Source organism: Camelus ferus, chromosome 25 (genome assembly GCF_009834535.1).
Source record: "Camelus ferus isolate YT-003-E chromosome 25, BCGSAC_Cfer_1.0, whole genome shotgun sequence".
NCBI lineage: Eukaryota > Metazoa > Chordata > Mammalia > Artiodactyla > Camelidae > Camelus > Camelus ferus.
The window spans coordinates 19,038,981-19,111,069 of record NC_045720.1 but is presented as its reverse complement, the minus strand read 5'-3'; the positions used below and the strand labels follow the sequence as shown (position 1 = coordinate 19,111,069).

General features: G+C 37.7%; 1 long non-coding RNA gene across 1 annotated transcript; it reads left to right on the top strand.

Moving 5' to 3' along the window:
* The first annotated feature begins 13,865 nt into the window (after positions 1-13,865).
* On the top strand, positions 13,866-39,144 carry LOC116659774. The gene is made up of 3 exons (XR_004315115.1): positions 13,866-13,953; positions 14,796-15,181; positions 38,112-39,144. It is a non-coding gene; the product is annotated as an uncharacterized LOC116659774 (long non-coding RNA).
* The last annotated feature ends 32,945 nt before the right edge of the window (positions 39,145-72,089 follow it).

Sequence of the window (72,089 nt, the reverse complement as noted above, 5' to 3'; positions counted from 1 at the left end):
TAAGAAACATTTGAAAAAGTATAATTAAAAAAAAGAATTACAAAAACAAAAGTAGGCCCTCCCAACTAACCAATCACGCAACCAAATAAAAAAACAACATCAGGTCTTGAGGAGTTACCAGCAAGGTGATTCTTTATTTTGTTTCACACAAACATCATGCAAATAAGGGAGAATGCAGAAAAATGAGTATTATCCTCACATAAGAGCAAAAAAGGCAACTGAGATGGGATTGTGAGGTCCAGTGGTCAAGGAGGAAGATGATAGGGGCCTCGGGCCATGTCGAAGAGGGAAATGGAGAGGAAGAAAACTGGGGAGCTCCAAGGGGTAGCTGTTTTCTCTGAACATCAACCTATTATATTTGCATGTACTTGAGCCAAGTGTTTTTAATGATGGCGGCCATACGACAAAATAACGTTGGGGATGGCTCGAGTCTGTTTTATTTTTTGTCCATAATCTCCAAGGCCATCCTTGAATGAAAGGAGTGATGGCTCAACACTTCCCTCTGCATGATCAGAGCTATGATATCTGGGGTTGGAGTTTGGAAAGCAAGTGTGAACAGAAGGGGAAAGTATTATTACGGGGTTGCGGGGGGTGAAGGGGCTGTCCTCTGTGGATTTGTAGTCAGAGACTTCAGGAAGTATTATTGCCCCCTTGTCTTTTCTCACAACTGATGTGGCCCATTGGGAAACTGTAATTTTCCCCCAGCCAAGCTTATGTCAAAGGAAAATAAAAAATGAGGAGGTATGTCCAAAGTCACATAACTCAGGAAGAATACAGGGATGCAACGCTGGATATCTTCTCGTTTATCAGGTGAGGGCACCAATCAGACCACGACTGGCAGTCAAACCACCCGGCTGCAGCCTTGTTACACGGTGGAGAGAAGAATTGCCGATTCCCCCGGCCCGCCGAGACGGCACTGCATCACGCTGCGGTGGGAGATTTGCTGTTTACTAGACGAATCTGCAGGGGTTTCCACTGACTGTCCATTCCTCCAGAGAACAAATCTGGTGTCTTTGTTCCACCCCTCGCCTCAAACATTATTTCTGATTTGACTAAGGGATATTTGAGTAATCTGAAACATTTCTTTTCCCTTCTTCTTAGAGCTGGTATTATTTTGTTTTTCTTAGATTTAGGATAAATAAAGACTTGATTTTACAAAGAGGTTTCAATCCACCTTGTGCCACAGATAAAAATACTCATGTTATGTCTTAACAAATTCTAAGACTCACAGGGGTTAAGAGCACAGCCTTGAGGTCGGATAAATCATGGTTGAAATCTCAAGTCTCCCTTTTTTAGGCAATTAACTTTACCTAAGAGAACCTTAGGTTTCTCTTTTGTAAAATAGATGTTGATGTATGTAAAAGCATTTAACACACGGCCTTGGATATTATATTTAAAAACATTTTGCATATTTATTTATCCCTGTAGGAATTCTGTGTGACTAGAATGATGCTGATGTTTTAAAATTATGTGCTGAGAGACGGCTAAGGCAGGATGATTAGGGGTTGATGGTAAGTTGGGGAGTGTGGGACCTGCCTGGTGAAGGCAGCTTCTATTTAGTATGTGGCAGTTATTACATGCAGAAATATAGGCCTAGTGCTGCCAGACTTATTTAATAAGTATTTATTGAGTGTGTACTATATTTACATTTTAGACATTGAACAAAAGAGAGAAACGTAGACAATGAACCAACCCAATGAAATCTATGCCCACCTGGAGTTTTCATAAATAAGGAAATTAAGTACCAGACTAAAGGTCATGAGCACTATGGAGAGAAACAAAACAGAGAAGGGTGATAGGGAGTGTATGGGGTGCAATTTTTGAGGGAGAAGTTCAGAGAGGACTACAAATAAGGGCGTTTGTGAAGTTAGACTTGTGAGTTAGACTCAAAGGAGGTGAGGGCGAGGGCATTACAAGTATCTGCACCTGGAGGGCCCACGTTTCCAATTTTAAAATGAAAAGAGAAGTCTGGATTTTCATGTGAAATCTTCTAACTAAAAATTAACTTACATAGTAGATGGGCCAAATAAACCAAACATGCCCGTCGACCGCGTTTATACGTCAGATATCCAATCAGTGATTTCTGTAACATGAAACCTGCCATCCCTCTATTATTCACTTTCTATGCAAAAATGTCAGCTCTGCATTTTGTGGCCACTTTAACCCCCACAACCCACTCCCCCTCCTCCCTTCACTTCTTCCTCTTTGCTGCTGGAAGGGAGATACAGCAGATTCTTGTGCCGTTTTGCTAGAACCCTCATGGTGCCTGTTTCTCATTTCATATCCAGGTGATGGTCCTGTGTCTGTTATAATTTACATGCAGATTCTCAGTACTAGGACTTGGGCAATACTTTGTAGGAGATAAAAATTGGGGTATATGCTGTTTACTGCCTCCTGGGTTTTATTCCTCTGGAATTATTATAGGTATAATTTGCCTTGGTTATTTACACAGTAAACTCTACTGATTATTTTCGTTATCACTCAATATTATCTAGTCGGAGCGATTTGGCAAAAAGGGACAAGCAGTATGCCTCTAGCTTGCTTGCTGGGTTGTGGTTTTCTTTCATTTCGTTGTTACTAAATGTCCTGATGGATCCAATTATCCTGATGCCATCAGCTCCCTATATTATGGGTTTTGTTTATTGTTCTGAGGCCTTTATGTTATATCAGCAGATTGTATCCAAACTTGACTGGCATATTATTGTCTCTGAATCAGTTGGGTAGTTATGCCTTGAAAATTTATACCACTTAAAAAAAGAAAAGGAGTCCATATGGTTTTTTCTAGCTCCACTAGCTTTAATTGGATCAAAAATGGAAATGTTTATCATCCTCATCTCAGAGGATGATTGATGGCACTCATGTTAATACAGGTTATATTCCATTACAGCAATTCTCCTGCCAAAATGAATCTCTGTGTAAGAAAAATTATTTTCAGGCCCCAGCATACAAGTATACTTTCAAGTAATATTTAATTTATTCATTCATCAAGGAAGGGCCCAAGAAAGGTTTGACATTTGAGCAGAGCCTTGGAAGATTAGAGGACTGATAAAATGTGGAATGGATGGGAGAAAGGATGTTGTAGGCTGAAAGGACATTTTGAGAAACACGTTAAATACCAAAAAATCTCTTACAACATTATAAGATTCATCAAAATCTCCTCTGAGATGCCATCCACAAAACTTTCATACTCGCTGCTTCAAGAAAGAATTGATTAGCCCCCGCCCCCAACTCAGAGCTTCCTATCTCACTTACAGTACTTAGAGTCTCTTATAATTGATCATATGCTTGTCTCTATACTAACGGATGCATTACCTGAGGGCAAAATCCTTATAGTCCTCTCAATTCAAGAATGAGAGCGATATTGTAATTTATTTTATTGAATGCCTACTCTAAGCCAGGAATTACACTAAGCAGTTTACACACATTTATATCCCATCATCGTTGCTGTGTTTTGCTGTGTATGATGGATACCGTCACTTTCACAATTTTACAAAGGAGGCAAATGAGTACTAATGGGGTGGAGACACTTGCCCTGAGTTCCCTTACTCAGTGGCAGAGCTAGGATGCAATGTCAGCGCCTTGTAATGACTCCAAAGCACATCATCTCACCCACCAGGATGCCTTGCTTCCTTTGCTCTAGCTCGGTGCCCCAGTTCACGCTCAATGCTCAAGAACTGTCTGTTGATTAAAGAAAGGAATGCACGATGAAGAGTGTTTCAAGTATATGATAGAGAGAAGTATGAAAAAACCTGCTTGACTTCCATGTGGTTAAAAAAAATCTGTCTCTGCATCAGAGAAGAACCTTCATAGTGTTGGCAAAATAAACAACCTCTTGGAGTTTTCAAAACGGGATTTGCCCTGCATGTGTTTCAAGTCGAAAGTCCTCGGGGCATCTCTGCAAACGTGCATCCGCCCAGACTTGAAAGGCAAGTCCCTCCAATCCTTCTAATGATGATAGGACCTAGACCTACTACAGAGGCACCACATCCAGCTTCCTAAACAATTTCATCAGCATCGTCCCTGCGCCTCATTTAATCTTCAACAGTAGGAAGAAGCCCTGACAACCAGTTTCTGGAACCCAGCCCAACGCCCAACAGTGCTTGCTTCAACAGGTTGCCCTGATTTGCGCCACGTGCTCAGGATGGATGACGGCAGCGTTCGCCAGCACTGCTGTGGGGGCAGCTGGGGCAGGGTGGGCAGAAGGAACATGTGAACCGACAAGTTGGGGCCAGACAAAGGTGAGTAGGACACAGCTAGGAAAACACAGCACCACCAGTAGCAGCAATGGCAGCAGAGTAATCTCTTGTTGGGTTTTACTATCAAGAGGGCTTGGCTGAACTTCCCGAGGCAGAGGAGGGATTTCAGAGGTGGAACCAGAACACAGGAGGTCACAGTGACCTGCTTTGTGAGGACAGTCTGAAGATGTTTCTCCACAGCCTAGAACGGAGACATCAGCCCTGCTCAGCAACTTTGAAACCCTCACCCAGCCAACCTAATATGTTTGGGTGCTCACTGCTGCTCAGTGGGTGAGTGCATGCAACACCTTTTGTAACACAATCAACACAATCATCCGGAAGGGAAAAATGAGTTACTCACACTTCCTAAATGTGTAACTTACCCATCAAAACTAACACAATGATCAGCAAAGTTTGCCAGAACAAGCAATTCAGTGGTTTTTGCCTGATTCCTCTTCCATTTAAATATCTTCTTCCCTCATTGCATGTTCTCTGCTATTGACAATATCCAGTATGTTGTCAAAGCACTGGCTGTTTTATAACAGATCTTTACACACCAAGTTCCCTTGAATCAGAATTCCCCTGAATCAGAATTTCCCTGAAACTTATTCTAATGGAATTATATTATGCACTCAACTTATTCCAATGTATATAATACAATTTAAAATGCATCCATTTTCCTACAAGTCAACAACAAAAACAGGTTGATTAAAAAATGGGAGAAAGGCTTGTAGAGACACATCTCCAGAGAAGATATACAAATGACCACTTAGCCCATGAAAAGATCCCAGTGTCACTAATCATTAGGGAAATGCAAATTGACCACAATAACATACCACTTCACAGCCATTAGGATGGCTATTATAAAAACAAAAGAAAACAAAACCAGAAAATAACCAGTGTTGATGAAGATGTGGAGAAATTGGAACTCTTGTTCCATACTGATAGGAATGTTGCAGCTATGGAAAACAGAATGGTATTTTTTATTTTTTTTTAACAACTTAAAAGTGGGATTACTATATGATCCAGCAATTACATGTATATACTCAAAAAATTGAAAACAGGGACTCAAACAGGTATTTGTATACCCAGATTTATAACAGCATAATTCATAACAGCTAAATTAAAGAAGCAACCCAAGAGTCCATCAACAAATGAATGGATAAACAAAATGTTTAAATGGATGAGTATACGACAGGATATTATTTAGCCTTGTAAAAGAAAGAAATTCTGATATCTGCTACAACATCATTGAATCTTAAGGACATTAAAAAGACAAATACTATATGATCCCACTTACAAGAGCCACTGAGGATAATTGAAGACACTGAGACAGAAAGTTGAATGTGGCTGCCAGGAGTTGGGGAGATGGGAGTTATTGTTTAAAGGGTACATAGTTCCAGTTTTGGAAGATGAACAGAATTCTGGAGATGGATGGTGGTGATGGTTGCACAAAAATGTGAATGCACTTAATGCCAATGAACTATACATTTAAAAATGAGTAAAATGGTAAATGGTAAATTTCATGTTATATCTACTTTACCGCAATTATAAAAATGCATTCACCATTAAAAACTGCTTCACTGTGTACATTACATATGTACACATATTCTATGAGGTTGTTTATATAAGTGATACACATTTTATTATACTTCATGGGTAGCAAAAGGTTTTAACTGGCAATTTTTCTATATGTAATTGTTGATTTTTACAAGCTGAATTTCTAACCTAACTACTGTATAGGCTGCAAGTGTACTGAATATGCATCTCAAATTTTGAAACAATTGGTTATGGCAGAAGGGTGAAACAAGGTAGTGTAGATATATGTTATGGACTAAAATATAGGGCATGCTGTGACAGATAATTATCCAAGTCCCCAAAAGTTTTCTCTGAATTCATTAGGTCACTAAGCATCCAAATCTCAAATGACATCTCCATTTCAATTCTGATTGAGTAGCCACGGATAACTGGGTGACTTTTGTTCGCAAAAATCATCGGTCAAGGCTTGAGCCAGGGACTTTGATTTCCTGGGAGAAAGTTACAAGCTAAAGTAGACTTATATGAGTTCATATTGCCTTATGAATTTTTGCTGACAAAACACATCAAAATAGACTGCACATACAAATTTTTGGTGAGCATTATAACCAGCAGTTTAAAAGGAAAATGCATGAAAGCCATAATAAATTGGAAAATTCAGCTTTATTACTTTCAAAAATGATGTCAATCATCTAATCATCTGTCAGTTTAGCCATCCCTTTGTAACATGTTGTTGAAAAGCCTACCATTGTCTGCAGTCTCATTCCTAAAGCACCCACACATTTTTCTCTTTTCAACATAAGGAATTCATTTTCTACTCATAGTACCTTTTGCTGCAATCACATTCAATTCTGTGGGTCTTGGTGACAAAGTAGCCCTGAGAGCTATTACTGGAAATAGAAATAGGAAACAGTGGGATCTCTGAGCCTGTTAACTTCCTTATTTCAGAATCTTAATGGGAGAGTGCAGAAGGGTCACTGGGGAAGAAAAGACATGTTTTGAAATGGCTGAAACTTCTTCTCAAGCAGAACATCTAGCTTGCAGCCACATGAAAGGGCATAATCCTTCTTTCCAGGCAAAGATGGTAGAACTCAGTCACACAAAGCCTTGTTTCTGGCCCCTTTTAGAGTCAATTAAATTCATCTCCCCTGACAATCTAGAACCAGAAGAAACCCTCCTGTGTTTAATGTACTGTCCAAAGAAGCAAGGAATGGACACCTTGTGTGTCTTTACAGACAATGTGGCCATTTGACACAGGAAACCTCAAGGGCACAGCAGGAACCCCATCACCAAAAGAGGAAGGGCTGGTGCTGTCAGTCTTCTCAGATCCTGCGTAGACATTCCTGGTGGTGAATATGACCTGGTGCTAACCTGAGGCTTCGTTATGTGATTGCTATCTCTCCTAGTCTATGAAAGGTAACCCTGGCAGCACATTGGAATGATGCTTGATTCTGTACTTAGAACTGAGATTTCAGTTGATAATATTGTCAGAAAATCTGGAAACCATGCTTCCTGACCTACCTGAAAACTTGATTTTTTTTTTTTTTTTTTTGTTGCCAACAGGGGAGTACAGCAAGGGATAACCTTTCCTTTAAAAGTACCAGCGTTTCAGTATGTTTAAAGAGAGAAAGGGAAAGGAAAATAATCACATCTATCTCAAGGTTATCCATCTCATAATTTTACAATTATTCATTTTAATATTCTTAAACCTTTCCAAATCCTCTACATGAGATCTGTTTTATGGGAATAAATGTGAAGGCTTCTCTCCCTCAGGCACTCGTTCAAGCGCCCCCGTGATTCCTACCCCTACATAACTCATCGCAAAATATCTACTATCGTTTGGAGGCATTGTGGCTGTAACTCTTCGAAGACAGAGAGATTGTCCTGTTCAAGCTTGATCTTCTCAAGTTTTTCATGTGGCTTTGCCAAGGTGGGCACTCATTCATCACTTCTTGAACTTGAACCTTATTGCAGTATTCTTTATTGATCTCAGAAGCCATCATTGTAGTGGATTTCTCAGAGAAAGCTGCTTGATTCATAACAGTATTATAATGAGGATTTCCAAGAATGGGTGTTGTTGCTTTTTTTAAGTAACTTAAATCTTAAGAACTTTAATTCCTGGCCTTACATGTATCAACTTCAATAGCCATGTCATTATTTTCATTCCATAGGTGCAGACCATGTTTATTGGTTCATACAAGGTCTGGAAATGTTACAGCTAGGAACATGGCCCAGCTTTCATGATGCCCACACTTCTGATTTATGATACTTTTTAATATTTTTAAAGTTTTATTTTCTCATTCTGGGGAAGAATTAATTTGGTGATAGCCTGTGATTCACAATACTGGACAAGACTCTACGTAGCCATGTGGAGAGAAAGTTCCCGTAATTCTAGGCAGTGAGTCAGATTCCAGTAGGTCTCTAAGGCTTTCTCTCCCTACTGCTGAAGTGTAGACAGGATGATTAACTTGGCAATTACTCAAGGCCGGGGCTGTGTGAGAAGTGGGAAAAGGAGTGCCTGGCTCCTATGTTCAACACAGCTTAAAATCTTGCTGGTGAGATCAAAAGAGCAGATAGGAAACAAGAAGATACTGAGAGTTAAAACACGAGGCACTAGCTGTTTTAGCGAGGCAAGCCTCATGGAAGAAGTGAGGTCTAATTAGGCTCGAAAGAAGACTGCACTTTGAAAATACAAAAGCAGACTCACTGCAGGATAAGTGTGTGAGAACGAGAAAGAACCTGGCCTGAGTGTGGGACAAGAGGGATACTGATTTGACTAAAGAGGTAGAGAGGTCAGGAAGTGTCCGCGAGTGGATTTGCATATGGCAGCTCAACACTTTATCCTTCTTTTCATCCTTAGCACCCTGAGTAGTGCCTAGTACACCGTCTGCCCTCAGATATGGTTTATGGAGTTCAAATGAATCACTTTAGACAAGGTTTTTCAAAAACCAAGCAGAGGAGTTCAGCTACAATATGACGAATTAATGAAGTTTTCTTGATCACGACAATGTTCTGGTTTAAGTGATGGTGCTTTGGGAGACTGCGTGATGGGGCAGGGGCACATCAGCTTTGGATTCAGATGAGCCTGTCTGTTTTTATGATCCTGGGCAAATTGTTAAACTTTTCTGAACTTCATTTTATTTGTTAAAAAACAAACAACCCCCCTCCTCAAAAATGGAGACATAGCACCTATCTTGTAGGGTTCATGTGAGGATTAAATGAAATAATAATGTACCGGGTTCCTACCATGGAGTCTTAAGTTCTAGCTATTTTTACTGGCTGGACAATGGCATTATACACTAGTTGAAAAGGGGAAGAGACAATTAATAGGGAAGTAAAGGCAGCCTGGAACAGGATGCCAGTGGTGTAGCTGCACAAGAGAGACCCAAAGGAAATAAAACCACAGGATTCAGAAAAAAAAAAAAAAATCACGTTTGGTGCATAAAGCATCTAAGATACCAATATTTTGAATTCTGATGACAATGAGGATGGTTTGTAAGACTGATTAAAAAGTAGGATTACTGAGAATATCTGACTTTTAGAAAATACCTTTCTACCTTTAAACATAATCACATTCGACAACTACTTTCCCAATTGCAGAATCAATTCAGAGGGCTCTGACTTGATCAGCAAAATCTTTATGGGGTTTTCTTAGAAATGAAGGAACCATATTTTCCCATGTGTAGTATATATATATACATATATATATACACATACATACATACACACACATATACACACACATACACTATATATCATTATCTTGTATATATTATAAATACTATATATTAGTTTATATATATTATATATACTATATATATTTATTTATGTTGATTTTCTGTTCCAGAAAATAAGTAAAGAAGTAAACATAAGCAAAGAAGTGATATTCTTAGTAAAAGCACACTTTGAAAGGTCAGCTCTTTATTCCAACTTCACGGGTTAATTTATAAATTTAAACTGATACCAAGTTTTCTAGTGAATTTGAATGCTCTTCTAAGAGCATTGGTTTATTTTGGCAAATAATTACATGGAGGAGTTCATTGTAAGACCCAACACAGCCCACTACACAGATATATAAAAAGAAGTATACTTGAAAAAAAATTTGAATATGAATTTATCTTAGGAACTAATGCTTGCTTAGACTGGTGCTGATAAAGGAAAGAAACATGTGTGTGTCGCATTAGAGGAATAGCAGGCGGGTGGCCAAAAAAGTGGAGACGTCTTTGCCTGAAGCCATTTTAAGTAAGATACGTCCCACCTTCACTTCCCCAAACAGGAAGAGAAACAGATAAAGTTGAGTCATTATGTTCATTCTGCTAACAAAATGATACATTTCATTAGACAAGAAGCTCATATTAGAAGTTTATTTTTCCTGAAAAACTATTTTAGCTTTTGGCTTTACCTAGGGGTCATGAGGGATGAGATATTTGTCCTGAGTCATACAAGACTCAAAGGAAACAGAACTGGTCTTTGTTGCCAAAAAAAAAAAAAAAAAAAAAAAAAGTCAAAGATAAATGATCAATGAGGCTGAAGAGTAATCTAAGCAAAAGAGTGTGGAGCCCACGTGATTCCTGCACAGCCATCCGTGAGTACTTCCTGAGCAGAATTGTTTTCTTTATCTGTCTGATAATAAATGTTTCCGACACAAAAACCATGTGTCTGTCTTCACCTCGTGGATAAATCTGCTTTGAACAATGGATATGAGGAATTAGGACCATCGTACAAACTTTATCCCAAGACGTGTTCCTATCACAAAGGAAGGAAAGAGATTTGACCCTGCCACTCTCTTATTTAAAATCCTTCAATAGACCCCAGAGCATTGAGGATAAACTCCAAATACTGGAGTATGCAAGAATAGACTTGATTCCTGTCTACTGCTTAGGAGCCCACATTTTCCTCAGCAAGTAGCAAATAAATAACTTGAGGTTTTCTGATTTTCCCTCCTGGTCATGTTTGGAAGCCCCTTGCCCTTCTGCGTTCATCCTAGAGCATTCAATGGCAGTGTCACACTATTCAGAAAGTGTTCTTGGACCGCCCCCTTTAAACCCCATCTGAATGAATGCTTTCATAGCATCTCTCTCATATCACTCTTCTCTTCTAATCATCTTTTGTTTAATTGCTTTCTCTTCCATGAGTGTGTGAACTTTGTAAGAGCGGGGACTCCGCACCCGTATCCCCAGCAGACAGCATGGTTTGTGGCAGCTGGTGGATACTGGCAAATAAGTGAGGTGAGTGAAATTCGATTAGATTTCAACTACAAATGGTTTAATCCAGATTTCAGGAACAGTTGAGGCCAGTTACAATCCCTAGGTATACCTAAATTTCCCGTAGATCATTACAGCTGTGTAGTTTCTCAGTCTAGCTCCCTATAGTATATAGGAATACATACTATCAAAAAACATCTTTCTCTCTACTTCAAATTCTTCTCCTATGTAAGAGTCATCAAGACACTTGAACTCTAGATATACCAGGAATTTCACATTCTTGGCAAATACTTCAAGGTTCTTTCTTCCCTGAAAGGAACCCTCCTCTGTGAATCTGATAGAAAACTATGGTCCTTTCCTTGTGCTCTGTGCTCAAGGCTATTAGTGAGTGCAGTGTGGCTTTTCTAGAGAAATCTGAGTGATTGGTGGAAATAAAACAAAAATACCACTGGAATGATATCAATCAGACTTACACCAGGAACATAAATTTCTATTCATAGAGCCCTCTCATTTCAACATGCAAATTGGAAAAGCAAAAGGTTTAAAATGGAAATGTTGGTGTGTCCTGCCGCTATGGTTTGTATGCCAGTCCCTAAGGGACAACAGAAATGCAAGTCTCTACTATGTTTTGACCGAGTGACATATAGATGAAGAAGACAGCTTTGATAGAGCAACTTTATTGTTCTTATTAGTGACTTCAGAAAAATATAATCCCCACTTAACTGCAGAGTATATATATTCCCTAAATAAACTATTTTTTAGTTAGAATAAACACTATTCTCTTCCTAAAGAGATTCACCATAACAGTAGCTCATTATATAGATCAATACACACACACACACATAGTATTTATACATGTGTGTTTGTTGTGGCTAAACCTGTATGTGTGTCTGTGTGTCTACAACGAGTTTCCATGACTATAACCCAAGTCTGTTCCCAAGAACACCCAGAACACATTGAGTCATGTTGTCAGGAAGAATTCAACATTCTATAGTCATAGTTTTTCTGTTTGTACAGTCCAACTATATGATAGTGACTGTGGTCTGGAGCTATTATTTGCCTTCTGAAATGATTTTGTCAGCAATCCTAGGGCTTTATATTCCTTCATGCATTTTTTTTTTCTTTTAATAATAAGAAAAATGCTTAGGTGTGGTATTGGAAAGTTACTGCTTGAGTATTCAAAGAGACCACCTTTCATCAAAGTGAAAGGAAAGAGTAACATGGGGTAAATTGCTCTTGTCTCATCCTTCATGTTGCAGCCAGACTGGATGAAATGTCTCTGCTATTGGAGCTTTTTAAAAAAACAAAAATTTGTCACAGAGTGTGTAGAATATGCGAATCAGCTCTCCCATGACCGTCTGTCTCCCCTGCTCCTAACCTAGATATGGACACAGGAACATGTAGACAGAAAGTGCCTCTGATAAAGACGAACCACCCGGAGTCCCGGCTTGCCAACAGAGGAAGAGTTCGGACGAAAGAGCCAAAAAGCAGGCTCCAATATCCAGCCTCTGCCATGTGAGTCTAAGGGAACAGGCTTATTCCTGTCGAGTTAAGGAGTAACTCACAAGGAAGCAGGGGAGTCAGAGAGTCTCAGACAACTCTGCTTCTTCCAAGAAGATAACTGAACCACTGGCAGTTCTTCTGGAAAATAACCCCACATTGGAAGGATTGGGAAGAGACCCTGGATTCGTTACCATAATTCTGCCCAGCTTGAAAAATAAGAAATCCTGTCTTGGAAATTTTATTGATTTAAAAACATATCTGGATGACATTAAAGATTGGGTTTATTTTTGTCAGAAATTAAACTCAGGTAATTCTGAGTATTTTCATGGCAACTGATTTTAAAAATGCAGAAAAAAATAGTTTTCTATTTCAGAGATAGGGTTGCAGTCTCCTGAAACCTGATACATAATTTTGGCTGATACTTTTGCATAGCCTCGTTACTCTTCAGTGCTTAGAAATAAGCAACTATGGTAATGATAATGTCCTTCCATGCAAAAGAGCTTAAAAATATTTCACAATATTTTTTTCAAATTAAAAATGAATCAAAAATATTTATTAGACTTTTTTTTTTTTAACCAACATGTCTTTGTGCTTGGAAGACAGAAAATGAAATTGGTGATGATTTTCCTAATCCAGAATACATTTCCTTTTGCCTCGCATGCGTTCTAGCCAGATGAGTGGGCAATTATTTTGAAGGTTGACAATCTGCTTCAAGTCTCAGAAAGCAGGCAAGTCTCTAAAGAAAGAAAAAGTAGAAAAGAAAAAGAAAAAAAAAAAAGCCTGGTTAACATAGATTGGAGATCTGAGCTTAGAGCTATGGAAAGTGCGTGGACTTGAGTAATAGGGGAAAAAGAGAATCCTGGCTCTGCTATTTATGAATGTTGTAATCTTAGGCAAAGGGTTATTTTTGGCTGAGCCTCAGTTTCTCCATTTTTAAAAAGGAGGGAGAAACATCTCCCAGAGATGAACTGACAGTGAAATGGGTTATTGTCTGTTAAACACTTAGCCTTGTGCCTGACATGTCGTGGCCTCTCAGCCAACATTATTTCTCTTGCCTTCCTCTCTCCTTCACATCCTTCTTGCTCTCAGACCACTGACTCCTCTTTTTTTTTTTTTTAACCAAAAACTAAAGGAATAAAAGTTTACCTTGACTTTTTTTAAAAATAATATTTTATGAGGTCTTTTTTCACTTTTTTGGAGGGTGGGGAGGTAATCCAGTTTGTTTATTTATTTATTTATTTTTTAAATGGAGGTACTGGGGATTGAACCCAGGACCTCGGGCATGCTAAGCATGCGCGCTAAAGCTGAGCTAGACCCTCCCCCATCCCCCTCACCCGACTCTAAAAGTTATGAAATCTGTGGTGCAACGGACATCCTGTTTCTGTGTGACCTGAGTTACTCAGCACCACTAGCAGCTCTCGCTGCTCCCAAGCACAGGTGTGCTCCTGAAGGTGCCTCCATAGAAGCCGTTTCAGGTAAAACGCTTCACGAATCCCAGACACTCCACCCCGGAGTAAGACGCTATCCCTGAACCCTGCTGCCCCAGCCAAGCCGTCTCTAATTTTATTCCTGATAATCTTGAAGCAGGGTGACCTGAAACAGCCTGAAAATATTCAAGGCCAATACTTGTTCCAAAAGGCAAGTCGCAAAACCTTCCATAAAGCCTTTTCTGAGATTTGTCCTTTCTTATGTTTATTATTTAAAAAAAAAACAAAACCTTTTTTTTTTCAATTGAAGTATGGTCGATTTACAATGTTGTGCTAATAATTTCTGGTGTACAGCATAGCATATTCCTTTACATATATATTTCTTTTCATATTCTTTTTCATTATAGGCGATTTGTCCTTTAATGTCGCTAGATTTGACAATGTTTCGGCATGGAAACACAAAGACGGAAAAGGGGAGGGGAGAGGAAGAGAGGAAAGAAATCTGAGATTTCTCAGCTTTGTGAGTGCTCGCAAATTGCAGACCAAGTCATTTGCCCAAGTTTGTCACCAGATAGCTCAGATCTGTGAGGAAGGGTGGGGAGTACTGTCTATTCTAAACAAACAAACAAACAAAAAATATCTTTATATCAACATAGCCTCTGCTTTTGTGACTGAGGCTTTTAAGAACAAAATATTCCTTTTCTGAAAAAGCCGACTATGCGAGGAACAGTATTTCAACCCCAAGTGTCCCCCCTCCCTGCCCCTGCCTCCAGCAAAGAAAGCTTCAGAAACGCAACACCTATCAAATATTGCCTCCGAAATGGCAGATTGCTAGGATTTTTAAAAGTCCGACTTTCTTTTTTTTTTTTTCTCTTCTTTTTGACATTTAGACAGATTGAGTTTGAGAGAGGAAGTGACTCTGAGTCCAGACTGCCCCGCACCACTGTCAGAGGAAAGAACTGAAGTCAAATGAAGTGACAATCTCCTGTAGAATATTTAACAGAGCGCGAGGCAGAGGAAAATGGCAATCTGGGAATAGACAACTGAGCCCCAAAACAGACACAGACTCCAGTGCCAGAACAGATGCCAAGTACAGTAGATCATAAAATGGGAAAATTACCTCTGCCCCGTGGGCTGTGTGTTGACACAGCGGGGGAAAGGGCTCCCCAGCAGCCAGCGTAGCTGGCTCTCTACTCCCGCTCGGAGTGATGGTTGTCAGGGACCCTGCCAGCTCCGCTTCCTGCTCCTCTCTGTGTTTCCACCGGTGACAGAGCTGGTAAGTACCCGCCTTCGTGACCGCCACGGGTCGCGGTGGGATTCGTGACAGACAAAGCTCTACCCTGGGCTCTTAGGTCGGGTTGTGTGGGGGAATATTTGCAAAGCTCCTAGTTCGTGGACAACTCGAGGCGACTAGGGACATTTAGAGTTCTTTCTCAAGGAAAGATACGATACATCGAATGGTGACAAATAATACACCCCCTTCTAGGAAGCTGCCACCTTCTGGGGGAAACGGGTAAGAATGCTGACGTGGTGTCTTGAAAAGATGTAAAGGTTGAAAAATTGGCCAAACCAGCCCTCACTGTGTGCTGAAAGCCACAGAGAGAGGAATGATGCTTCCAGGGGGAGGCGTCTTTTAAAAGAAGACTGCCACCTCATATTTATGATGGAACTGGGAGAGATTTACACTTGAAGAAGTCCTGTTTGTCTTTTTTACCATATGGGTAAAAGAGAGCAGTCATTTCTCCCGCCTCCTGGCAAATGTTCACTGAATCTTTGTGCTGAGGCTTTCTTGTATGCACGTGACTGCATTGAAGGCTGGGCTAATCATGAACAGAAAGAACTAGCAAAATTTTTTGTCCTAGATTTCTTTCTTCTTTTTTTCTTTTCTTTTTCTCCTTTTCCTTTTCCTGCCCTTTTCCCTTCCATCATTTCTTCTATTTTTTTTCCCTTTCAAAGTTGAAGAAACTGTAATATTTTACACAAAGGGAAAAAATAAATAAATAAAACCAGATTAAAGAGAGAAAGGTTTAGGTGGATAAATGAATAAGGAAAAATGACACACACACACACACACACAAAGCCAAAAGAAATCAAGACAGGAAGTTTTCCCGGAACCGTTATGTTATGGGACAGTATGCATTCAAGAACACATATATACACTATGGAAAGTTTTCCACTAAAAAATGATTATGCTTGATTCCTAAGCTTAGAAAAAATGAAGTGATCTTAAACCCTGGCTGAAGTTTTTTCAGGTGTGTGAATCTATACAGTTTCAGTGAAAAGAGAGTTGCTCTTTGTGAAAAGTTTAAGTTGCTATGATTTGAGACAGAAACTAGGAAGAATGGTTTGCCCCAAATTTCTATTCAAATCTTGTGGTTTTCAGGATAGGAGTTTGTCCAGTCTTGGTGGAAAGGAACTTCGCATTTCAAAGAAGAAAAGTTTATAAAAATTTCAGAATATTTCTTCATCAAATAATCCTTATAAAATGTTAATTGGTAAGTTGAAACTAGTTTTTCTTCAGAGTCACAGAGATTTAAAAAGTGTTAAGGGGACAATTACACTGGCAAATTAAGTTGGATACTTCTCTAATATAAAATGCTTAAAAAGCGTTACCGTACTTTATGTGAACCAATGTATAACTTGGAATATCTTTTCCTAGTAGAACACATTGATAAGCATAGGAGGAATCTTTCGTATGGAAACTGAAATAATTGTTTCCATTAATAGTGAGATTACATTTATTAAATAAAATTCAGAAATATATGGGAAACTAGAAAATAAAAGGCTTCTCTGTTGTGTAAGTACAGTGGCTGTTGCCATTTTGATCTGAATCCTTTTCTTTATTTCTCTATGAATTCATTCTCTTTGCTATGTTTCAGTTGTAATTATACTGCTTACACAATTTAATAATGATAATAATAATAATAACATCCACAAGTAATTAGCAGCCCTAATGTCCCACATATATCATGTACTTTACATTTAATCTCTAAAATCATCTAAAGTAGGAGGAGGAAGGGACCGAAATTCAAACTTGCCAAAGATGACATAGCCTGTCAGTGGCATAGCTGAACTTGAACTCAGATTCTTTTTCTATGCTCTTCTCATATCATAACATCTGCCTGTTGAATCTGAGAATAGCTAAGCCTCAATATGAGAAATAAATGACCTTGTACCTACAAGCATTCTTCACTTTTAATAAGTACAAATTTCCCCCAAACAAGTTTCAGCACAACGTAACACTGTGACAGAACCGTGATGGGCATTTGTGACAGTTTAAACTAAAAATCCAAGTTAATCTGTTGTCGTTGGGTTTTTTTTTTTTTTTTTTTTTTCTGGCTAACAAAAAGGATTTGGGTTCATGCTAGAGTATGCCCAGGGGTGAAAATACACATTTTTTAAACTCTGAGAGTTCTACATTTATTGCTAATTCTTTATCTTACATATTGTTCTGATTTTAATTTTGATGGACTTGTAAGATCCCATCATGGTATTCCCTTGTACTGTGTTCTTGAACGTTAATTATATAAAAGTAGAACAATTTTCCTGCACAAAGGAAAAGGATGGGGAAATAGAGGCTGCCTGACAGTCTCAATTATTCAGTTTCCCAGTGATACACAGGGCATTATTTGAACCTGTAGCAATTTGCTGGCACCAGGAGTATCAAAAGCATATTCAATGGATGAGAGGGAGGATAACGATTCCTTCTATTAGACGGGCAATTGACCATCTGCTTCAGAGGGTGGTGTTTAACCTGCAGGTAATCATGGGGAAATAGCTTGATGATGTCTGTCAGACTTTGTTTTTCCCTGGGTGGGGGCGGGGTGGGATGGGAGTGGTTAAAAGTGCAGACATACGGCTGCCCTCCCGTCCTGTTAGAATCACGGGCACATTCAGTAAGTTTTTAAGCACCTTCTCCCAAAACCAACCAGAAAAAAAAAAGGTGCTGTGTTCAATATTCAGTTACATAAAATTAAATTTAAGCTGTGTCCCCTAATACTTCCTGAGCAAGATAAGTTCCAGCGTCAGATTAAATTTGTAATGTGTTACTTATATTCTTCCATTCCTTTTATTTTTTATTTTTTTATTTTTTAATTGAAGTATAGTCAGTTTACAATGTTGTGTCAATCTCTGGTGTACAGCATACAGTTTCAATCATGTATGTACATAGATTCATTTTCATATTCTTTTTCATTATAAGTTACTCCAAGATATTGAATATAGTTCCCTGTGCTATACAGTAGAAACCTGTTGTTTATTCTGTTCCTTTTGAAGGCACCATCTGAGGGCTAAAACTCTTTGTGCCAAAAGAATTATTTTGGAATTTTTATTTCTATATTATTTCAGGCTTTGGGGAAATTATTCAGAGCTTTTATGAGATATAGTAAAATTCTGTGCACTTTTGTGCAAGGATTATGCTTTTGTCAATTGGATTTCTATCTTCTTATGTAGTCCAGCATAAGAGAACATAATGCTGTTAGATAACAGACCTCCAGGTGGCTGCAGCTGAGGGAGGAATTTTGATTTTTTAAGATAGTAAGTGATCATGGGGTCATTTTCTTTGTGTTTAAATGTTTCTTTGTTTTTAGTAATGGAAATTTCTTTGACCCAGTCTGAAAGTTATTTTTTTATTGACAAATAAATAGCTGGAGAAAGAAAGAAAGAGGCTATTCCCATATTCCCAGCTAGAGCAAAATTTACCCTCATTGCATAGTCTTGTGCAATAGCTTAAAAAGCGTCAGAAACATCTAGTGCCTGGAATTATCGCAGTTCCTCCTTGGGCTTGGGTATTTCAAAACGCAGAAGCATGGGACATTTTAGAGGCACCGAATTATTGTATTATTTCCCCCAATACTCCCAGCAAGTGCCACTACCAGCACAAATGCCATGATGGCTGTTTTATAAAGTACTAATTAATAGTCATTTATTCATTCATTTAGCAAATATTTGGGGGCCGCCTGCTCTGGGTCAAGCCTTGTTCTAGGTTCTTGGAAATGCAACAGTGAATGAAAACAAACACCAAAACCCCAATACAAAATGAGAAAAAGAATTCCCTGCCTTCATGGAGCTCACACAGTATTGAGGCCAAGAGGCGCTAACGAGATAACTAAGACACCCGGAGTACAGCAGACAGTGACAAATGCTAAGAAGGGAAAAATAAATCAGAGAAGGGGATAGAAAATGCTGAGAAGGGGGTGCTGAAATTTTAGGTACAGAGACACTGAAGACCCCAAAGGAAAGGGATGAGTAATGTAGCTGAGGAAAAATGACACTAAACACATGCTGTCCAAATCCGGTGGCTGCTAGGCTCATGTGGATACCCTGTTGGACAGCACAGATGTGGGGCAGCTCCATCACTGCAGAAAGTTCTAGTGGATAGTGCTGCTCCCAGCAGAGGGAACAGCCAATACAAAGGCTCTGAATTGGAGAGCAACGGAAGAAGCACCAAGGAGGCCAGTGTGGTTTAGCTGAGTCAAAGTGGGGGAGGGAAATAGGAGCTTGTCGGAGAGGTAAGGAGGGACCAGAGCACACAGAGCCTCTCGCAGGTCCAGGGTGGACTTTAAGGTAGTGCTCTGAGCAAGACAGACAGCCTTGGGAATGTGTTGAGTGAAAGAGTGACATGATCTGATTTGTGTTATGTCAGGTCACTCTGGCTGCTGTTTTGAGAACTAAGTAAAAGAGGCCAAGAACACAAGCTAGGAGACCATTGAAATTATCCAGGAAGAGGTGACGACAGTTTGAAACAAGAGGGGCTTTGTGAGAAGTGGAAGATTCTAGGTATGCATTGGAGTAAGATAAAGGCATACGATCACCCGGGGAGCACTTAATACAATGTTGGTTCTAGACCCCCACTCTGAGAAATCATGATTTGGTTGAACTATGATGGGACATAAGAGTTTCTATTTTTTTTTGTCCTATGCAAATTCTGAGCTGGTGCCCATTCTTGTCTCCCAACATGTACCTGCCCTGCATCCTGCAAACCTGTTGAAATAACTTTGGATGCATTTAACATTAACAGTGCAGCTGATGGACCCTGGGTGCTGCTGATGTGTGCATTTACAGAACTGAAAATGCATCACTGTGAAGGATGAGATACTTGACAAGATTTTTTGGTTTTTTTTTTTTCTGTTCATGTGTGATTTCCCCAGAATTTAGATAAAAGACACACAACTGGTGTTTAAGACTAAGTGAGATGCCATTTCCACTTTTTTTTCCCCAACATGGCAGCTATGTTTTGGCAAACAGATTATGGACATACATTTCTCCTCTAACAGTTCTTTTAATTTCTCCTTATAAGATTAAACCACCTCATGATCTATTTTTTCTTTTTCTTAAAGAGTACTGCCTACAACTCCATGATGTGACACTTTTATATTCAGTATCAACAAATACTTATAACATTGTATAAATGTTGAACAAATATTCACTTTTTTTAATATTCAGATTAAATCAAACGTAAACCGAACCAAACACAGCTTCATTTTTCAGATACAAATAACTTCAGGTAAGAATTTTCTGCCCCCTTTTTCTATCTTTTGTTTTCTCTTCATTACCTTGGAAGGTGAGATGACAGTAGACTTCAAGGAGGAAATTGGAGGAAATGCATTTAAGAGAAAGAATGAGTGACGTTGAATCAGGTTGAAGTGAATAGTTACAATTTGCCAACAGTCTGGCATGACTGCTCTCACGATGTAACTATGAGAAAAAAATTGCTTTCAATTTTTACATAAATCAAGTAGCAAATGAAAAGAACAAATAAATGTAATATTGCCTTTAGGATTATCTACAGATAGATGAAGGACCATGTGGGAACGATCTATTGGAAAGTGAATAGATACTATGTCTAGGCAGAAAAGATGAAAATTAAGGATGGCTGAAATTCCCCTTTCAATGAAATTTCCCTGTTTATTATTAATGATTTTTTCCTTTTGTTTCAAACAAGATCTTAAATATACCCCAGGGAGAATAAACTCATGTAGTCACATTCATTTCAATATGAATTAATTGATCAGATCACTTTTCTTCCTGGCAGAAAATCCTGGGAAGGCTTTAAGTATTTGATGTCAGAAATTTGAAAAGCAAGGAACAGAAACAAAGACAATAAATCTCACTAATTTTTAGGGTCCAATTCAGAGAATAGTAAGAATCTGTATAGAAGTAATAATTTCTGGAAACTCAGGTTGTTTCGTGGTGCATTCGGAAATGCAGAGGAATTGAGTACACTGTTCACCAATTCCTGTATCTTTCCTTTGACTTGATCTATAGGGTGGTGACTAAGCCTGGCAATCACTCAGGGAGCCAATAGCATTGCTTCCTGAGCTTCTGAGAAAATGCTTTCGTCTTCACCCCTCCACATCTGGCCAGGTAACTTTATAAAGGCAATAAGGATGACAGAGAATCTTGGGAGAGGCAGGGAAGTGGAGGGTATGAGGGCAGGGAAACCTGGAGAATCCATCCTTCTACTTTTTGGTCCCATAACTCCCCTAATATTACCCTCTGGGTCAGCCACCACTAATTTTATCCCGCCTACCTGTAATATCCATTCCCTTTCCAATAGTTCATTCCCATTAAGAAGTCTTTACGAGTTGGCTCCTGGAAAAATATTGAGGGCTTTACTATATTTCTGAGTGATGGAAAACATTCCTTTAATATATATAAGTAATATGAGAGCAGGTCTTGGGAGGGACTTTGTATAGGAAGCCATGCAAACTGAAAAAACGAGTGTTTCCCCAGAGGTGAAATAGTAGTCCTATTGCAGTGTAGCAAAGGGGTATTTGTTGTACCAAACAGGCATTCTCACCAAGCAGGGGTGCACTGATTGGCTACAAAATACCCTAAATTATGTCTTAGACTAAATTATTTGTCATGGAGATGGCTTGTACCATTGATTTTGATTTTTCAAAGGTAAAGACAATTTTAAGTGCCTGGAATAAAAAAAAAAAAAAACCCAGAATGTTCCTGGAATGTTTTAAGCATTCTATATATGACCCAAGAGTAATATATGTCCTAAGTATTTCTCTATAAAGATATTCCATTAAAACTTTGTTAAGCAGTAGTGAAAATGGAACGAAACATCATATTCCCAGCGATTCAAGTTCCATATAACACCAGCTAAAGTTGGGGGAGCACTTACTCTGTTAGCACGTCACATGCATCGTCTCATTTAGCAAGCAAGCACCTCAACTCTACGAAGTGTGATTATACCCATTTTTCTGCTGAGGAAACTGAGCTATGAGGTCACACAGCAAGTAAGAAGCCAAGCCAGTGCTGCAGTCCTAATACTAGAATACCCAGGTTCCCTTGTAGCTTGGACTCCAGGAGAAGATAGATAAAGGGCAATCAGAAACTTCCATCACAGATCTACTCGGATATCATCCTGGTACCTCCAGGGGTTCCGTCAGTTCTGCAGTGGACATGACTGGGCAAACATTTGACTGTTAGCTTTCAGCCACTCTCCAAGGCTCTCGCTGACTCCTTCTATTCCCCACAAAGACGGCCATCCTCTCTAGTCCCCTCCTGTTGTCCTTGTCGTAAATGTTCTCCCCGTGAACTCCTCACTGTAGACCAAGCTCCCTTGCTCCTTTGCATCTGGAACACTTAAATTTATATTTAACAGTTTCTACTCGAGACTCCCAGTGTTGGCAGAGAACGCTTTTTCCTTTGCCCTGAGCTAGAACCTAGTTTTCCCTGAAAATATTGTCTCTGTGGCTTGTGAAGTGGAGGCTCACCTTTCTGCCAGACCCCTGGGCCAGCGGTGTGGTTAGCATTGTCCTGGGTCCCCGTCACTAACTCGAGCACTCGTTCCTCTCCATCCCATGCTGGGTCCCCAGCTCCATCCCACCTCCGACAGTCCTCATTGCTGCCATTCAACACGCTCCTAGTCACACCCCTTTAAACCCATGATTCTGAGACCGACATATATACAGTTTCTCTTTAAAATAAATTTATTGATGTAAAAAGAAGACTACATTTGAAAGAATGTATTTCAGGAGATACAGAGTTCTGCCAAAAGTAGTGAAGGCTGGGACACTTAGACATAACAGAAAAAAATACCCCGGCTCTTAATAAGCATCCAAGAGCCTACGTCACCTGATTCGTGCCTGCATCACTGCTTTCCTGACCCTTAACACCTAAGCAGGCGCAGAACTCTGAGTGGTTAAGAGAGCATTCCAGGCCCCCTTCAATCCGTGCTCATGCTCCCTCTTCGTTGCCATCCCATCCCAGACCAATTTATTTGGCTAACTCCTGGCCTTAAGACTCCGTTCAATGGTTATTTTTCACAAGACCCTTGACCCCAGCAGGTTAGCGGTGGTGGGAAGAGGAATTTAACTCTGTAGCCTGGCTCTGTCATGCACTCCCTTTGTGGATGCACAATCATCTATTACATGCCGGTCTCCCCCACAAGACTGTTTAAAAGGATGAACTATGGTGTATTTTTCCCTTTCCCGCTCCAGCATATAGTGGCGTGCAGAGCACAGAGCATGCGTTGGAAGAACGTTCCTGCGACGAACGGCTACCGCCCAAGTCCCAGGGGAAAAGACACGCTTAGAACTACCTTCTCTTTCATTGTTCCCTTTATGTGCCTTCGTCACTAGTACAAGGTCCTAAATGTGATTTCCAAGTTGTAATTTTGAATGTCAGAGACAAAACTGATGTCATGATTATTTTTTCCAGAAGCGTGACTGCCTTTTACATTTAGGGCTGAGCTGGAGAAGCATACACTTGAAAGTTTCGTTTGCACGCTCAGAACATTTAGAAGTGCCCCATTCAAAAACTCAAATGCTCTTAAAGTCCCCAGCTCTTTCACTGTAAAAAACACTCCTGGTAGGCGCCCCCTGAGTAAAATAAATGTAAAATCAGGATGTATCAGAGGGCACATTCATACATTTTAATTGAACTGCTAACCTAATCAGCTCCATCATCTGATATATGCCCTCTGCATTCTCATTTCCTGAAGCCAAGAGCAAGGAGTGTGCCTTGTTCCAAGACGTGCATTACATGAGTGCCGCTTAATCAGCACATAGAGGTTTTTGTCTCTCGATATATTTCCTTCATTCTCTTGACTCCACTCTGCCTTTATTCTCCCCATAATTTCCAGAATCTTTGTTAGGCTCCTACTGAGAACTCCAAACATAAAGGGGGTATGTTTGGCCTTAAAGAAGACAAGTTCTGTGATCTCAGAGGCATTTGCCATATGGACTCTTACAGAGGCAGACACTGGAATGCTTTCTTAGAAGACTCCGGAATGTTTCCAGAGACACAGGCATGCAAATTAAAACTTCGGCAAGGGCAGGGCTGATTTACTGTACGTATTTGCCAGAGGCTTTACCCGAATATTTTGCAGTACGAATTGTAAACCTTTTTTTAACAGGAGCAAGGAAGACATTATAAGCCTCCTCGTTACAGAGACAAGAGTTGGGGGAAATAAAAGGATGTACTTTTAATATATGTTAATGTGTGTATAGTGTGCCTCCTCTCATTTATTTTATTGGAAAATTTGCTGAGCAAAAATAAGTGAAGAGAAAAAGGTTTTCAATAAAAGAAGAAGACAATTTCAGTGAGCAGGAGGAGAAAGATAATTTTTGGAGGCAGTGGCTCTGTAGAACGCTTTAGTTAGCACCATCACCACAGAGAAAAGGTTGGAGTGTTTACCAAGTTCTCAGTATGCTGTCAAATGGTAGCAGGGCATCACCAGAGGGCCAGAAGGCAGCGCTGGCATTTCTGCTGGTGGAAGACCAAGAGACTAGCAACAAACCTCTTGAAGTTCAAGCAGGTGCTGCAGCTTTAATGTAACTTCAATTTTCAGAGCTACAAGTCCCAGGGAAGTTAATGAATTGTGGTTTTACAAGAAAATATACATATAAATCATCACCTGGCAGTTCCAAGAATAAAAATGAACAGTGAGTTGATTAGCAAGGACTGCTTCCCTGCCATCCTCTGCCCCTACTTCTTAACTCTCGGCAAATGTTAATATGTTATACCTAAAGCAATCGTCTACATTATTATTTACAAACAACTATTTGAAATTATAGAACAGAATGGGCTGCACGAACCTGACTAGACTATACATAAAACCACTCCCTGATAATGTTTATTGACTAGCAACAATTTAAAGAGTGTACAAATTTGCATATTGAAAGTTCATAGAAACAATTATCTTTTAAAAAATCCAGTGAACTGGAGAACTTGTGAGAAGATCACATTTTTTAAACCAGAAAGAAGCATTTGTGGAGCTGAAGTTAATTCTTGGAAACAATGATTTTATGACTTGGTATTCGGAATCCAATTCCTTTAATTAAATAATTAGTACAGTAGAAAAATGCTGGGCAAAAATTTTAATGTGTCATAAAAGTGTTTAGTAATATTTGAAATTTGCTGAAGCAGAACTCTTCAATATCCCAAAGGATATCATAAAATTATGAATTTGGCTTCTACATCAAAAAAATCAGAACTTTTGAAGCTATAGCTTGAACATTAGTTTTCCGAGCAGAAAAATGTATAATTAATTAGTAAATAAAAGTTGAAAAATAAAATGGGTCAGAAACAATTTCTCAAAAACTACTCAATAATTCAAAGGTAATAGGAAGTACACATTTTACCCCAAAATTCACACAAACCAAAATAAAAAATACGCACATGCATTGTCAGTCGCCAACCAAGTTGGCATAGCATTTGTGAAAAATAGCGCATAAGGCAAAACAAAAATGTGAATAAAGCATTAAGGACTAAGGACCAATTCTTAACGCTGAAGTACTGGTGACTAGTAGATTTTTGTTACCAGGAACAGTCTTCCTATAAACATTTTACCAGAATATTCTACTTTAAATCATCTATTGCTTTAAGCAATAATTCATCCGTCCAACACCTGTCAATTCACCTATTTCCTAAATCTCCATTAGGCTTGAATTCTCTGCTTTTGGCTGCTGTGTACTTACAGCTGTTGATCATTAAGGTTACAGCTGGCCTGTAATGAAGTAGTCTTTGCAAAAAGAAAAATTATTTATGTTTCTTCTCATGTTCCAGTGGACATTAGCTAAAGCAAGTCCAGAAGCAGATAGCCAGCCCTGTCCGTGCAGCTGGTTAGCAGAATTACACACTGGCATGGAAATCACTCTTTCTGCAGCTAATTTGGGTTTACAAACATCGAATAGGGAATATCATATGTTGTCAGCTAGATTCCCTAGGATTTACACATGTGGCAAAACTACTTGTCTGTATATTTTTAAAAAAACAAAACAAGTATTTACATGTATTTGGAATAAGGACTTTTCAAAATTTAGCCGTGTAGGTGGTGGTAAGTCCTGGATGCCAAGTCTCCCTAGATTAGTATCAGCGTGATTTTATGCACAACTGCTTGACAATAGACAGTGGAACAGGTTACTACATCAGTGAAGTAACCCAAAGTATGCAAATGGAAACAAAGACTCTTTTTCTCTTAAATAAGTCCTGAATCAGGGTGAAAAAAATTTCCATCTCTATCAGAAACTGTTTCCTAAAGTGATGTCATTGTTTCTCTACATATAAGTCTATGAAAGTCAGAGAACTGACACAGTAGAACTTAAATAATTAATACCTGTAATCATGACTTGTCATGTCACACAGTCGTAGTCTTTCTTCATTTCATCCCATCATCAGCCCAGTTACCCAATAATCGTTGAAAGCAGTACAGAGAGCAAATTAAAATGAATCTACTTAGCATTTACCAGATAAGCCACAAATTAAATACTCTCTTAAAAGAATAAAAGCATTTCAAGTCTAAGAGAAGTCAGTGCTGGTCGATGAATATTCCCACTTCAGGTTGCCTTTACGTTATAAAATCTTTTCTTTGCCACACTGAAAATTGTCAGCAATCTTTGCCTTCTATCTGGTTCATCATGAAGGCCACACATGGCGCAATTTAACTGCTGACCTGGTCTTGGGATGGTAACAGGTAAAAAGCAAAATGAGCAAAATTTTTAAAAAAGGCAATGATAAAGTTTAAAACAAGTAACTCCTCTCTGAAAGAAAGGGGACAAACTAGAAAGATTTCAGGACAGAAAATAAAACTTAAATTGGAAGCTATTTTGAAAAGCAGATTCTTTGGTAGAAAAAAAAAAAAAGATGCCTGCAGAATAGTGCTAAGAGCCTGACAGTTGCGTATCTCTGGCTTTGACATCAATATTCTCAGCAGAGTTGGCTGCTCAGGCCTTTGAGCAGGACACTCAGGCTTCTGAATGCAGCAAACATTCCCCAGTGTAGAAGGAACCAGTTGGGAAATGGTGTTTCTCAAAGTGGGTCTTTTTTTTTAAGTCTTCATACTTATTACAGGTATCAGACATGTTTCTCCAGTTTAGTCAGGTTAACTCTTGTGCTGGGCAAATTCCAGTTTGGATACTGTGCTTTAAAAGCCATAGAAAAGTCTGGAACTCCATTTTGTGTAAGAGAGCATATGGCTTGAAACTAAATATACTTTAAACATATGAAGTGTATTAAATTAATTATTATAATTTAAGCGATTTGAAAAAATGCCTTCAGTTTTTATGACATATGCTTCTAATGATCCACATTACCTGTAGGTACTTCAAAAGCATCGGGGTTCAGATTCTCTTCAGTAATTAGGGGGTCAAATGATACGCTGGCTGCGTGAGGGAGAAGAGCGCTGTGAAAGGGGGCCGCAGACCGAAATAATACCCTTCAAGACAGATGGGAGCCTAACCTCAAAACGTTCTGCAACTGCACCCTTTCTGAATACCATGCTTTAACGCTGCCAGGAAGTAGAAAGGCTGCATCTGAGAGCTGGATGCAATGCTTGTACCTGAGGTTAAGCAAAATGCCGGTCTTTGTTCAAGGGTTGTCCTGCCCTTCCGGGCCTCATTTCTACCTCCTAGACTTTCACACGTCAGATGTGTTTCCATGCTCCCCTACATCTGAGAGTCCTAATCTGAACCAGGCCCCCTATTTATTTATTTGCTTATTTATTCCACTAATATTTATTGAACCTCCGCAATATATGTTCTAAGCACTGCTTTAGGAACTAGGGAAATGTGGTAAAGAAGAGAAATAAGGTCGTTGTCCTCTTGTGTTTTCTATTCCCAGGGTCAGACAGACCCTACCAAAGGAAAAAAAAAAGGAAAAGAAAACTAAGTAACTCCAGGTATGGAAAGAAAAATCAGAAAAGAGTGTGATTGGTGGGAGATGAGAGTTTCTAAGCTTGGGTGTTTCAAAGCAGCTGCACTCAGCAGCGAGGTGGCATTTTGTGGAGACTTCGAGAGTGAAAAGGCAGCAACGGTCTGTTTGAATCCTGGAGGAACAGCTGGTTGACAGGCCTTGAGCTGGAAATGAGCGGTTCAAGAGAGACTGAGAAAGCCTGGTGGCTGGAGTCGAGCACGCGGGGGGAAAGGAGAAGAAATGAGGCTGAGTGTTGGGCAGAAGTGAGACCATATGCAGCTGTTTAGCCCATTCTGGGGAGGCTAGGTTTCGCTTAACTTAAAACAACAGCAATGACCATAACGATGCTAATATCAAAAGGTAACTCGCTGAGTGTTTACTGTGTGCTGGGCACCGTGTTAAGACGACCCATGACCTCACCTACTCCTTCTCACTGGCCCTGTTTCACAAACGGGAAAGTGAAGCACAGGGAAGTAAAGGAACTTCCCCCAAAGTCACCAGCTAGGAAGAAATGGAGTCGTTTGCTGATAGACACTGTCCCTCTTAAATTTCATATCAGTTGCAATCACCCAAAGGATAATTCTTAAGCCTTCTGTTTACCTCAGGCCCCCAAATATGCCTTATATACCACTCTCTGCAAGCCATTATATTCAGCACAGCTAGAATGCTGTCTCACACTTTTATATTTGTCTCGACTCACGTCTTACAGGGACCCGCCAGGTAGGAGACTCACGGTAAAGTGGGAAAGGCACCAGACTCAGGAATGACCGTTCTAGTTTGACAGGTGGAATAGCGTACTGATTCAGAGCATGTCTCTGGAGTCAGACAAACCTGACTTTGTGGCCTCAGATGAATTATCTGATCACTCTAAGCATCCCATTTACCTATTGCCAAAATACAGATATTAAGAGTATTGCTTACCTCCTGCAGGTGTTTATTCATTCATTCAACAAATATTTACTGAGTGTCTTCCACGTGCCAGGCACCATTCTTGTCTATCAAATGGAATATTTAAAAAAAACAAAAAACCCTGCCTTTATGTAGTTTGCATTCTAGTAGGACAGGTCGAGCTCAGACAAAATTAATATATGTTTAAAGGTAGAGCACAGTGTACATGGTAGACAGTGCTAAGTGCTATGGAGAAAAAAACTAAAGCATTAAGAACGACAAGAAGAATCAAGGTGAGGAAAATGACTGTAGTTTAGGAGGCGAGCCCAGCTGAGGAATCACTGACAAGGTGACACCTGGGGAGAGGTCTATCAGGAAGCTGGAAGACCAGAGGCAGAGGCTGTGAGTTGACAGGTGGCCCGGTGTCCTGGAGAAGACCAGGGGAATGGAAGGTGGTGTAGGATCCACTAAGGCAGGGAAATAATTGTGGTTTCTCCTCAGAGTAAAATGAACAGCCGACTGAGGGCAGTGAGCAAATGAGTGACATAAGCTGACCTGTGTTTTGACAAGATCACTCTGGCTGCTGTGTTTAGAATGGACTGTGGGGGAGAAGATACAGGCAGGGCGGTCCCTTAGAGAGCTCTGGCCATATTCCAGGTGCGAGACTCTGGCGGCTCAAACCAGGATGGCAGCAGTGGAGGTGGTAAGAGACAGTCATATTCAGGATATATTTTGAAAGTAAAACAGGATTTGCTGAGGGATGAGCTATGAGATGGGAAAGAAAAAGAGGGCACAAGGAAAATTGCAAAGTCTTTGCTTATTGTGAGAAATATGTGAGATCCTGTATATAAAGCATGAAATGCAGTCTTAGTACAGAGTGAGGGCTACCGGACTGATAATTCTTATATCCGTTTCAACATGTACACTGTAATTCCTTCATCCAGTAAATGGCCATGGTTCTATCTATATGATAGGTTTATAGTCAGGAGCATGAATGTCAACTGCAAAGTGGTTTATACCTTTCAGTGCTTACGATGGATGTGTAATAAGGTTTTGGGGCAAGGAGATCACACTTGGTCCCCATCAACAATGGACAGCAACTAATCGTACTTGGTCCTTACAGAGCCTTTATAGAAATTGCCCAAATGCTCAAGGGAGCAGAACTAGAAGCAATAGGAGGGAAGGACATAAAAACAGGTTCACCCATGAGGAGGGTGAGGGCTTTGGGGAAGTGACTAAGATAAGTCAAAGGCAAAGTCCCTCCAGCAAACCAGGGGGATGTTCAGGCGAGTGGGAAGAGCTCTCAGGGTTTCTTTTTGGGTTCAGATAAACTCAGGTTGAACTGCAAGTTTCTACTAATAAAGTTGTTAGTCTAGGGAAGCAAGATGAAATATAAAAGGAGATTTGAGGTAGCGAAGAGTCAATTTGAAACTCACCTGTTTAGAAAATCTTCGAGATCAAATGATGACCATAAATCAGGAAGTAGATGTTTTACTTCATCTTTTTAGTCACTTTAGGATAGTAACACAGGGCATGTCATTTTTTTTTTTTTTTTTTGCTTTTTACTGCCTTCCAATGCAGATCTTAAATTGTTATCATATATACTAGATAGACTAAGAGGGCCACTTTTACCAAAACTGAACTATTTTGTTTTATTGTTATTGTTATGAATCCTGTTATATCACTTTGTAACACATTCATGTAAAGTGTCTTCTTATATTTGAAGAAGTATATAGGATGCCTATCTGACTGTTAGCAGCAGGATTTCACAGAAACACATGATGGAAGTCACTAATGTTTGAAAAAAAGCTGAAGAACTGGGAGCGTAGCATCACTGACGATTACAATTTGCAATAATTAAAATAGTGGCTATCAGAATGAGTGAGAGAATATTCTAATAGGTTTTTTAAAAATTTTTTTTCATTACCTTACCTGCTTTGTAATAAAGCGATTGACAGGCAAGTGCTGAGAGAAAACCTGTGCCTCCACCTGCTGAGGCAGTTATGAAAACTGCCTGGCATTTTTAGCATCAGGCTTCTGTGGCTTTCTTCTGAAAGGTATTTCCCCTTGGAACTTGCATTTTAATAAATGATTATTTTTTCTGCTTGATTTCTCCATGGTGATCAAGGTGCTTGATTGAGCTTTATTTAAATAGGACATATGCATTGTTTCAAAGTTAGTTTTGCACAAAATGTGAATATGAATATAGCAACTCCCTTATTTATTTGAATCTCAAATACATTAGCAACTATTACCTTCTGTCTTTCATTTAGCTGTCTTGCAGTAATATTAAAAGAATATTACATGTGCCTGAATTACTAAAGAATTTTTTCAACTCTGATTTCCATATTATTCACTTAAAGCTAGCAATGTCAAATTTCCTTTAATGTTTACTGTTTCAACTTTAAAGTTTCTCTTTTTAATCAGAGAAAATCAAGTGGATGAAATACAATTACGATTTTCTCCAGTTACGTTACCTTTAGGCAATGCTGCCTTTCAGATTTGTAGCATCTTTTGTTATGCTGCTATGGAATTATGGAATGTATAGTTTTAGCTGTATGTTTCTAAAGTCAACAGATTAGAGATTCTTAGAAATACTATATACTTTGTGTATTGAAAACATTTCTAGCACCTAAATGTATTTGTTATATGTTTAAAGTTTCAAAGAGCAATAATTCTGTGTTGAATTAAAAACCTTAGGAAAGTTTGACATCTTGAGGGTGTATTTTTGAATTATTTGGATAGTATTTTAAATGTGAGAGGATATGTCAATTCCCCTTTAAGAATCACCAAAACAGTGTTATTAATTTCTTCCTTAAATATATTTTAAAACACAAAAAGTTACTATTGGCCTGAGATTAATGATGGAAAGTTTTAGACTGAAAGGAAAATTATTCAGAAGGTTGAGAGCAGTTAAAATTATAAATGAGAATCTTTAGGTCAATGATGTAACAACTCAAGTCTCATACAGAAGAAAAAGTTTTTATTTAATTAATCTTAATCTTAATTTTCAAGGGAGATTAAAATGAAGCTGTTTTATTTTTCCAGAACTGGCTTAATTTTACTGTTTTGATTAATTTTTCTTCCGTTTTAAAAAACCATTTTATGACTTGGAAACAGTTGTAACTGACATTAGAAATCCAGACTATTTTCCTATAAAATTTCAAAAACTATTATTTTTTTAATTAAAAGCTTGAACTAACTCTTCAACCCTTTCAATTACATGGTTTTTCTTCCTCTTTACGAAAAAGAAAATCACCTTTTATGTCACAGACCTATAAATTCTGCTATTATTGCAATATAGCAAATAAAGTTAGTTTTTTAAAATGAATATTTCTAGTCTCGTAGAATCAGATTGCAGCATACTGATTCTGAGGTCTTGACAATGTGCTTATAAGTTTAGAAATCCTGAAGCCATCACTTAAGAAAAACCCTAAGTGCATTCTACACTATGTATATTACCTTTTAGGGAGGATGGTAATGCAGGTATTACTATCCAAACATTTAATGAAACAACAAGGAAGAAAAAGTTAGATACTCTGCAATTCTTCCACAGATAGAATCTTTGGCAATGATACATTGGCCCTTTGCAAAAGTCTAACTTGCTGTTTTTTTGATTAATAAGAAAACTAAAGTGCAAACTGGAAGAGAAGCTTTTAATTATATCAGTGGCTATAGGAGAATTAAAACTGGGTTAGGAAATGATCTAACATTATGAGTTCAATTCCGCCTTTTACAGATAGAAGTCGCACCAAATAACCTAGTTCTTTCATGTTAGAAAACTGAAAAACAAGCTCGCCTGTTAAGAGACAGAGAAGTTCATCTGAGATCAAAATCATAAGCTGGGAGTTTTACCCTGGCATCGTGTCTAACTTACTCCCAGGCATTGGCCAAGTTACTTAAACCTCAAATGGTTCGTCTATAAAATGGGGATTACAATAATCCCTTGCCCTGTGATGATGTGCAGAAATTGAAGCCTTGCTCTCAATGCTTTTTGAAGTTCTTCAGTAAGCAGTAAGGCATTATTCAAACATGTGTGGAGATTATCATCTGGAAGAAAACAGCATGGAGGGGAAAAAAAATCAAATCGGTCTGTGAGCAAATGTGATGACTCTATTAGAGATTATGTATATGATTTCACATACACAACATAGTACCCGAGTTCTGTCTGCTTCGAGTGATATTAAAAATAAAACGAAGCTTAAGAAAGATGTTACACAAAATGAAAAATTAAAAGCCAAAGATGGAACGAAATCTACTTAGAACTGATCGACAGAAAATACGGGAAGGTGTTTTGTGTTCTAGAAAGAATGATTGCAATAGATGAATTACTCGGGCAGAACTGAAGCCACAGACTTTAAGGGAAACAAGGAGGGAACTGGGGTCTGCGGGCACTTTCAGTGCAACTTTTAATTACACAAACCTTTAGTCACACAGTTTCTAAAAAAGGGAATCTATGCAAGCCGAGGAAGTCCTCCAAAGCCCCCCCTTGCAGCATAACTCATCAAATCATTGCTCTGAAACGTAACAAGGACACTGAGCAAGCACAGGTCCCCACTGTGCCGAGGAAGTGTCCACTCTGTCAAAACAACAGCAGCGACTACAACCAGAGTAACAATAAAATGAGCAGCGTCAGCTCGACTTCCATTTTTAAAAAGATGGTTGTAATAACTTCTGGTCTGGTTCTCCAATCTCTGTTAGAACATATTTCAAAGCAGGCAAAGGATTTTTTTTTTTTTTATGGCTTTCTATAAGAGGGATACAATTTTCTTCCAGTTTTGAAGCTTTCAATACCTTGTCTTAATGAAAACCATTCTAAAGTGCTTTAAAAGCAAACAGGAATAATTCAGGCTAAAGAAACACTCCATCCTGATAATTGAACAGAAGCGAACGTTCAGAAGTAAAAAATACATAATTTTTCTTAATTTCTTAAATATATCTATTTTTCCCCTCCCTTTGGCATAAGGAGAGCCAAATGCAAAGGGCGTGGGGCTAATTTTCATTTACAAACACAAAATTTTCCTTCGAGAAGTGTGTATTTTCTTAATCGTTGATAATAAAAGGCATCTGTGCCCCTGTCTTGCGATTGAAGAGAGCGAAATTGTAACACATACACACACACACACACACACACACACACACACACACACACTCTCTCTTCTCTCATATGTTCAAATCTCATTAGAATAATCATCCGGCACCTACGAAATGTAGCCACAAGCAGACACATTTTATTGAAAAAAAAAAAATCTTTCCGTGGACATCTTATACTATTAAACTTAAAAGATCCCAACTGATGGGGGTGGGGATTGCCCAGAGCACATGCATTAGTCAATACGGAGCCCAGTGCTTTGATGTGTTTTGTCTATTGCAAGCCAAGTTCCTATTAATTATAGGTTGCTTTACCTTTCCACACATAATTTACCTTTATTACATGTAAAATATATTTTATATTATGATTATACCAGAGCCAGGCTAGCTGATGATTCTCTTTTTCTGCATTATGTGATGACAATAACTGCTGTTACAAAACCCAACATATTTTTGGTGAGGCTGATACCCAAAATATGAACGTCTCGGAAACACCTTCAAGAATAATCTCCAGGAGGTAAAAAATGAAACATCATTTTGAGACCATGCCATTCAACCCCATATGATTCCTTTTGTTTACCTGAATTTGAATGAGGTCAGCAGAGTTTTTGTTTTCTATTTTACACAAAACCAAAAACCCAGTCTAACCACGATTATACTCATTCACGCAAATTTGAACCCTGCGTGGTTTGATTTTACGAACTAAAAAGTATTCAAAATCTGCTGAGTTAATCTAGTTCTTATTTGAAGTGCTATAATATATAAAATTTGAGCCAAAAAATACCATTTTGCAAAGAAATATATTTTTTTCCCTTCAATATTCACTGTGAGTACATGAAAGACTTGTATTTGAAAACACTCAAATTTTTTCCTGCACTTTCCCCAAAGCACCAGCAAGGTACAGAGCATGGGAATAGCAAGGAAAATTCCTCACAGAAAATATGATTTTAATAGTAAAAGTCAAATCTGTGAACTAAACAAACCTTTGGTTTCAGTTTACTTTAGTCAAAGGGCAGAGACTAAAAAATTATTTAACTACCAATTGAACAGTTGACTTTTAAATTGGATAATGCAAGAAAAGATTTTGGATCTGGTACATTTTAAAACATAATTAAAGTAATATTAAAATAGAAAGTACAGCATTTTGTTTATTTTCATCATCATTAAGTTTGTGACCACTCAATTCATGGAGTATGACATGTAAAAGGAAAAACTCAGTCGTCCATCTGTGAGGATTCTGCCTGCCTTAAACGCAGTAAGATTACCACTGGCAAAGTGTAACCCCCGCTTCCCACCCCCTTATTTTTATAACATAAATGTTCTTGCAGATAACACCATCGCTTTAAAAAAATACAGATTCTTCTACCCCCAAAAAAGTTAATGTAATAGATGCCAGGGCTCCTTTATCATGGATATAATTCAAGTGCAGTAATTGCAATTAACTAGCATAATTAAGGGTTGAACTTCAATTTCAAGAAAGCCAACTGTGCTGAAATGTGTGTGTGACTCAAAGATTGGTGATACTCAGCTTTCAAAAGCCACCGGATTATACGTTTCCCCGAAGCAGCCACATCTATAGAATCAGTACCATTTTGGGGCAGTAACAGATAAAATACAGATCACAGGACAAATGTTGCCCATATGGCTTTATAGAGGAGGATGTGCGTGTGCTGATCTCTTGTATAGTGGCCCCGACTAAGGACCCAGGACAGCAGGGTCTGCCCTAGCAATAAACCATAGCTCAGCGTACAAGACAAAGCCCTTCTTTTGTTCAAACCACGTCAAGACATGTCCCTGCTGGGGACTTAATCTGCAACAACTTTGAGACCTCCTGCTTCTACAGCTTAATTATTTAGGCTCAGATAGACAACTAGATACACGAACATGACCCTAGCAGCCAGACCGGTTACTCTCTTCAAATATTCAATTGACCTTCCAAAGTAAATATTTCCCCCTAACCCCTCAGCCACTTATTTTGTCTTAAATTGGTTGCTAATGCCTTGAAAAGTCTCCTGATATTTTGCAAGCAGCTTTAAAGTAAACATCGCCCGACTGTATCATTTTAGCCCTTACTAACTGGTGCACTGATAGAAACTGAAGCACGCAGGAGAGGTCCAGCAGATTCAGCATTCTGTAATTACACCAACCTTGTTGGCTCAAAGGTAAGTTAAAGAGATCTTTGCAGCAGGCTTACGAATCTGCAGCTTCTACGTTAGCAGAGACCTCGCTTTGTTTTATGCCAAGAGGCCTACTTTGAAAGAATGAGGCAAGAGTGAGTGGAGAATATTAACACCCTAAGCAGAATAGGATTGGTCTGAGGCATGAAAATATAGGTCAGAGTCGTTTCCACAGCATAAGTACCACTGGTGACGTCACTTCTACCCGGAGCATTTGGGAAAACACGAGCAGCAAGAAGCATTTAAGTGGACAGCAAACACATCTTGTCTTAACAAGGCACTTCGGGTTCCATTTACAATCTGTTGAGCTTAACATCACTCAACTATACTGCTTGCCTTAAAAAAATAATGTAAATGAGCTAGAAGTTGAGCAGTTGCTTTGCCTGTTTTTTTTTTCTCCTTTTTTTTTTTTTTAAGTTTAGATAGTAGGGCACAGAAAAGCCAGAATGAATAGTGAAAGCCAGCTGTATTACTTCAGTATGTAGGAATCAAAAAGAGCAGAATTAGGTTTATAACCTTAGTGGCCCATTCTAAAAAATGTTGTTTGGAAGCAAACACACCCAGTATGAATCCATTCCATTTCCGATGAATTGAAATGGTGGTAGCACGGAGAGTAATGCCTCTACTCGGGTTGTAGACAGACGTTTTCCTCCATGGGAGTACGTAACCCCTGCTGACACTAACGGGAGTGGCACACAGGCGGAAGGAGAGATTAGCCCCCTTTGTCTGTTCTCACTCCCATTTCTCTCGAGTCCATTTTACAACTCCAGCTTCAGACTGGTGGAAAACACACCCTGTGGATTGATAATGGAAAAATGAGATTAACCAAGTGAGCAAACCGCCCTCCTTCCTTCTGATGTGGGAAGCTGAACAATGCAGTTGGGAAAGGATCTTGCTTTTTTTACCTTTTCTTCTCATTCTTTCTTTTCCCTCCGTTACCCGCTCCATTTAAGAATCTCTTCATGCTTGTAAAATGCTCTTTCTTGGTTCATGGCAAAGAGTAATAAAATCATTATAGTTTTCCTTCGCCAAAAGGTACTTTAGAGACTAATCTTAATTTAGATCCAGACACGGCTAAGTCAAATGCATCAGTGTTGGGAAAACGAATTAAAAGAGAGGTCATTTTTCTTACTAATTTTTTAAAAAGGTGTTGCAGATTGAAAATTCCTTAGGAATCATTCCTTAATGCTATGGCTACATTACACAGTCATAATTCTCCCTCTTTGACACTTGGGATTTCCAGTGGCTTATTTTAGGAATCTACATTAGGACTTAATTTTTTATGTACTGGATCATACCAAGGCTGAGATTCCCTTTACTGGAGTGGAACAAAAATCAAATTTTCAAAATTCGCGACATAGTAAACATTGTCTTCCTCACAGAAATAAGCAGTCTAGAAGGAGTTTGTTAAGTTGTCCAATTCTTTGTGTGCTTTATTTACATCTTTTCCCCTTAAATGAAGCAATATGTTTGTTTATATGTTTTGATCCGAAGGGAAAACTGGTAAGATCTCAAACTGGAGACTACAGCCTTCATTCATAGATGAAAAAGGAAATAAAACCCTCTTTCCATTACTAAAAGCCTATTATTGTGTGAACACAAAAATAATGGAATGTAATGAAGTGAAAATTCTTTTTTCTTATTACTTTTGAATCCATAATAACTAAAAGGTCAAAATGCTAGTCAAATCTGGGACACTGTAAGAAAACACATCTTAAAGCTTGACGTGTTACAATGCAAGATGAGACATTAAAAGAACTAAGATACTGATGATCTGTTAACAGATTCCATTGAGATAGTTAGACCCAAGGATGTTTGCTAATGTTTTTATTCCCAAATAACCTACACTTTGAGTAATTCTTCTTTGTTGTCTTTTTTTTTTTTTCTTTCTTTTGCTGTAAGTACCCCTAGAGGAATCTGTGTAACCTAGCAGCTATGAGGAACCCAAGGAGCCTCTGAGACAGCATTGCATGGATTCTTCGTCCGTGAACAATTTGTTTCATCACACTACTAGGACACCCGTTTTGGAGGTACTTGTCATCACTCTGACTGCATAATATGAAAGGTTGCCAAGAGTTCTTCGCTGCTTTTCAGATTCACTTGTCATAAACAAAATATGTGATTAAGTGCCATTTTCTCTAAAAGGAACTCGATTTGATTCTCTACTTGGGAACAAAAAGGGAGAAGTAAAAGAGTATTAGATCTTAGTTATTCCTTGCTTTTTTAATCCCCAGCATCTAGAATTATATGAGCATAATGGGTATGCAGGTTAAATTGGATACTGTCACATTTTTAAAGGCACTATTTTAATTTTTAAAGGAACTATTTTAATTTTTAAAGGAGTATAAGTGTTTTTCTACAGAATGCAACAATGTAAACCAGCTCCGGTAGATATATTATTATCCCTATGGTTCAGCAGATAAATTTTTAGTTTTCATAATCTGAACATGTTGCAGTAGGTTGGATTTTCAAAGATGGCTGCAACAATATCTTCCATCAACAATCCCTTCTTATGATGTGGTTTTCCCCTTCCTCCCAACAGGAGGTAGATTCAACCCTCTGCTCTTAAAACTGGGTGGGCTTTTGTGGCTATTTTGACCAGTAGATTAGGGCAGAAGCCACTCCTTGTGACTTCTGAGGTTAAGTTATCCCAGTGAACGCAATCCAACTATCCGAAGACGTCCATGCTGCAAGGAAGCCCAAACGACCATGTGCAAAGGGCCCACATGAAAAGGCCTGAAGTTACCTGAAGAGAGAGAGAGATGCCAAGGCAATCCCCAGATGCTCTGCCCCTTCCACCTCTGCTGTCGCAGTGCCAGCCGCCATCTGACCGTAACCACATGAGAAACTTGGAGCAAGAACTACCCAGCTGAGTCCTGCCAGGATCTCAGAGCCACAGAAACCATACAAGATAATAAAATGATTGTTCTCCTAAGCCACTAAGTTCTTGTGTGATGAGTTACACAGAATTAGATAAATAGAACCACTGTAGATGACTTTAAGAATTAAGTCTCACAGTTTTAGAGCACTTTTGAGGTCATTTGCAGGCAGAAAAATGTATTTTGTGCTTTGTAAGTTGGTCTTTGTTAACAAAAGAATATTACCATTGGGTAGACCTTGACATAAGTGAATCCATCATCAACAAACAAATACTTATTGCATAGCTGAGGCAAATTTCTAGCTCCTGTTCTACATCTGACAACTAATAGGAACACATTTAAATTAAGTGCTCTATAAATAATTGCTTTAAAATTAAGTTGAATTAGTATTTTCCACATAACAATTTTATTTTAACTAAATATGGTAAAAAAAAAATACTTTTCTTTAAGATATTACAGTATTCATTATCACATGGAAACAGTCAGTCAAATATAAATTTAATTTTGTCATGGTGCCTTTAGGTCCCATTGTGAAGGTTACAGGAGCTGGTTACTTCCATACTGAGTGACCCAAGACTGCTGGTGCTAAAGGTGAATCTGCCTAGAGTCACTTGTCACTTTTTAGCCCATGGGCCCAATTAGGTTTCCACTCATAATCCGGTTTCTTCCATGTCCCAGGAAAGATATCCAATCTCATTAAACAGGAATGGATCTAACTGGTTGTGGATATATTCCAAAGATATTCTGTGCATGTTTAGGTTTTCCAGGTTGTTCGAAACTGTTGAAAAAGTACCTAATAAATAGAATTTTACTGTCTTAAGAATCACAGTCTCCTATGTTTGAACAAAATGCTAACGTTTATCAACTTGCTTCAAGGTACTATTGAAATTCATCTATAAGATTCTTCAGCCAATAGTTGTCAAGTTTATGACTGAATGTATTAAACTAGTGAAAATAATTAAATATTGCATCATTTGATAACCTTAATACTTCCAAAAGTTCCTCATATGCATATACTAGTTTGCCTTATTATCTTTATTAGTTCCAAAGCCCAGGTCCTATTCTGTTAGACCTGTAGAGACTCTGGCCTCCTTGGCATGCCCAGAGGGGCTCAGTAGCAAGCCTCGGAAGTGCTAGGAATGAATATCCTATGGGGCAGTCTGGCCAATAATAGGTAGGAGGGGGAAAAACTGCCCCCTATCTCTCTTGGTCTCAAGATGTTATGTATGATTAGCAACTGACCATGATTTTTTTCAGTTTGTTTTGTGGTGCTATGTCCCCAGTAATCAAAGTATATGGGACTAGGATCCAAGTGGTGAAATTAGGAGATAGTTAGTGCTAGTCACCATCACTCTCAGAGACCCACTTGTAGAATTGGTGCATCCCATTCCTGTAGTTAAGAGTCCAGGTCCTAGGAAGGATACATCCACAAGAGGACACAGCACAGCAATGGCTCTGTTGATGGAGAAGCTGAGATACTACCTGGCCCATTTTTACTCATCCAACTGATGAATCAGTAGGCAGGACAGGACATTCTGTATTGGCTGGGATAATACCTTCTGATTCACATGAAGAAACAATTTGCTACTACACAACGGGAACAGAAAAAAAAAAAAAAGGTGTCTGGAACCCAGAATATTCCCTAGGGGAACTCTTGTTTCCATGGCCAATGATAACTGTGAATGGGTAATTAAAGCCCCCTGAGAAGGGAAGGTTTGTGCCACTCCACCTGGCAAGCAATAAAGACCAACCAAAATATTGGCTGAAGGTGAGACATTCCAGAAAGGGTAATAAAAGAGGATGACAATAAATATTAGACTCCCAGGTGCAGCTGCAGCAGTGCGGGGCCGTGGCTTGGTGGGGCGAAGCTTTCTTAAGTCTTCTGAAAAGTTTGCTAATAGTCACTGTCTTCTTAGCATGTCCCTGCGCCTCTCATCTCAGGAAGACGTGAGGACATCTAATTCTTATACAGAGTATGAAGAGTTAAGGAAGGATCAAAACGCATGTGAGCAGCTCCATTAATAAAGTACATACAGTAATGGATGATATTGGATCCAGTGCCTTCACACTTTCATTTTGAGTAGCCTGTTCTCTGGGCCTTGGACATGTGCCCCATGGAGAGTCTAGGTGAACTATTATCTATTTTATCTTTGAGGATTCTTACCTTATAATATGCTTCCATGTCACAGTCTATATCTTTAAAAAACTTTTTTGCTAACTTTTTTTATTCAATATAGAAAAGCACTTGAGAATTCAGTTATGACTAATGATGTTCCTTCAAAGTCAAGTGAATCCCTTTGGAAAACTTGAAGAACAATAAAAATGTCCCTGATCAATTTAATAATACATATCAAATGCCTTAAGATGCACATAACACTTGGTCCAGTAATTTGACTTCTAAAAATGTATCCTAAGGAAATAACTATAAATGTGCATGAAACATACACATGTAGACTTTTTATAGAAGTAAGAATGAAAATAATTTTAATATTCAACACTAGAGGTTCAGTTAAATGAAGTAAAGCAAGTCTTGGAGTTGGAATAAAATTTACTCATTAAAAATAGTTTTAAGACTATTTAGTGACACAGAAGAATATGTGTATTTTTATGTGAACAAGCAGTTAGATCTCTTTTTGCTACCATTTAGCTAGAATTTGTTGGGTGGATGAGACAGAAACCTTTGATTATTAAGAGACCAACAAGCAACCCAATCGAAAAATGGGCGGGAGACCTAGACATTTCTCCAAAGAAGACACACAGATGGCCAACAAAAAAGATGAGAAGATGCTCAATGTCACTAATTATCAGAGAAATGCAAATCAAAACTATGGTGAGGTATGAATGGCCATCATCAAAAAGTCTACAAATAATAAATGCTGGAGAGGGTGTAGAGAAAAAGCAACCCTTCTACACTGTTGGTAAGAATGTAAATTGGTGCAGTCACTATGGAAAACAGTTTGAAGGTTCATTAAAAAACTAAAAATAGAGTTACCATATGATCCAGCAATCTGACTCCTGGGCATATTTCCAGAAAACACAAAAACTCTAATTTAAAAAAATACATATACCCTAATGTTCATAGAAGCACTATTTACAATAGCCAAGACATGGAAGCAACCTAAATGTCCATTGGCAGGTGACTGGGTAAAGAAGAAGTGATATATTTATACAATGGAATATTACTAAGCCATAAAAAAGAATGAAATAATGTCATTTGCAGCAACACAGATGGACCTACAGATTATCATACTAAATGAAGTAAGTCAGACAAAGACAAATATCATATAATATTACTTATATGTGAAATCTAAAATATGATACAAATGAACTTATTTACAAAATAGAAACACACTCACAGACATTGAAAACAAACTTATGGTTACCAAAGAGGAGAGGACAGGGAGGGATAAGTTAGAAGTTTGGGATTAACAGATACACAGATAGATATAAAATAGATAACCAACAAGGACCTACTGTAAAGCACAGGAAACTATATTCAATATTTTGTAATAGCATAATGGAAAAGAATCTGAAAAAGAATATATATATGTATATATGTACATATATATGAATCACTTTTCTATACCTGAAACTAATACAACATTGTAAATGAACTATACTTCAATAAAAATAAAAATAAAAAGAGATCAAAGAGCCATATTTGTCATTCTATGAGCTAAGCATAGCATCTTGCTTCTACTAAATGTCCCCTGCCCATGGAAGCATTGACTCAGTTACAAGCAGGACAAGTAATGCATACATAAACATAGTACGTGGTGAGAAATCGACAACTAACAAAATAAGAATTAAAACTGAACCAAAATCATCACCACACTCGTGACACTAAACATTTTCTGCCCTGATTTTCAAAAGATATAGTTTAAAGGGGAATCATTCTTGCCTGTGGATCCAGTTGCTTCTAAGGCCTAGGTATGCCCTGCCTGCACTGAGGCATGAAGATTGAACAGCCTGAGTTTTCTTTGAGGTTAGTCCCATGAGGATTATTTGAGGATACTTCGGGGTTTGTGTAAAGTTGTTCAAAATGAAGACATTAATTACAGTATTGGAAAGAGTTGTGTTTGGGGAGACAGACCTGCACCAAGAAGCAACCAATTGGCAACCTTAACACAGTGCCTGCAGAATGCAGAATTGTCGTGTAATGAACTGGAGGCAAATAACTGTGTTCTCACTCTCTTTCTCTCTCCTTTTCTCTCTCTCTCTCTCTCTCCCTACACACACACACACACACACACACAGAATGATGGGAGAAATTTTCACATACTAGGGATATGTGAAAGTCATTCTGGCTTATACGTGATTTAACTTGAACTTTAGGCTAACCAAAACAGCCTGTTCATGGTCTATTAAATATAAATTGTACATCTGCTTTTACCATTAAAAAAAAAACATTTAAAAAGTCAAAATGGAGTTACTATGGTTCAGGCATTCAAAATGGAGCTGGGTGTTCATTGTGGATATGGTTACGGCAATGTTCCCGTATTACTGAGAACTTGAATCTTCTGAACTGTATCAGACTCAAGGATACCACCAGCTGTTCTCAAACGGTATCTGCTAGCTGCCAGCTGCAGTGTTAAACCCCCAGGGTCTCTTCTTGTAGCTATGCAACCATTTCGGACTCCAACCAATCTTTATGTAACCCCCCACACACACACTTTTCTTGCCATCTCCAGTCCTAATTCGTGACAAACAATTTATGTTATTTTGTGGGGTTTGCCCTTGTAAGCTTCCCCCATTTTGTAGCCTGATAGAACATAATTCAAGTACTTCTCGAATCTGTGTCTCTCAAGCTATAGTTCTCAGTTTGGCTCAAATAGAACTCTTTTCTATTCCTATTACAGATTGGTTTATTGATTATTATCCACAAACAACAGAGAGGGACAGAGGAGAGACACAGAGAAAGAGAGAGAGAGAGACGAAATAAAGCATGTTGGGGTGTTAAGCAGAATACTTCTTTTAAAATAAATTTCCTTCCTCTAAGAGTTCAAAGTGGAGTCACAATGAAATGAGTCCTTTTAATGAATCACTGGCCCCATTTTCTTTCTTCAACTGAATGCCTGTATAGATCCAGCATGCCATAGCCTTCCCTTTCTAGATCACTTTGCTCCTGTACTGCATTCTGACCCTGTAATCAGGCATTCTGATTCTGGCACACACCTTAATAAAAACAAAAATTAACATTTGGCTCATTGGTATTAAATTATAATGGCTGGCAAAGCTTTGTATTTTTCTTTTTGTATTTACATTGAAATATACACGTACAGACATCAAAAAGGTAATTTTTTTTCCCCAAAACAGCTCAATGTTTTTTCCCAAATTGAACACAACATTTAATGAGAATTCAGATCATGAAATAGGACATCACCAGCCTCTAGAAGCTCCTCCCTATCTACTTCCAGTAATTAATCCATCCCCACCAAGAGTAAGTACTTCTCTGACTTCTAACATCCATGATTACTTTGACCTTTTTCTAAACTTTATATATATATATATATATATATATGTATATATATGTGTGTGTATATATATATAAAACCATAGAATGTATATATTCTCTTTTTGTGTCTAGCTTTTTTCACTTGGCATTATGTTTGTAAGATTCACCAATACTGTTGTAGTAGCTGCAGGTCATTCATTCTCATTGCTATATTTTCAACTATGGAATAAACCACAATTTAACTATCCACTATCCTACTGACAACTATTTAAGCAGTTTTCATCTCATGCTCTTACAAGTAGTACTATTGGAACATCTTAGTTCTGTGAGCATATGTCAATATTTCTGTTGGTTGTACATTTACCAAAGCAATTGAGTATCAAAGAATAGGCATATGTTTTGCTTAAGTAAATATTGGACTGACAAAGTTTAAGATATTACTTTCTCTGCTGCATTTACATTTTAATAAGGGTTAAGAAATCTTAAGCCATAAGATAAATCTCTAATTGTGGAATTAAACTGCTAAGGAGGCATTTTGAGTGTCAAGGAAACTTCCTAAACTACATGGGGACCATCTAAAGCCAGCTGGGCTTTGCATCTAATTAATTTTCATGTTGGGGCAAGGAGCAGTCATAAAAATATTTTTGCTAGTTTGTATTAATGAAGAATTATTTCCATTCTGTAATCAATTATACAACTCTTAAAAGGCCTCAACCAGATTTCTCACAAGTCTAATAGAATAGCCACTTCTGGTTAAATTGTTTGAAAACCATATTTTTTTTATTTGTTTTCATTTAAGGCAGCTTTTGTTTACAATTATAGAAAAATAAGTAAGTTAATGTAACACTGAAGAAATATTAGTGTTTCAGAACCAGAGCTTTCTCTGGAGTGACAAAACATTTGAGAGAAAGATTTGAATCACAGAAAAATTTTCAAACTATTCTATGAATTTTATAAGGAAACTCTTTACCCTTGAAATGAAGAATACAAAGACATTTACTAAACCAGGGCCCTTATCATTCAGAAAGCATTTTATATAGTAGGAGGTTAAAAATCAAACCAGAAATGGCAAGTGGATATACACATATGTATTTTTACAGTAAAAATAGAGTCTCTCAAGATTAGACACTTTGGTGTTCATTTGTGCCTCTCTTATATGAAAACTGTGTTATCATTTGATATATTCAACTTAGTCTCAGTCTGCCCCCTGCAAAAGATAATGAGATCCTGAAAGGTAAACAATGTCTTAATCCTCTTTTTATTCAAGGACCTAGCCCAGTGCCTAGCATAAATCAGGATTACAATCATTCTATCAATTATTTCCTGCACTACTTTTCAAAAAAAAAAAGTTTGAAATTGGGAGGAAATTTTGCCTGTGGACCTAATTGTTTCTCAGACCTACATAGGCCTTGCCTGCATCTTGATCAGATGAGCCAATAAATCCTTACACCTAAGCCAGATCAAGTTGTGTTATCATCATTTGCTAGTAAGCGTCATCAATAAATGTTCTGACTATTAGAGCATCCAGAAAGCTTTTTGCAGTCATTTTATAAGCAAAACTCACATTTATTTTCAAATTCCTGTTCATGCCAGGCAAAATGTACAACAAAATTAATTACAAGTGCTTCATCAATGTTTGATGAATTAGAAGCAATCCAGAAACCATTTGCTATTTTTTTTTTTTTTTAGTATGGAAAGGACTCAGAAAGTGACTAAGAAGATTTAATCCATATTTCATTTTTCTATTCCTCAACAGTTTCAGCGAATTATGCCATCTTTTAAAAACCTACTGTGCTGAAAGATATTGAAAGATATAAATTGTCTAAATATTCCTGTTATGAGATGTGAAATAGCAAATCTTTTTGTGGTCACTGAACCCCTGACAAGTAGAAGTCTTTGCCTAGCCATCCATGTGAAGGGGCAGGACTATAAGAAATTATAGGAAGCCTATTGCCTCATCTCTCAATTTTCGTATTTCCAAAAAATGGTCGTCTTACTTTGGGTAAGAACTAAATTGGAGGAAATGAAATGAGAAGAAAAACATTGTTAGAAAGACCCCTGTCTAAAAAAATGTCCCTCAACAGCTCACCTTAGTCTTTGATTAGTCTAAACTTGCTAAAACATCCTGGAATTGGGATTCGGGATCTAAGAATTACAGTAAATGTAATTTTAAAAAGTATACAGTAGGACAAAAAAGAGCATCCAGTGCAAATTTCAAGGGTAGTAGCAACATTGTTCTCTCTTTAAAAATGACCTTGATCATTGTAAGATAGATTTAATTCAACTTATGCCTAAAAGACTGACATTTGAGCTCTTGATTCTCTTAATTTCCTGGCATGGTGGTTGATGGCATTTGGGAAAATACATTTATACTGGCTGAAGTAATAGTACCTAAAATAAAGAGAATAAGGAATTGGATTTAGAAATAATAATTCTAATTTCTTATAAAACTTAATGTGTAAAAGCAACTATTAGTTTCACAAAAAACACCTAAACCTTAGTTAACTTTCCTCATTTATTAGCCAACCTTTGAACCATACTTAGCCTTCAGAAACAGTTTGAAAACCCCTCCCTTAGGTTACCTTCCCTGGAACATACAAACTCATATTTGCTAAGAAACTAAACAAAAAATAGATAGGAAAAATAAGTCAGTACATTACATTTCTCATGAACATAATAACTCTTTAGGTCTCACCAAATGGAAGGCTCAGTGCCCACAGCTGCTTTAATAGTTCTTTAAATATTTCTCCTCTTTTAGGTTGATCAGAGCTCACTTCATACAAAGAATAACAAGTATCGTTTGCAAAATGCTTCGCAAATTCATGAACATTTCTAACGACATGGTTTCCCCAGATGAATGTACAAATCTTTTGCAATCTGGTATGGGTTAGCATTTTGGTCAGAGATCACGTTAGAAATAACTCTCCACGTTTCACCCATCAGGGCCTAAGAACTGACAAGGAATGATATTGAGCAAAGAAGTAGGTGACACATGCAAATCAACTACATTCATGATGTGTGTCACAGACATCTGTGGACTTCCAGATTCCCCAGCTTTATCTCCATCTTTAGTAAGTTACGTGTCTCTTCCACTAGATGGACCATGTTTTGTTCATCTTTGCATTCACAGTGCTGTGTACAAAGCAAATGCTTGGTTGTTGAACAGATGATTAACACCTTGAGACTCGTGGGCCAAAGTAGAACATATGCTAACATACTGGATAGAGGTGGAATTGCAGAGATAGAGGTGGGTGTTTGTGGCTGTGCTTGTCTTCATAGGAGCTCTCATTTGTTGGAACTGAAGTATTTGGGAGGGTAATTCATTATCTGGAGTCTTTTCTAGGCCACATCATTCAGGGAAAGATGGGGAGATATGAAGTAGCATGAAGAAACTGCTACTGAAATGCAACATTAAACATGAAAAGGGTGTAGAAGACAGTGGAAACCCAGTTGGTCAAGACCCTTGGGGAAAAAAAGGGATTCTTCAAAAGCTCTCTGTTAGCATGGGACTGAATTATAATTAGACTTTATGAATAAGACAAAATAATAAAGGAAGAAATTTTAAAAGGGGCACATACAGAACTGATCAAGAGGGATTATCAAGAGAATATGACCAACTACTTCTTTGCAAATGAGCATATTCTCACCCAACACTGTTTTCAGTTATGACTGAATGGAAGCAGTAATTGAATAGGTTTTTGTGGCATCTGAAGTCCAAGGCAGCAAGTGGTTCTTTTGTATGGGTTCATAGGTTTTCCCAGAATAAATTGTAAAATACTTGTGCTTTCCGTGAACTGAGGCAAGATGGCCTACCCAGTTTTTTGCAAATTTGTTAAGCAATACACCCTCCTCACTTAATCCTTTGGTTTGAAAAATATGCAGTTAACACACATTAGTGAAGAAACAAACAGAGACACAGGTCAGTCACCCAAAGAAAGATGTAAAAATAAAATAAAATAAAAAATACATTTGAAACACACTGAATGGGTCAGAGCTAAAGCCCAGAACAAGTTAGGACAAATTAAAACCCATCATTCTGGAAACCTTGGGTTCACAAGAAGTCCCTTCTGATCTCAGACTGTATTTATCTTTTAGATGGAAAAGAGAGGAGCAATAAATCTCTCTATATCAAAGGCCCATTTAGTAGAAAGAAATTGAAAGTGTCTGGTCAATTAGAATGAACTAAATCTCCCCTAGGCAAACCTACTATTGATGTAAATATTTAGCTTCCTGACATATTTAAAGGTAACCTGGGAAAGCCAGGCTAGCCAAAAAAAAAAAAAAAAAAAAAGTGATAATTCTAAAATTTGAGTTACCTTTTAAATCCATCTACCATAGCAATAAAAAGGATGTTTCTGCTCTAGTGCATTTTGTTAAAACCAAAAGACTAGATTGAAGAAATAAATAACCTAGACACATTATATATAGATAATATGGTATTGTTGGGAGACAGTGTAGAACAGGGAGTCAAGAAACAGCTTCCTATCTCAGCTATCCCATGTTCTATGTGACTCTGGGCAAGTCTTTACACCCCAAATTTCAGCAGCTACTTGTAAATAAAAGAATAACAATTGATGATTTTTTAAGTTTTCCTGAGGTTCCAAAATATCTAGATTCTAAAAGGAGAAAGGAAGATTTGTGCATAAATTATTTCAAAAGTGTCTGTAGTAATTGTTTCATTTACACCTAAAAGAAACAATCCCAGGACTATATTGTCAAGGTATCTCCAAAAAACAACTTTCATCATCAAAAGCCGACAAAAAGCAGGCAGTCAAAAAGATTTTTTTTTTTTTTTTGGTAACAGTAAACAATATTGGCTAATATTTGGTGAGTACTTACTATTCAAAATCTTATTTAGTACTCAATACAATCCTTTGATATAAATATAATTTTATAATCACTTGGAAGGTAAGCAAACTGAGATACAGTAACAGAATTAGTTCTAATCGACAGATCAGGATTTCACTTCAGGCTGCTCAGACTCCAAAGTTCATATGTTTAATCATCAGACAGTTAGCTAAGTTTTCTATAAATCTTCAACTTATGCTTCAGGTTAGAGAACATACCATATTTGCATATGAACATTCCTTCAGTATTTCTGCTGCTGCATTGAAAATATACCTCTTACTTTGATTTGCATGAAAATTTTTTTCTTAATTTACTGAGACCATTTGAGAAAAATAAATTGTTGATAAATTATACTGGTATCTTGACAGTGTTAGAGAGTAACTCACTGGATTTTAACTTTCTCAGCCTCTGAGTACTATGTATAAACTGGACTCAGAATCTGATAACTTCCATCAAGCCTTTGCTTCACCAATTGCCTTTGGGACCTTGAGCAAATCATCTCATTTACTCTAAATTTCAGTTTCTCAACTACAAAACAGAACTTCTCTCACTAATACCATGATGCAAGGAGGTAAATGGAAGGAAGAAGCACTTTGGAGCTAGAGGAGCCTAAATGGGAATTTTGCCAGAAGTCATGTTATTTTCCAAAAAATCCTAAGAATTTGAAACTCTGGTGCTTTGTCTGAAAAATGAGCAGGATAATAGTAGTGATTTCATAGGGCTAAAGTAAAGTAAATTAGGGACCTTTCCTCACATATAGTACTTTAATACACAATAATGGGGAAAATATCCCCAGAAGTGTTTCTGAATGTTGTGGTAACATTCTGTCCTGGCTATGACGTATTTCCTACACACAGTTCCTTGGGCATGTGTGTTTTCTTGTTTGTTCATTTGTTTCTTTCCACTAATAGAGATGTATTTGTGCCTAGACATTCATTTTCTTTCTCTTGACTTTCCCTCCTCTTCTTTTTTTTTCTTTTTGTGTCCCCCAAGATGTATTATTTTAAAAGTACTACAGGCAAAGTGTCTTTCTCACTCCTTGACGTTATTAAAGGTAGCATGGGTCCCCCACAACTAACTAGTCACATATGGAAAAATTAAGAAGACTACACATGATCTTAATTGATAAATTTTTTTGAAAAATGTCTTACAAATCCACATTTTGTTAAAATCTCTGACTATATGTGTACCTTACATAACTGATGAAACAAACAAAAAAAAAACCCTCTTATATGTTAAATGGAATCAACAAATATATGCATTGCTATTAAATGTACCTCATTCTCTATTACCCAGATGCTATCTATGAAAAGCCCAGAAATGAATAGTAATTTAAACCTATAAAGCTATATTTAACACACTGAAAATGACTAGATGACTGTGTACAACATTTCCCTTTATCTTCCTCTGATTTACTCTTTTCCCTTCTCTATATAAATATTTATTTGTACATTCTCTTAATTTCATCAGGTGAGAAAAGGCTGAAAATGAAAGGGCCTTAAATGCACAAGATATTATGGAAAATACAGCAGACATCTCAGGCCTGTTCTGCAACTATTACTCGTGTAAGCCTGTAATTTATTGTCCAAATGAGGACAATTTTGAAACTGAAAGAGGGCACTATTAATAATTACTCCAGGAAAATAGGGACAAACTGGGTCTCCCTTGGATAAATCAAGACGTATGGTCGGTTGACTTGTCACCCATGTTATGTTGGTTCAAATTCCAAAACACTTTTAACTAACCAAAATATATCAAAAATATATCCTGCATCCCAAACCCTCTCAGAGTCTCTGCTACTCCACCATCTTGTCCCCTTTTCTCCCAGGATTGCTGCAGTCACCTCCTGGTAGTCTCTGCATACACCCTGCCCTTACCCCAACCCCACTTTCCAGACAATTCTCCACACAGAGACCACAACACAAAGCATAATGTTAAGACAGTGGTTTGTAAGAAATTAAAATTCAGACTCTATGTTCCAATTGGCTTGAAACTGAATCTTAGTTATGCACACAGTATTTGATGCTGGTTCTGGGAGAAATTTTGCCAATCTTGGGACATTCAGCAATCTCTGGAGACAATTTTGATTTCCACAACTTGGGGTCTGCTACTCTACTGACATCTAACAGGTAGAGGCCAGGGATGCTGTAAAGATCTTATAATTCTACATGCTAACGTCTTCCCTCGACATACACACACACAAAACGATGAATTATCTAGCCCCAAATGCAAATAGTATCACGGTTGAGAAACTCTACTTTAAAGTATAAATCAGATCACAGCAAGCCTCTGGTTAAAGCTTTCCAATATATGTAAAATAAAACCCAATCATCTTACCACTCAGGACTCCTTCCTATCTTCTAAATGTTTCACTTTTGAAACTGCCTCCTTGACTCCTAATTCCCTTCAGTCTCCCCCTCAATTTCAGGCAAGGTCTTCCTTTCTTAAGTCTGGCTGGATCCCAACCAGGGCTCTGCCTGAGATGCTCTCTGAGGCTTTTGTCTGGCTGTCTTCATCTCACCCTTCAGGTCTCAGCCCTTATGCTATCTTAGGCAGTCTGCCTTGCCACTTTAACTGAGGGGGCCTGGCCTCCCCACATTTCCCTCTCACTCTGTCACACCCCATTCTCAACATCGCTCTACTTATATTCTCTTCATGGCACTTTTCTGACTAAAATTATTTCATTTATTTATCTATTTCCCTGTTTCTTTAAAAAAAAATCTTTTTCTCTCATTACGATGTAGCTCTGCTTTTTTCTTTGCCAGACTGCCAGTGCCCAGAGCTGAAAAGGGCCTGACAAAGAGCAGGCAAGAGGGAGGTATTTGTCACTGAAAAAGCATCTCTGGTAAGTCACTCTGATAGATTATAAAAAAAAAAAAAAAAAAAAAGACCCTGCAAATCAAAGGTATGTTCAACTGGGGGTTGGATTTCCAATTGTAGCTTTAATGTTAAATAATAACAATATTAAAATTAGTGACAGGAACTATCATTTACCAAATGTTTCTCACAGGCTGGACACAATGCCAAACGCTTAATGTTAATTTTTTTCAGTTAGTCCTTACAACTCCCCAGCTTGCCATCTGTATTCCAGCCTCATGCAGTGTTGCCATTCCTGGCCATGCCATGCTCCCTGTAATCTCTAGACCTTTCCACATACACGTTGTGCTCTCTACCTGAACCCCTATCTCCCATTGCTATGTGGAGCTCATGTGTGACTACCTGTGACAAACTGGACTCGGGGTCTATGTTCTCCCATCACTTGCCTTTATCTTTTTCAGAGACAAAAAGAATACTTTGGGGGCAGTGTATCCCCACTGCCTGCCCCATATTTATAGAAATTATGAATGTAGTAGGATTCTTCTCTTGGTTTACTGATGAACAAATTGGAATGCACAGAGGTTAAATCGCCCAGCATCAAATAGTGTGTACATAACTAAGATTCAGTCTCAAGCCAATCAGAACACAGAATATGAATTTTACTTGCTCTTCTGTATTAGATATGTGGCTTTGGACCAGTTCCTTAACCTCTTGGAATATTGTTTTGCTCATCTAGAAAAGTCTTAGTGAGTGGGATGGGGAACTGGTGGAAAACCAGATGAAATCCACAGCTCATTTCAAATCTAACACTTATGAACTTCAGTGCTTGTGTAAAAGACATTTTACAGGTAGAAAGTATTTGACAAGTAGACAAATATATTTACTGTTGAATTCTACAGAAGATACTCAACATAGAGACTAGGGGCATATGAAACACTTGTCGACATTCAGTAACGCTCCCTCTTCTTAGCCAATTTTGAAAATGACTCATTCACTTTTTAGGAATTCTCACTCTTATTCTAATAGCAAAAACAGGTAGGTCTGCTCTTTTTCTATAAGAAAATTGCAGTTCCTTGATAGGTTAAGCTCCTTGGCTTTCAACCTCCTTGTTTATCCACTCAGAAAACTGGTTTACTGCCTCACAAAACAGCACACCCATGTGATTAGCACTTACTTATGCCCGACTCAGTAGCTGGGGCTGTAGGCTCAGGTTGAGTTAATTCACTCAAAGTCTGGATTTCCCTTGTTTCATTTGGATTGCAAATGACAAAATTTTGCACACCATCTACTACAGATTTTTCTTATTCTGAAAGAAAATAAAATTTTCCTCCATTTCTCTTTTAATGTAAATTAAAGTAAGTAAATATGAATTACTTGGAATTTGATATCAAACCCTTCCATGTTTAAAAAAAATTTTTTAAATTGGCTAGATACACTTAGACATATATTGAAGTGTAAGTATTATCTCATTTTACTAACTAGAAAAATCACTGTTAAAAATTTACGAAAATGGCTGACTGATATAAATTGTAACAGACTTTTGGAGTGCATCTATTTTTGTTTTGACCAACTGTTTCCAAGATAAAATGAGCATTTAAGATGAAATATAAAGGGAATTCCCTTTGTCAGGTGCAGTAGGCAGCCTGACACTTAGTCTTTTCTGTAGCTTCCTTATAAACTGTATAACGATTGGGCTGTGTGACCAAAAGGGTCCAGCACCAATGATGTCGTGTCATGTCTGAGGCTGAGTCATAAAGGGCACTGAGGCTTTCTGCTAGCTTTCCATTTTGCCCTCTTTCTTGTACCAGTGGCTTTGAAGGAACCAGTTGCCATGTGTGGAAAAGACCCTCAAGAAACTGAGGCCTCCAGCCAACAGCCACGTGAGTGATCCTGGAAGATGACCCTTTGGGTCTAGTCAAGTCTTTAGGTGACTGCAGTCCAGGCCAACACCCTGACTGCCATCTCACGAGAACCACCCAGCTAGGCTGCTTCCAAATTCTTGCCCCACAGAAACCATGAGCTAGTAAGTGTTTGTATTTTTTAGCCACTACGCTTTTGGATAACTTGTTAGGTGGCAACAGATAAATAGGACTGCAGGGAATGAAAGCATTTTATTTGTCATTTATATATTCTTCATCCTTTATTAAAGCCAAAAAAAAGAAAAAAAAAAACAAAAACAAACAAAGAGATGATACCTGCAGTGGGTGGACTACATATAATATTAAGAAGAAAATATTGTTTTAAAGGTAATTTCAAGATACATAGTTTTTGAGTTGTGTTTATTTATAGACCTACTTGAGGCATTAATGGAGCATTTGATCATTAAAACTGAAGAGGAAGAAAGAAAAAGAAGAGAGGATTTAGGTTAAGGAAGCAAAAACAACTGGAGAAATTCATCCCAATGGAAAAGGCACGCATTACAATAATGGCAATCAGAGCAGTAGTTTTGAAGAATTTTGTATTTTGGGTTGAGAAAGTCTTTTTCCAAATAAAAGCTTTTATGGAGCCCTGAGATAGAGTGTCAGAGCTGATGTATCCCTTTAGTAGCTTCAGAAAAGAACAAACAAACAAACAAAAGAAACTGGGAAGGAATGGGGAGAGAGAAATTGAATAAGCCTCCCACTTGAAAATTCATCATACAATGTTGACTAGACAAGGTGATAGATAATATCCTTATCTGACTTTTAATAACAGGGAGAAGCTTTCAATATTTTACCATTCAGTATGATGTTTGGGATTAATCTTTTTGTATATATGCTTTATCATGTTACAGACATTTCTATTGGTTTGCTAAGATTATTTTTCATAAATGGGTGTGGAATCCTAGTACTGTTCTTAGACACAGGTGAATAGGAGCCTGGTTTTTGCTCCATGCTTTATAGGGCTTCACTTTGGTCTTTTCCAGCTGTGTCCTCTCCTGTGGGTGGTTATATCGGTCATATTCCAACTTAATAACATTGCACCTTTCTATGTCCCCACTACATTTGCTTTTTGTTGTTACAATATGAGTATTATAAATGTATAAAATGACAACATGAGCCCTGTAAATTATATATTGGTACAAATTAATATAATTTGTATTTTTTTAATTTTTAGTATCAACGTATAAAAAAACAGAACTCTAAATGCCAAGAATAAAAATAAAAATTAAAATAAATAAAAATAAAGATATTATAAAATAAAAATTAAATTAAAATGTTATGTCTTCATTTTCCTATTTGGAAACCAACAGACAAATTTTGTTTTAACCATGTAAACATTTTAAAGTCAGGAAATTTCATGTAAAATGTGCATTTCAGGGCTTTCTTAAGATATTTGATAACACAGGGCAAACAGTCACAAATGAAAACAATTGGCTGAAGCCAGAAGCTAGTCTATGGAAAATTATTAAAAACTTACAGCTTATATATGAAAAAAAACCTTGCTAGAAGTTCTTCCAAAATTTAACATATATCCTAAAAAGTATTTGACATTAGTAGTGATATCAAGTAGTGGAACTGAGATGTGGAATCTGCTTTCAACAGATGCCATTTAGTGCCCTTTTCTCAGGTATCTACTGTCTTTAAAAACTGTAGAAATGAAAATTTCAAGGTGGGTTATGCTATGAGACCATCCTAGCAGTAAAATAGATAGTAGTAAAATGGAATAACTTCTAGAGAACGCAGGAACCACTTTCCCTGCCTTCTCCCCAAAACAAATCAAGATAGAAGGGAAACACATGAGAATGAGAATGGAGGAGAGAAGAGGGGGGAAACAGGAAGGGAAGAATGATATGGGGGAAGAACAAAGGAGAGGAATGGGGTTGGTGAAAGAAAAGGAACATTCCATGCCCAATTATGTATGCACACTCATTTAATTTCCACTAAGAATTTTCCAGACTGAGTAAACTGAGTCCAAATTAAGCACTTCATGCAGTACAGCAGAGCTGGAATTCAAAGTCGGGCATGGATGCCTAAAGGGCCGTTGTTCTAGACCGTCATAATGTCTTCTGCTGCTCTCAGAGCTCAGCATAATCAGTTTTATGTGGAAAATGATCTCTCCCAAGGCTGCATTTCAAAAGTTTTCCCATGGAAGGAATTTTGAGTAAATGAGATATCACTTATAAATCAAGATATGGATGAGCAAACCCATAATCACTGCAAAGCAACTCCATGAACCAAGTTCTGGAAGGAGATAAAGGTGCCTGCTGATTACAGGGCAGGTTCTGGACCCAAAGAAGGGAGACCAGAGTTACCTCCCTGGTGTGTTCTTCTGCATAGTGGTCTTCAGATAATTAGCCCACACCGTATTCAGAATCCTTGTTATCTGGAGCAGCCAATATTTTTTTTTCATATAAGAAGTAAGGATCATGAAAATGTTTTCTCTTCTGTGGAATAATGATTAAGAGAAGGGAACACAGGAGTCAGGCAGATGGGGAGTCATTCCTGCCTTCCCACTTCTTAGCCATTTAAGTTGGATAAATTCTTAACCTCCACAAATCTGGGTCTTTTTATCTGTAAAATGTGGATAATAATATCTACTTTCTAGGGTTTTTGTGATGAATAGGTGAGAGCCAGGGTCAAGTACTAACTCATACCTGACACACAACAGCCACTACTGACTCCTCTAAAACATCAATTAATATAGTGATAATGAGAAACCGAACTGACTCAGAGAACATACAATTAGTTTCAGAGCAAACACAAGTCTGATTTCACTCCAGAAATAACAACTCTGAAATGGAGACCATTGCCAAGGAAGACATACAACGTGGCACAAAATTTTCAGACAGTTCCTCCAATTGCATTTATGCCAAGAACCCTTCAAATCAGGAAAGAATGATAGAAGTGAAAACCTCCTTGAAAAAGCTGAAGCCATGAGGAAGGACGTGGGGAAGAGTACACTTGTTTGCAGTTCAGTATCTCACTCGGAATTCAGACAAAGACCTCTGTTCTTCAAAAAAAAAAAAAAAAAAAAAAAAAAAAGACACAAACCCCATCCCAGCTGCCCCTTAGCTGGAGCAAGTATCAGTTTGTTTTTGATCACTGCCCAGCATGGTGTCTTACTCATCACCACATCCATAATATAGGACTATTCTTCTAAGAAAATGGTGCTGTTGTGGGTTTGGCAATAAGAGCTTCAGTTCAGTGCAGCTAAGCTTACGTCTTTTGTTCAAAGGAGAGAAGCTGTTTACAAATAATTTGTGTATAATTAGTTACCTGGTTCTAAAACTGTTTTTATTTTTATTTCCTCTCTTCTTGTGAAGCCATTTGGGAAAGCTGATTACTCCTGAGTCATTATAAGCTAATATGCAGTCTAGGTAGGCTGGGTTTTGAATCTCTCTGTTAATGCTGGTTAAATACTTAAAACTAATTACGCCATTTTAATAGGAGTCATTTATTATATAATGCTTCTTGAGAAAGAACCTTATAGTTCATGCTGATGTATGCTACCAATTACATATTTATAAATCTTAGTTTATGTGTTCGAGTTCTGTTATGCAAGTGTGTAAGAGAAAGGTAATTCCCCGATGGAAGGAAATTTCATGAAAGCATCTACAATTGTCACTAATAAAAGGAAAGGCAGATGTTCCTTTAAGGCTCAAGACAAACCTCAAAACACTGAATACCGAAATGCTTTTCACATATCTCTATCATTTCCACATGTAAACACATGAATTCTGGTATTAATGATTGGTCAAATATAATGTAATTCAGACAGCAAAGGGGGCTGCGCGCAGTTTTCACACCTATCTTAAGTTTTAAGCCAAAGAATCCACCGCCTCTCCAGATCATAGAAGGACTAATCATGGTTTCCAATTCAAGAGCTTCTAAGTGTTCATCCGGTTCTAAAGAGACAGCTGATTCCAAAATGAATGTCAAGTTCTCTTTTGTTCCTTTGAGAGAAATAAGAAATGAATGTCTATTTAAAAAGAAATTTTATGGGACGTGTGGAGCCTTCTTTCTCGCCTGCAGGAGCAAATCTATGCCTTGCTTAATTTTTTGTCTTTACGTTCAGCACTATAGTATTTAGGTTTATTATATGAAGTGCAGATAAAAATCTCAAGTTTCTCCTGGGAGCTCTGGTACATTCTAGCCATCCAAATGAGAACTGAAATGCCTTAAGATTTCTTACTGATTCTAGTAAACACTCATTTACATACATTAAAAAAGGACTAAAAAAGTGTAACTGGCTTTCAGTTAACACATTAGAAATAGGACTTAGAACTCACCAGATTTGGGTTCATCCTCCTAAATTTGCATATAGTTCTGTGCAGAAGTGTCTTAAAACCTTATTAATGCATCTAATTAAGGTAATGACAGAACTTCCACCGAATCCAATGAAAGAAAAACCAGATTAAATTTGAGTTAATCAGCTTTGAAATGTAAATAAGCACATTCCATCACTAAATGATTCCATTTGTTTTTAACAGGTTCTTAGAAGCGAGTCTAGTAAACATCCCACCATTCTTCCTTGTTTTTTCCCGAATGTTTATCGGCATCATTAATCCATTTGTAGAAATCCAAAGGGACATTTCATGCCTGGTATAAACTGATTCCAAGTTTATGATAAATGGAGGCAAGTTGGTAGCCAAGATTTTTCACACCATAAATTTTAAAACAGTTCACGGAGGTGTCAAAAGCAGAGACTTCTACCAAATTAAAGCAAGAAAGAAACTGGCACTAATAATAAATGTTGTTGCAGGTATGCTGTCCCAAGATGTTAGTTCTTTGCTTTGAGAAGACAGTATAACTAGCATTCCTGGTAAATATGTCAGCAGTGGGTTTTGGAATCTGTTTCTAGCAACCAGATAGTCCAGTGCAGAGGGAAATGTTTTTACATTTTGCAGAGTTTGGAGATGAAAGAACCAATTTCAAGGCTGATGAAGGAAGACATCACTCAGCAGGTGTGGAGCAGCCATGATGTAATAACACTCCTCCAGATGGTTTTACCAGTAGCAAGAGAACAATTTTGACATGAGGAACAGTCTGGTTGATTCTCTGCACTCTTCCCCCAAATAATTGATGGTTTGTTTGTTTGGTTTGGTTTGTTCTGTGGTCAGAATGGATTTGAACTTCTAATTGAACAGAAGTTAGCATCATCCTGTGTGAGGTCTATTTACTGTGAGTTACCTGAGAATCCTCACCATTTTCCTTGCGGTGACAAGTACTGGAAGAAGGATGCGTTCTCGGCTCAAACTCAGGGCTATTCATTACCCTGGGCATGCGAACTCTCACTTCTCTCTGACGCAATGAAGCATGGCAGTAAGCACATGATCGAGAATAATTTCATTATTGAGGTAATCAAGGATTCCTTCTAATTTATAAGAAAAGTAAACAGTTCCTGAATTCAGAGATGTTGTCAATATTATTCATTCATTCATTCAACAATTTTTTTAATTGTAAGAACACTTAACATGAGCTCTACCCTCTTAACACATTTTTAAGTGTGCAATACGGTATTGTTAACTATAGGCACAATGTTGTACACCAGATAGACAGGGTGAATCTCTCTTGCATAACTGAAACTTTATACCCAGTGAATAGCAGCTCCTCATTTCCGTCTGCCCCAGTTCCTGGCAACCACTATTTTACTTCTCTGCTTCCATGAGCTTGACGATTTTAAGGATCTCATATCAGTAGACTCATGCGGTATCTGCCCTTCTCTGATTGGCTTACGTCATTTAGAATGATGTCCTCCACCCCTTGCTGCATTTGGCAAGATTTTCTTCTGTCTTAAGGCTGAAGAACATTCCATCGGATGTATATGCCACATTTTCTTTATACGTTCATTCATTCACAGATATTGGCTAACGTGAATATTGGCTAATGTGAACAGTGCTGTGATAAATACTAGAATTCAAGATCCTGATTTCAAGTCCTTTGGCTCCATACCTAGAGGAGCTCCTATTAGGTGACAAGCACAGTTCTAACTCGAGGGGATAAATTAATTATCAAGCAACAAATTACATGTCAAAATCCTTCATCATGAGCTCAGTCTACCAATTTGTGGCTGTTCAAATATCCATTCTCTATATAGCATCCAGAGAAATTTGGGGTGGGAGTGGAATACAAGTGCAATTATTTCACGCCCTTGCTTCAGACATTTCAATGGTATCCTTTTGCTCTCAAAAGAAAATCCCAGATCCTTACAGTGGCCACGAAGTCCTTCACAGCCTGGTCTCTGCCACTTCCCGAGCCCCATCCCGCATCCCGCTCATCCTTCCACTTCCTCCATCACTGCACTTCTGTCACTTTGGCATCCTTTCAGCTCCCTGAATGCATCAATCCTTCCCAAGTCTGTTCTCGGAGGGAAAAAAAAAAAAAAAAACCTTCTTTTTTATTTTTAGTAAGCTTGTCCAAATATTTTGTCCTTCAGATCTCAGCTTAAATACAACTTCTGTAGGGAAATCTTTCCTGAGCCTCAGATTAGGTTGAATGCCTCCATTACTCATTCTTGCAGTGCTCTGTATTTTTATATAGTACCATTTATCTCAATTTTAACCAAAACATATTTGTTTAAAGCCCATCTCCCCTAAAAGACCATAATGGAGGACCATAAGCATAGAGACCAGGTCTTCCTGATTCCCTACTATGTTCCTGATTCCCTACTATGTTCCTGATTCCCTACTACTATGGGCAGCACAGGATCTGGTACATAATAGGACCTCAATAAACATTTGTTGAATTATTACATGAATGCCATGTGCAGCATGCTGATGGTTTTCAAGCACTCTTTAGTCACAGAATTTCTTGTGTTAACTGATTGTTGGGGAAACTGGTTAATTCATCCACCAACATTTACAGCTTTTAAGACAGTGTGAAAAACATAGTTTTGAAACCATTGCCATTAAAAACCATTCCATACAATGGAATACTATTCATCAATTTAAAAAAATAAAAATAATGGCAGATGCTGCCTCATGGTTGGCTTTCAAAAACATGACAAAGTGACAGAAGCTAGACACAAGAGACCGCATATCGTGTAATTCCATTTACATATAACATGTTCAGAAAAAGCACATTTCTGGATAGATAAAAGTAGATTCATGGCTGACTGGGGGTGGGAAAGGGGACTAACTGTGAATGGTCATGAGGGGATGATGATGCTCTAAAACTGATTTACAGTGATGGCTGTACCACACAGTAAAGTTATGAAAGAGTATGCACTTGACATGGGTGGTTTTTATGATATGAAAAATACACCTCAATAAAGCTGTTTTAAAAAGTCATTATTATAGACTATAGCCGACTTTCCACTGACTCTTTCAACACAACTGCAATTATTTTGTTTCACGTCTTCCAGTTTGGCTTTTAAGAACACATTAAGTTTGTATTGCCTCCTAACAGTTTCATGGGCTTCATCTTGTCCAGGGAAGGCTAACCTGTAGCAATCATATTTCTCTAAAAGCACTATAAATACATCTAACAGGTAATTAGATACCAATTTGCTGGTTGATTCCCAATCATAACATATGAGCCTTCTTTGAGATAGACCCTGTAACACCTTTGCATTGTAGGAAACCATTATGGAAAAGATGAGGCTTGGAATAGGAAGACACTGCCTGTGTGGGTAAAATGGAAGAAACTTTGAAGAAACAAATGGAAAACATCACACTCTCAGGCAATTACAGACTCTTGGCTGAAATTCAGCTTCAGGCTTATCTCGTGGGGAGGAATTTTTAAACACTTCAAAGTCCTACCCAGCGCTATAGCTGTCACCTTAATCTACCCCAAAAACATCCATTTCAGTAAGTTAAAGTTTCAGCGTACACTGCTGAAGAATTCTGTAATTAGAGTAAAATATAACTGTAGATGCCTACAGGGATTTTTTTTTTTTTCTCTTTTGATATCATGTGTAAACTAAAGTCAAGGATAAATGACTGAGGAACAAGAATCTCTTAAAACCACATTGCAAAGCACAGTGGACCATTCTCGTACAAGCGTGAAGAAACCTCCGGGTAAAAATACCAGATTATCTATCACATCAAGTTACACCTCTTGTCTGTGTCAATTACGAACATTCAAACAAGTTCCAGAAAGAGGGAGAAATGTTAGTAGGATGGATTATAATCCAGAGGTTTAAGAATTAGAGGCTTTCACAAGAAATAAAATGGGTCTACGGTTTCACTCTATTTTTAGAATTATTTTCCCTAAGGTAAGTCTATCTGATAGCTTCACTGATGGTTTTTCGAGCACAAAAACATGCTCAGGAGAAGAGAAAAATAAATTTTAGATTTTTTAATAGTAAAATATTAGTGGTAGTATAATACCCATGTTAAACAACAAAACTTTCATATATGTAAAGCGATAATGCAAAAAATATATATATTTGGTTTATTGTTTTGATTTCTCTTACTGATATTCCTTCTATTATTGTTTCCATTTACACAATCCAATGACTATTTTTACTTTTTCCCCTTTATTTTCCCGCTCGATGTTGGAATTAACGTAATTATCATGCTGCACCTTCTCTCGCGGTGGCTAAGAACACGTGGGCAATGAAAGTTCAGTGCAGAGTCTTTCTTGAGTTAGTCACATGAAATGCTCTGATTAGGATATGAAACACAGAAACCGAATGTTGCATTTTCATTATTCACCCATTATATATCAGAAAAAAATATTTTATCTGATATTTAAAGCAGAGTAGAAATATATCATATAAAAATCTTGTCATATTTCTTCAAGAATTTGCAGGGACAAATCAGGTACTGGTCCTTGTTTTTCAAAATGGTCAAGTTTCCTCATAAATTGTTATTTAATAGAACCCCTAAAATAATCACAGCCTTTTCTAACTCATAATGAAACTGGAAAATAAAGTCTCCTCTTGCTTTAAAATAATGAAATGAATTAATTTTTTTGTGTTTTATAGCATTTCAGGTGTTTCATAATGGAGAATTTTCATTTTGGCAGAAAAGGGGGCACCTGGTTCTTCTTTGCTTTTCTCTGGTTTTCACGTGCAGGAAGTGGTGAGGGAGATGGTCTGGTTTGGACTTATTTTTCTATTTGAGGAGTGCCATTTGGTGTTTCACTTAAGGAAACTGACCCACCATCAGATCTGTAAGTTTTTCATAGCATTAAACCTTTCTGGACTTAATTTCTTATTTATGGAATAGGAGGATAAACAATATGATCTTTAAGGCCTTTTCCAGTTAAAAAAACAGTATCCATCTGTACAAATAGATGCTCACAGCCATGTAGAATGTGAGCCCCATGTGAGGGAGCCAGCAAGCCCACAGCTAGTGAACAATCAAAGTATAAAGCATGTTGGCCAGTGTAGACTCGACCAAAACGTATAGTGATATTGACGGCATTATACAAGTGTCTGCTTATTGTTATTCGTTAATTTTATCATATTTTAAAATTTCTGATTTGCCATGTGTATTTGTTTATGTGCATGAATGTGTGGTATAATATCGATGATATGTATACAGAAATAATACTAAAATATTTAACATTGGTTTTAGGAGACAGACGTATATGGAAGAGATGTTGTCTAAGGCCCACTGGAGGGGGGTGGAGGAGATGAATGCATAGTGTTTGCCTGTCTGATGTTTATCCCTGCCTTGTTCTAGCATCAGCTCCTCCTTCAGTTTCCCAATCACTGATACAACCTCTCATTTTTGGGCCATGTAAATCAATGGGTTTGACCTCACCCTGGATTCCAGAGGTGGACACATGACCAAAGACATCCCAGCAGAGCAGTTTATCTCCGTGGTCATACGGCCTTGTTAGGAAATGGGCATATTATGAGCCAGACCAATGCGACTGGATTCTAGGGCTTAACTTGTGCTGTTAGGAAGGCCGTGCTTTCTCATTCTACCAGGATACTTGAGATGGTACAGTCCGGAGGAGGTACCTGCACCTACCAGTGGCTGTCTTGTTTCCATGAGTAAAAATCGAGAAACAGGATGTCAAGAAAGTGAAAAGCAGAGCCAGGAGAGGGAGGGAGAAAGAGCTGAGAGAAAGATACGAATACAATATTTGAGCTTCCTGACCTAACCATTCTTGAAATATCCACCAGACTCTTTAACTCTTCTGTCTGGGAGCCAATACATTCCTCTTCCTTATGCAGCCAGTTTCCATCGGACTTGGAGACTCGTGATAAAAATGGAGCATGTTTATCAGAGGTCATCTCTGTCTCCTCCTTTACTTCCCTTTGTGTGCATCTTCCAGATTTAACTCAGGCATTACGCTGCCTGAGAACACTTCTAGAATCTGTTTACCTTGAGTTAGATGAACGTCCTGTGCACCGTGTGCCACTAACCACATCCTATTTTTATTATTTGCTAACATCTGTATTTCCCCACTCTGTTTTGAGCTCTGTGTGATCAGGAACTTTGTTTCTCTTCTTTTCTACCCTCAGAACCTATAAGAAGCAGCTGACTACCACTTGATAATTGACTAAATATAAGGCAATGAATGTGCAGCCTTCCAGATTTTAAAGACCAAGGTGATATTCCCTGTGGTCTTCACATCTCTGGGCCAATATATTTTAAATATATTTTTACTTTTTATTTTAACCTCTTCTATACATTCCTCCCTCAGAAGCCTATCTTTCTCAATCTCTCACTTAGGAGATTTTAATTTATTTATTCATCCATTCAACAATATTTTAAGTGTCTCCTATGACCTAAGAACTGCACTAAGCATGAAGAATACAATGTTGGACAAAACCCTTGTTTTCGAGGACCGAGACTGAGAACAATTACAATAAAGTGTGGTTTGTCCTAGAACTGAAAAAAAAAGAGAGGATGCCATGGCAGGACAGAGGAAGGGCACCTAATTCCAGTTTAAGAGGTCACTGGAAGTCTGCTGAAGGGAATTTATGCCAAATGCTGAGGTATGAGTAGTTGTCAACTGGTCAACCTGCCTGGGACACTTCCTGATTCTTCCTGAGCCTCAAGACTGACCCAAATATTATCTAGCTAATAAGAGGAAATCTAGGCCTAATCGCAGATTCTAGACTCCTAGACTACTTCAGGTCTCTCCCACATCAAATAGTTTTCCTCCTGACATCTGGCTCTGAGGGGATGTAAGTTTTTATGCATAGGACCATTTAGGAGGAGTGGGAAGAGAAGTGAGGTGATTTTAAACATGAACCAGGGGACAGTAGCCTTGGGCAATTGCTGCACCAGGGTTTTGGTTCATTAAAAGTGAGCAGTAAGGGAAGTGATTGTGCTGAGAAAAAGAAGACATGTTGCCAGGAGAAATAAAAGATTAGGGAATGAGTTATTGTCAGATCAAACGGATTTCATCTACTTGGATGCTGCATTCGAGAGTGAGACCTATTAGTTTAACTCACAAATGCACAATATGTCCAACATTCAACATCTAATTCAGAAGTTTCTATTCCCGTAGTAAGCTATTAGAGTTAGGAGGCTAATGTCATGAAAGTGTAGTGCTCCTCTAGTCAAAGATCACATTATTCTTATTGTAGCCTTTGTGCAAATAAAACAGCATGTTAATAGAAAACACAATGTAAATAACTCTTTTCCTAACTATAGAATTTTGTATCATTAATGGTATGATAGTTTCACACAGCTGATGCCATATGTTATTAGTAGAGAGTAACAAATTCACTTTTACTTGTTTTTTTCCTTAATTTTCACAATTTCATTATAAATTTACTGGAGTAAGAATCAAATGAAATAGTAGACTTATAGAAAACAAACAAACGAAAAGTTAAAGAATTAAAGATAAAGAAAAGGTGTTAATACGGCCCCATGAACACAAGATTTCTCTGCACATTACACTGCTTTTAGTAAAAATACAAAACGCAAACAATTTTTTGACATTTCAACAGCACAAAACTCCTACCTGTTTTGCTGCGTGGAACGCAGAGGATAGTATTGGGTGGTGCTATCTTCAGAGAAATAGGAATGGGGAACACAGATGGCAAGAAATGTCGCTGTTGCAAGGATTCCAGTGGCAGACTGTTCTCTGATTTTAGGGGCAATTTATTTTGAATATTCACTTTCGATCCTGAATCAAGCCAACTGTAATTTCAAGTAAAAGATGCCTCAGATAATGATTAAGGTAGAGCTAGGTACTCTTCCAAAGAAACCTTTATTATTGAAGTGAATTGATTGCTTATGTGAAGTCCAAATGTCTGTTTCTAATCAGCAGGTGGCTCTCCTCCAAGCCCTCCCCCTTTTTGGCTCCTCCACCTTCCACAGGAGGCTCCCAAGGTCGTCATGATCTCTCTCAAGGTCGGAGGCAGAGCTGAGAGCCTACATCCATGGTTCTGGATTGGTGGGGGCAGATTCAACCAACCTCAATTGTGAAGTATTGTAGTAGCATTTAACAAAAAAAAAAAAAAAAAAAAAAAAAATCATGAATAAATGGACCAGTGCAGTTAAAATCTGTGTTGTTCAAGGGTCAACTGTAATTCTCCAAGCTTAATATCGGTTTTTAAAACAAAAATTTATATTAGAGTTAAGAGATAGGTAGACAGATGATTGATAGATAAATAGATGTATAGAGAGTCAAAAAGCTTGCTATATACAAACCATGTAATAATAATAATTCAGATACATAATTTAGACATCTAAGATGATTCAGACATGTAAGATTTGTTTTTATCTTTTTGGTTTTACCTTAGTTTTTCTTTTTCCAATTTGATAGTAAGGTAACTTGCTTTCAAACATCCCTAGGGACAATTTTACCTGTCCTAGACATCTGAAAAACAAACTTCCTTTCTTGTGTTCACCCTTCTAGCTCTCATTTTTGAAGGACAGGGCCATGTCCCTAACTCTTCACCAGGTCTTCCTTTAGCTACTCAGTCACCTGTAGTGTTAAATGTTAGAGAAATGGTTTCGTACGGGAAACGAAAATGCAGGGTCAAATGCTTGCATGACTTATAGTCGCCATTGGTTGCCGTTCCGATGGTGTTAATACCCCATCAGAAGGCAGACCAGAACTAAGACCTCACTCTCCTTGCAGACATGACCCAAGACAATGACAAGGCTCAGGTGTTGCCTCAGTGACCAATACGAAAACCCTTCTTCTGTGACCCTCATTTCCAGGTGTATGAACAAGTTTTTCAAACACTACCACTAAAAAGACAATGTCCAGCTTCATAACACGCCCTCCCTAGTAACACAGCCCACCTCCCCAAAGTCCTAGGAAGTCAGTTTGCCTGAAGAACCAGACCTGATTTTCAGTGTCTTCCCCAAAGCTGGATGTTTCCAGGTTTATAAAATGCTATTTTCGGCTTAGCAAATCTCTGCTAGAATTTATTTTACATAACCATTTACAGAATTTTTAATAAACATTCTGCATTTCTCTTACGGAAGACCACTAAAGAGGGGTTCTGTCATTCTTAAAAATCAGGATAATTAGCAGGACAGTGGAAGCTCACCTCCTCTCTGAGTTTCCCTGTGAGACATAAGTTGAATTTGTCACCTCTTCTGGTTTTTATTTTTTTTAATAGATTGATCAAATAGTCCTGGTCCCCAAATTTTGTAGTGGAATGATGTTCAGGACAGAGGATGACAGGAGGAGTTCTTATATGTAAATTTTGGAAGGAGAAAAGACTACTTCATCTGTATTTAGTGCTCCAAACTCACTAAAATCAGTAATATTGAAAATTACTTAGTTCAAATGTGGTTTTTTTTTTGAGACATGTTTTATATATAGATTCTTCAAAAAATTCTATTTCAAACTTTTATTCTATTTGGCTTTATGTATGTCTGTATGTATGTATGTTCCCAGTTTTATTGAGGTAGAATTAACAAATAAAAGTGTGTATATTCAAAGTGTACAATGTGATGGTTTGATATACACATACTTTGTAAAATAATTATCATAATCAATTTAACACACCCATCACCGCACATAGCTACCTATTTTTTTAGTGGGAACACAATATCTACTCCTTTAGCAAATTTCAAATATATAACACAGTGTTATTAATTATAGTCTCCATGCTGTATGTACAATATTAGATCCTCAGAAATTAATCGTCTTATAACTGAAACTTTGAACTCTTCGACCAACATCTCCCCATTACTCCTGCCCTCTCAGCCCCTGGCAACCACTGTTCTACTCTCTGCTTCTGTGAGTTTAACTGTTTTATTTAGATTAAACATATAACGATACCATACATTGTTTATATTCTCTGTCTGGCTTCTTTCGCTTAGCACAGTGCCCTCCAGTTTCATTTATTTTGCTACAAATGGCAAGATTTCCTTCTTTTTACTGCTGAATAATGTTCTATTCTCTCTCTCTCTCTCTATATATATATATGTATATGTATATATTATATATATACACACACGTATATACATATCACATCACATTTTCTTTATCTGTTCATCTGTTGACAGACACTTAGGTTGCTTCCATGCCTTGGAATTCTTCAATGAAAGTAGGCATGCAGATATCTCTTTGAGATACTGACTTTGTTTCTTTCAGATATACCCCCAATATGCAAAGTTCCCTAAGTGAGTGTGGTATGTTTTGTGAGCTAAAACAGGACTGATTCCTTTACTTTGTTTGATAATCAAATGCTTTTGTGTAGTAAATCTTCATTATTTTGGACCCATGAAGATAAATGTTAGCCTGATTCAGTAATGTCCAAATTAGAAAATATTTTTAAAAAATTCAGTTTTATTAAGGTCAAGTCATCATAAATAAAGAATAAACAAAATGTCTTTCCCATTTGCCTGAAGGAAGAGGTAATCAGCTTTGGCATTTACTTGTATACAAACAATTTTAGTCTTTTACATTTGTTCTCTCTGAAGATTAAACATTATTTCTATGATCCTTTCTCTTATCCATATTCACTGTCATTTGTGTAGAATTCTCCTGCTTTAAGAATAGATAGTAGAAGACAAATTTTAGGTCTACTCTGATTGAATTATCTTAATTTCAGATTCAGTCCTATCTGAATTATTAAGTCGTATCGAGAATCAAGTCAGACTTGAGTTTTATTTAAGTGTCTATTTCCAAGGCTCTAAGTGCTAGCCTTTCCTATGCAATGTTTAAGCATTTCGTCTGGTTCCCTGTTTCTCAATAAAGATAATGTGAGAATCATGGTAATCAGATATTTCATTCATTCTGTTATAAGTATAAACTGAAACTTCAGAAGAAGATGACTGAGGGAAAGGAAAAAAAGAATGACAAGGCATGTTACTCAAAATTGGTAAGAAAACAAGAATGGACAATTAGCAAAACAAAAGGAAGCTACCTGAAAAGAGCTGACATCCCACAGCTCTTTAAACAGGTGGAAAAGCTTCCTTTTGCACTGAGAAAATTTACCCTTCGTATCGGAAAAGAACCACAGAGCTTCCTGGGTACGTCTGAAATCGAAACCGGTTCCTATTCCCTCCTGCCTTCTAGAACCAGCCCCTCCTCCTCTTCTAGCTTCAGCATGATGCCCAAACTTGATGGGAAAACTCGGTGGTTTGGCTAGAACCTGCCCAAAACATGTATCGAAATGTTTCGTGGCTTCCACTTGCCATGGTTCAGCAGTCTTCATTTTTAAATGGATATTAATCTTGTTGAAATAATTTACTTTCTTGTGGTGAGTCGTAATACTTTCCTATTCTGCCAACGAGATTCTGTGGTAAGATTAGCTCTGTCTTCTTTAATGAAAATGACTCTAGAGGTTTATTTTGTGGGTGCTGCCTTATTGATCACTCAGTTATTCATTTCCATGGAATATAGATCAATATAAATACAAAGAACAAGAAGACCGCAAAAAAACCTTACAATTCGTCATAGACACGTAGCCCAAAGTTTGGGTGTGCATAAAAAAAGCTTTTAAATTGAAAAGTGCTTATCTTCTCACTTTTCAAAGATCTTCCCCTTATCTCTTTTTTTAAATGATTATTCCCAGAGAGTGAATCCAATGGAAGACATTATTCCCTCTTCATTTACATAGCTCCTTCTTACATCTCCAAAAGTTCCCATCAACTTTGCTATAACGATCATCTTCTACACCAGTGATTCTCAAACTCTGGGATTTTACCTAAGAGAAAAATTCTTCAATAAATAAATAGATAAAAATTGGAGACTAACATGAGATTAGCAATCTCTTATTTTGCCGAATTCATATATGATAAAAATAAGTATTGTCGGCGTTTTGTCATGAGTCAAAAGAGTTTAATACCAAAAGTAAATCAATATTCTCTTCGCAAAAAGCTTGCTACCTTGTCCTCACTTTTCACGTTCTGTCATTTTTTCAAAGATCAGTACAAACCCATCTATTGATCTATGAGAACCTCTTTTTTCTGCTATCTGGTCACAAAATAGTTTAATTACTTTATTAATTTTATACTATGTCCTATTTAACATTCTTTGCAATATATTTGAAATGTCTCTGTGTGTTTAAGGACATTCCTTTCAGTGATGTCAATCTCTTATTACCTTCTAATGCATGTCTAAGTAGAGAAGCAGTTTCAAATGAATGAATAAATGGCACAGACTGGAGTATCTCCCAATCCTCTTATATAAAAGGAAAATTTGTCTCCTCTACTTATTCAGTAGAGAAATTATTACAACTAAATATTGCCATACGTAGTTATTAATTTGTTCATCAATATGCAAACTTATACACGGATAAGTAGAACTTGCCACAGTGCAGTCGGCGGTTTGAATTAGCTTCCTTCTGTTAGAAACACTGGATGCTCTTACTCAAGGTAACTCAAGATGGGGGGACTTTCTTAGAAATACATCAGAGGGACAACTGAGGGATAGACTCTTACCATTACCCTGCGGGAAAGCCATAGAAGGATCCTTTCTCATAAGTATAAGGATAGGATGTAGATTTTCATTTTAGGAACCACAGGAACAATAAAATCTGGATTTTTAAGATAGTAATCCATTATTAAATTAACTTTTCAATCTGTAGCTTCATTTTTCTTTCAATACCACTGGCATATTTTTTCCTTTGCTGTGTGTTGTTATAAACTTCCACTTCTTCCTCATTTCTGCTTTCTTACAATTCCAGCTCACAATATAGCATAATCATATGGATCATGGCTGGTGTAGTGCTATAGATCTGGATTTGAATGCAGCTTAGTCAACAGCTCAGACATACGTAATAAATTCTATCTCGTTAAATTCTGTTTCATGATCTATAGAATAAATAAAAGTAATAACTAATTTAAATTTAATAAAATGAGATAATGCTAGTAAAATGGCTACTGTATGGGAAATGGCCAGCACTGTTGACCATGATTTTATTACTATTTTGAAGGACGGTCATGTTCCTGACTTGAGTCAGAGCATTACCTGGAAGCTCTGGCTTCCATGGTAATTCTTGTACTATTCCCGTATTACCCAGGTTAAGTTCCCAAGAAATGTCTTCACTATCATCTTCCATAACAAGACACCTTCTAGGTATGTAGTTAGCCTATAAATTGGCCATTTTAGCAGTCAGTTATCCAGTCTTGTCCTAATGGCCATGGAAGCGAAGGAGAGGTGAGGATGTAATAACTAAAGCAAAATATAGTCTCCTAAGTTTACAATTTTAGTAGAAACCCCAGACAGGGCTGTTTCACTTAGAAAGAGCTGTGAGTATAATGGATTTTAACTGACGTGTTGAGCTCATTTACAAAGAAGGAATCCAGAAGATACCTTTTTTGGAAGTAAACACATCGCTCACCTTATCCTATGATTAGCTATTTATGTACTATTGGGGTTTGAAAGATCCTAGTATCTTACTGGTATTTTACTGGTATATAAATATGTCCTGCTAAAACTAAGAAATAGAAACCAACCAAAGTGAACCAAATATACACGTAGTTAAAGGGTTCTGAACCTGTAGACACACTGAGCCCAGGTTCATTCTGATATATGGGCAAAACATTTGGTTAGTTTATTCTTACTATATCCAAACCCATGATAATGTCCTCCTTTGAAAGACAGAGATAGAGAAACGGTATAATTACTG